Source organism: Cynocephalus volans, chromosome 11 (genome assembly GCF_027409185.1).
Source record: "Cynocephalus volans isolate mCynVol1 chromosome 11, mCynVol1.pri, whole genome shotgun sequence".
NCBI classification, from domain to species: Eukaryota; Metazoa; Chordata; class Mammalia; order Dermoptera; family Cynocephalidae; genus Cynocephalus; species Cynocephalus volans.
In genome coordinates, this window is record NC_084470.1 from 113944797 (window position 1) to 114016885 (window position 72089).

At 43.0% G+C, this 72089-nt stretch overlaps 2 protein-coding genes across 2 annotated transcripts; one reads left to right on the plus strand and one right to left on the minus strand.

Moving 5' to 3' along the window:
* Positions 1-285: 285 nt before the first annotated feature.
* LOC134390223 (large ribosomal subunit protein P1-like) lies at positions 286-1907 on the minus strand. Its single transcript, XM_063113452.1, has 3 exons — positions 1873-1907; positions 564-671; positions 286-493 (listed from the first exon to the last, which is right to left on the minus strand). Exons 1-3 carry the CDS (start codon positions 1905-1907, stop codon positions 295-297), a joined length of 342 nt encoding a protein of 113 aa, XP_062969522.1. The 3' UTR covers positions 286-294.
* An 18100-nt stretch (positions 1908-20007) lies between these two features.
* Positions 20008-45063, plus strand: UTP25 (UTP25 small subunit processome component). Its single transcript, XM_063114242.1, has 12 exons — positions 20008-20178; positions 21005-21044; positions 21759-21990; positions 24644-24814; positions 26561-26649; positions 28067-28477; positions 30254-30473; positions 32114-32316; positions 33631-33813; positions 33950-34062; positions 36173-36418; positions 43480-45063. Exons 1-12 carry the CDS (start codon positions 20072-20074, stop codon positions 43721-43723), a joined length of 2259 nt encoding a protein of 752 aa, XP_062970312.1. The 5' UTR covers positions 20008-20071; the 3' UTR covers positions 43724-45063.
* The last annotated feature ends 27026 nt before the right edge of the window (positions 45064-72089 follow it).

Below are 72089 nucleotides of genomic sequence, written 5' to 3' on the forward strand. Positions count from 1 at the left end.
AGCTCTTGACTGCTAAATGAGCTCACCGGACAAGCAGCATCTTCCATCTGGCCCAGAACTGGGCTCCTGAGACCAAGCAAACCATCCTACAGGTGTGCATGAGGAATGGGGGGTTAGACCACCAGGAGACTGTCCTTTGGGAGCCAAAAGCCCAATGGCATACAGGGATGAGCCCTCACACAGGCACTCACTTTTGCACTAGCTGAAATTCCCATGATGAAGGTGATTGTCCTTAAGGATTTTTTTTTTTTTTTTTAGGGTTCAGTTTTTTATTTGATGTGTTACAAAAGAGGTTTAATCAAAAAGATCAAAGCCCATGTCATCATCAGACTCCTCAGATTCTTCTTTCTTTGTTTCTACTTTCTTCTCAGCTGAGGCAGCAGCGATAGAAAGGCCAGGACCTCCTGCTGGTGCTACACCAGCTGCTGGAGCAGGTCCACCAACCCCTATGTTGCAGATGAGGCTCCCAAGGTTGACACTGGCCAGGGCCTTTGCAAACAAGCCAGGTCAAAAAGTTTCAACATTTACACCAGCTGCTTTAATGAGAGCATTGATCCTCCATGAGGGTCACCTCGTCATCATGCAGAATGAGAGCCAAATAGATGCAGGCAAGCTCAGAGACAGAGGCCGTGGTGCAGGCTAGTGCAGGGCTGGCACTTCCAGGTGCTGTGCTAGTCACCAGATGAAGTGAGGGCCTCACCACAGCGCAGTCTTAGCTTCCTCCAAAGGATCGAGCGAGCAGCTGAGGAAAGGGGGCAGGATCTTCTTTAGGAGACACGTGTTTAAGAGTCAGAACATTCAAGCTGGGGGTGTCTTGTTAGATTCTTTAGTCCAGGGATAAAACTGACTTAGATATGTTTGTTTGACCCACACAGTATTTTAAAAACCAGGAGATTTCACATAAACATCCAGATTCTCTTAAAAAGTCAAGAGCTCTGGATACCATGGCCAACAGTTCCACCTGGCAACAGCTATCCAGTTAGAGGGAGTCTACGTGTCACAGTCAGGACAAACCCACTATTGGGCTCACTCATTTACTTTATTTATTTATTTATTTTTATTTTTAATTTTTTTTAAAGATGACCGGTAAGGGGATCTTAACCCTTGACTTGGTGTTGTCAGCACCATGCTCACCCAGTGAGCCAACTGGCCATCCCTATATGGGATCCGAACCCGTGGCCTTGGTGTTTTCAGCACCACACTCTCCCGAGTGAGCCACGAGTTGGCCCTCACCCATTTACTTTACTTGCCTAACACTGTAGGCATCTGAGTTTGCAACCACTAGTCCAAATTCCCCCTTTTTCACAGATGAGAAAACCGAGGCCCAGAGAGATCAAGCAATTTGCTCAAGGTCACATAGCAAATTAGCCACAAAGCCAAGACTAGGACCCAAGCCCAGAGCTCTTTCCACTTGAACCCTTCCCAGTACCCCAGTCAGAGTCTATTCCTACTGGTGCTATGTGGGTTGTTAAATATATATTCTTAAAAACCACCCATGGATCTAGGCACTGTTGATATTACAGGGAACAAAAAAAAGTTCCCAACTCTTGTGTCACTCTACTGAAGAATCAATGAGAGGGGATAAAGCAGGAGGAATTAAGGTGGAAATCAGGGGGAACTTCCTGGCTCTTCAAGTGACGAGCCCTGGCAATGCACATGCTGAAGTCTGCTTTGCTTGAGACACACCTCACCTGCTTGGCCTGAGGTATAAGAACACCTCATGAACTCCTGCAAGGACTCTAGAGGAATCAGTTCCTCTGTATTCTCAAAAGAGCCCCTTTGGGATTTAGGCATCCCCGGTGTGGCTTGGACCTGACATGTTCCCATCGTTTTGGCCTCCGCCACTACTCAGGTGGAGCTTTGCTGACTCACTTGTGAGTCTGAGTTTCAGGCAGTGGGATGTACATCTCAGCACAGGGGCCCTGATTCACAGCCACAGAGACAGGGAATTCCCCTTTTCTGCTCCCAGCCAGCTCCTACTTAGTGGGGAGGAGTCTCTTTCACCACCCAGAGACTTTAACCTCTACAATATCAGACATGTGACAACAAAGCCATTAGACCCAAAGCCCACTCTCTTGGTAAAGCAGAGGGCGTAGCAACCGGGAATATTTGCAAAGGCTCAGTACAGTGGAGAATTTCGTCTTACTGCAGTCAGTGATAACAAATAATCTCTGAGGCTGGACTGCCCTTTGGTGGGGTTGCTGCAGATGGGGAGGGAACGTCAAGCTAACCACTCCAATTCTGTGCTCTCTCAAAGGAACTCAGACCCCAATCAGCCTTCTAAAAGGCATTCTGGAGCCTGTCAGGTCTATCCCGAATCCTTTCTTAACCTTGGTTCATCTCTGGCTCCATCAAGTATTCAAGGTCCCAGAGCTGCGTATGAGCCTCATGCACCGCCTGAGCCACAGCCTGCACTGTAAAGCACATTGGTTGTTACTTGCTTACTCTCCTTCCCTCCGTCCTTTACCCTCTGTGGATTGCCTCCTAGAATATGCTCCAAATCCCAGAATCATCAAGGTGGCAGGGAGCTGCAGCAGGCTGGCAACAGAAATAAATACACGAATGAATCTCGTTTTCCAACCCAGGCAACGGAACAGACTTTGGCTTGGGACTCTGAGAGAATTCTTCACTAAAAGGTTCAGAGAGACATTGGTAAAGGGTCACAAAAATGAATACACTTGTAATGACAAATGTGATAATTATCCTGATTTGAGCATCACAGGTATTGCTATCTGATGCTGTACCCCACAGATAAGTACAATCAATTATATTTCAATAAAAAGAAAAAATTAAAAAATTAAAATTAAAAAAGAAATAGGAGGACATTTTGTAGAAATAAAAATAAATAAAGTGTTCAGAGTTATTCATTTCTGACTCTCTTTTTATCCTTGAACCCAGCTGAGCCCTCGTAAGAGATCTCAAAAAAGTAGCCTTCTTTATTCCAAACTCAGATCTATGTGGGAAGAGAAGGAGGAAAAACAAGGCCCAGTAAGCCACTTGGAAATAAGCTCCCCCCAGGGCCCTGTCTTCGTTTTTCCTCCCCTCCAGTGCAAATCTGAGAGTCCATGTCCCATCTCCCCCTGGCATGCGGAGCTTCCATGGGCTCTGCAGACGAAAGAGCCAAACAAGAAACTATGACTACCCTGAAGGTGAGGGTTCATATTTCTGATTTCAAATGCGCTGTCCTGTTAGGACAGCAGTGACCTGATTTTAGCTTCATGGTCATCAGCGAACAACCTATCCTGTGATGATACACTGCGTCGAAATGAGAGAGTGGAGGGACGCTCTCTGAATTTGATGGAGTGCCGTGTGGACGGGAGCAACTGTTCCAGCTATGATCTGCTCTTTGTTTCTTCCGTGTAAATCATTCTCTCCAGGCCTGGGTCAAGTCCTTGAGGGCAGCAAGGCGCAAGCCAGGCAGGAACTCTTGCAAGCCAGGAGATCCCGGCACGGTGCTGGGCTCAGTCTGAGCTAAAGGAGCACTGGACAACTTGCTGACTTCAGAAAAATATTGAATCCTTGGGAGAAGTGTGGCAAGAAGCTGGGCTTCCGTTCAGTATGAGTGATTAGCCACATGTGTTATCTCATCTCCCTCCCCAGACCACCCCAGTATGACAATGAAGCAATTAGGAGAGAGACAGAGAGAAAATAATGCACAAGGTTAAAAGAGTAAAAAAAGCATGGGAGGGGAGGTAAGAGTGGATGAGAGATTTCAACAAAAATGTTAGGAGAAAAAATATTATTTCAACACAAGTAGGGCATGGGGAGGGCTGATGTTTTAGTTGCAAAGCTTTCAGTACTATTTGATTTTTAAAGCAGATCTACATAATATTTAACAAAAATATTGTCGTTACTTTTTTTCTAAAAAAGAAGAACTAGTTCTTAGGGATTTGGGAGACTGAGTGTCAGACCTTTCTCTGGCACTTAGTGACAGCAGAGCGTGTCGCTATTGCTGTCTGAGCCAGAGCTTCTTCATGAGAAGGTGCTGAGCAAATTTCACAATTGCCTTCTGGCCCTAACAATGCCTAGTTCTGTGATTAAATTCTAGAGGCAGCACTGAGGTCCTCAGAAAAACAGATGGTGCTTTGGAATAACTCAAAACTTGTCTCCAGTTTCCCTTCTCTCACTTCCCACTTGTATGAGCTGTCTGAGCCTCAGTTTACTCACCTCCTAAATGAGAATGCTGCCTATTTCACAGGATTGACAAGAGAATCCAATGAAATAAATAAAACAATAAGACATCTCAGAAAATGTCTTTCTCCAATGCTGCCTCCTCCTCCCATCTGTGCAAGGATCTGGCACAGTTCTGGGCACTCAGTATTCACTTAAAAACCTACAGCATTAAAAAATGTGTTACTGTACATTTATTCTCGGGACAGGGAGGATGTGAAGCATCTCGTCTCTGCTGATTGGATTAGGAGCGAGGCCCAGGTGTGGGACTCAGTGCCTAGTGAGCACTTCCCTTGAGGAGACATGGCTGATGAAAGGACAGAGAAGGGAGGCTACCAACAAGAGATTCTTTGACCAAGTAGCAGCCACACTTCTTCACCCCTCCACTGTAGAAACTTTCTCTTAATGTAGTCCACTACCCAGCCTCAACCTAGACCAGCCTCCTATGGTTCTGTGGAAAAGCTCGGGATGGTGTCCACAGGGATTTCCACTCTCTTGTGTGGCTCTGGACCAGCCAGGGAAGGCCTACAGACTACCTTTCATGTTATTTTCACCACATTGCCTAAAACTTTATTGCATGGCATTCAAAAAGGTCATTTGATCTGGTCCCTGTCCCTAGACACTGACAACCAGAACCCTACCTCCTTTCCTACAGCTTAAATCCCAACCTCAAGCTAAGCCGAGGCCTTAAACATGACTAGATGGTATGGGGGGTTACACCAGTCAAGGAAGGAAGGGGAGATGTATATACAAACACAGGAGCTCAGCATTGATCTCGTGTAACACCTGGCCTGGAGAAGCCCAGAGTCAAGAGCAAACGGGGTTTAGGTCTTTCTAGGATAGACCCAGAGTAGAGACCTCGTTCCACCTCGCATGAGACACAGCATCCCTTCTTCATTCCTCATTCAGCAAATATTGAGCATCTGCTGTGCACCAGACAAAATCTCTGCCCTTCTGAAACGTACTACCTCCCACTGTCTCCTTCTATTCCTACGAAAGCCCTCTGTTTAAACTTTCACTTATTTCCACCGTTGTGACCATCTCCTAATCCCTAGCTTCCAGCCCCACTCCCATCTATTCGACAGCCCTCTGTGAGCTCCGATGCCATCACTCTCCTGCTCAAAAACATCCCATGATCTCCTAATGTTTATTGAATTGAGAAACTTTATTTGTCCATCAAATGTTTATTGTATATCTCAGGCTCTTTTCTAGGTGCTGGGGATATAGCAGTGAGCAAGACAGACAAAAATTTCTGGTCTCATGATGCTTATATTCCGGTGGGGGAGACAGACAAGGAACAAGATAAATAAGTGAAGTATGTTAGTCGATGTTATGTTCTAAGAAGAACAACAGGACAACTAAAGGAGGTTAGCAAGAGGCGGGGGTGGAGTGAAATTTTAGATCGACTAACCCGGGAGAAGATGACATTTGCGTAGAGATCTAAGAAAGTGATGAAAGGAGCAATGTGGATGTCAGAGGGAAGACCATTCCAGAAAGACGAGCTGGCAAGTGAAAAGGCCCAGGGGCAGGACTATGCTTGCCCCATTAGAGGACCAACAGGGGGGTCGGTGTGGCTGGAGCAGAGTGGGAAGTGAGTGAAGGGAGAGTCGTGGGATGTGAGGTTTGAGGGGAAAGGACTTTTACTCTGAGAGTGATAGGGAACCACTGGAGGCTTTTGAGCGGAGTAGCGACAAGAGGTAACTTGTTTTGCAGGATCACTCTGGCTGCAGTGTTTAAGATAAACAGAAGGGAGAAAAGGGCCAAGCAGGGAGACCATTGGGAAGGCCACTTTCTGTCCCAAGCCTTCTTTTCCAACCATATCTCTTACCATTCCACTCCCCTTCAACCATAGTAAATTCATCTTACTTAAATACACTTTATACCTGCTGACCTACCATCCTTGATGAAGTTGCCCCCACTTGGAATATTATTAATAACAACTGGAATAATAGCTACTGCTTAATAAGCATCAATAATTCCATTCAAACACTTTTCATGTATTATCTAATTTCACTTACAGACATTATCTCTTTTAATGTTCGTATTTTGCCCCCATTTATTGGGAAAGCTTTTTACAAGTTGTAAGCAGTTGGAAGTCCCTAGTACCCCACGATAAGATGTAGAACAATTGAGGATCTTTTGGCAAGTGGATTATCTGAATCTTTAAGGGTCTCCAGACCACAAGACCCTCTGGACATTTCCCCATTGGAAGTCTTCACAAAGGGAGAGGGGACGTTTAAGATGATCCTTAAAGGTCAATACCAGTTTTCTGGATAGAAAAATGGAAGCAAAAAGCATCTGAGTCAAAGAGAATAGCACTGCAATGGGTCAGAGGTTCCTCATGGGATAGTCAGGAAAGTGTAATTTGCTGGAGAATAGCATTTGCAGGAATCAATTAGGCAGGAAACATCTGGAAGGCCTTGAATGTCATATCAAAGAGGTGGACTTTCTCCTATTTACAGTGAGGGGTCATTGAAAGACTTTAGGTTAAAAAAAAAAAGCAAACAAAAATATTGTTTTGGCTGAGCAAGGACAGAGTACCTAGAAACGGTGAGGACTGTGGCTACCTGGAAAGCAGGCTTTCTTTTTAAAGGAGGAAGCCACCAAGCTCTGGCTGATGGTTGCCATAAAGAAATACAGGCCCAGTTTTGCTACTGGGAAATCTACATTTTCATGTAAATCTGCTAACTTTTCATCATTTGCAACAGTTTTTTTTTTTTTAATTATGTGAGCCATATAAAGCTCACCACAGGAGCCACCATAAGGGGGCTTCTGCCCTGGAGTATAAACAAGCTGCGAGAGGACAGGGGCTTTGTCTGTCTTGCTTGCTTCTGTGTTCTCAGGGCCTGGCACACAGTAGGTGTTCAATGCATATTTGCTAAATGCGTGTGTATGGGTTAGCTAATAACATTCCTATTTTACACTTGGGGAAACTGAAGCTCATAGAGGATAATCCCCAAAATCACATAGGAAGTGGCCAAGCTCAGTCAGGTTCAAGTCCAAATCTCTGAGCTTCAAAATAGACAAGCTGACTTACAAGATGGAATAAGAGAAAGAGCTCTTCATCAGACTTTTACACCAACCCCTACTGCAGGGCTGTTCCCACATGCTGTCAATGTCTTGTGCGTGGCTCCACCTGGTTTTAAATTCCCTGGGAAACTTCTGATCCCACTACCTTAGACTCTTTATATCCTTCTTATTTTGTTTAGACCTAGAAATCAGAGACAAAGCAGCCCACACACCATCTGTCCTTCCCTAGCACAGCGACATCTGCATACCGTTGAGCTGCTAGTGACAGCAGTTTCTCTTGGGCCTTTCAAATCCAAAGAAGGATCTACCAAGGTCTATGCTGACCAGGTGCCTAGCCAACTAAATCCCTTGGGGTACCCAGAAAGCTTCAGAGCTTTATCTGCTATAGTTTACTATTTACAAAACATTACAAGCAGAGCTGGGCGTGGCTGCTACATAAATAGAAATGAAAGGAGGTAGGAAAACAGTAGATGTAGTGAAGGAGTATTTGAGGAAATATAATACCAGCATCGGAGGCTTCTAAAATAAGAGTCAGGATTTCTACTAAGATTACATAATTGAAATAAAATCTATCCTTCCTTCCTTCCTCCCTTCCTTCCTTTCTTCCTCTAGTAAGTCAGTCAATAAACATTTAATAAAGACCTTCAGTGCACCACACACTCCGTAACCGGCAGGCAATGAATTGAGTGATGCCCATGAGCTGAGCGTACAACATTTATTTGTGTATTCACGCCCTTTTGATGTATTAAGAAAGGAAAGGAGGGAAGAAGCCACTAGCATGTTTTACCAACTATTGCAATTCACGGGGGAAAGTGGTTGCTCTGTTGTTCCCCAGTAGGATCCTAAGAGTAATTGACCAATATTAGCTTTTCTGGAAACTCTCCAGAATCTTGCACTTTGAAGGTAGTGACGGAGCATTCTGCCCCTCTCTGTGCAGGAGTCTCCTGCACAGCACTGCCAGACACTTCCATTTTTCTTAAATGGCTCTATTTTCAGGTACATCACAGGATTTTTTAAAATTTAATTTTAAAAAGAGTTTTATCCAAGGTCCCACAGCTGGTAAATGGTGAGCAGGAAGCTGACCCTGCCTGATCTGTATGACTCCATGCCCTTTCGTGGAGGGACCGAGGACTGGCACTTTGGAATGTTAATCTTGCCCAGAGGCCAGAAGTAAAATCCGTAATATCCCAGGCTGTGAATGTGTGTGACCATCTGTCTGTCCTGGGGGTGTGAAGAAGGCGATGGTGCTCTGTTCTTCACCGTGACTGAGCCCAGGGGCTGGATCTGGAGCTTTAGGGGCCTGGGAACCACTCTGCATGCGTCAATGTCTGGAGGCACCGAGAGTTTCGCTCGGGCTCAGAGCAGGCATCACAACCTCCCAGTTACTATTCTATGCTGTGGCAAGTACCAGCTTGTCTTCTCTTCCCCACCCAGCCCGGGAAACCAGCTGCATTTCTAGTTCAGGCCCAGACCCGTCCTGGCAGCCTGGATTCCACTGCCTGTGCAGGAAGATCATCTCAGCCCAGTGACCATTTCTCTTTGGTTTTTGTCACAGAGGAATTTCCATTCCAGCAGTTTGGGGTGATGGGGGTGGGTGGCCACAGCTTTCTCCCTTAAGCTACAGAGTGTGTGTGGGCGGGGGGAGGTCAGTGTAGGGAGAAGGAAAGATGGGTGGGAAGGGCCAGGAAGCTTGAGAGATTCCATTCCTGAGGGGGCTGCATCCTCAAATTCCAAGGCAAATAAAGGAGCTGGGAAGGCTTCACTGCCTGTGCAGTGCCCAGCCCTTGAGTTCCTGCCCCCAGAAAGCTGAAAGGAGGAGTTTCTTACATTCCCAGGTGAGGGTGGGAAAGAGGCTGGGCCTGGGCAGGTCTGGAGAGTTCTTGTTCTCCGTGCCCCTGGGGGAACACGCCCCAACTTGCTGACCTCTCAGGTAGGAGTCTGTCAGGTAGGGAGCTGGGCCCCTGACTGTGTGTGAGTTTGCATGTATGTGTGTGTGTTCGGAAAGGGGAACATATGGGGTAGGGCTGCCAGATTTAGCAAATAAGAAGACAGGACACCCAGTTAATTTTAATTTCAAACAAGCAACAAATAATTGTTTAGTGTATTCATGCATGTGCTGTTTATCTGAAATTCAAATTTAATTGGGTGTCATCAATTTTATCCGGCAACGTCAATATAGGGGTCAGACTTGGGGGACTGGACTGCAGCTGACACTCCATACCCCCAACTCTCCAGTTTCAGTGAGGTGAAGTCCAGTTCCTGGACATGTATCCCTGCCTTGACCTGCTCCTCAGCCTGAAGCAAGAGAATTCCTTGGGCACTGGCTTTTCAGGCCACTGCCCGGGGCCCTGGACCACCTGGCTAAGTCCCCTCCAACTTCAGTTCTCACACTCCAGAGATTTTTATGTTAACCATTAATACTCCATCCTGGAGCACCTTTAAAGATGAAAAGCTCTCTCGAGAAGTGTACTGCTCTGTGGTTGTAATTAACATAATTAAAAGCAATTTTCCTCATGGTCTCATAAAAAAAGTGGGGATTTCACTTCTACGAAATACCTACCTCACTCTCCCAGGAGATGGACAACCACTTCTAACCCAGCCCCAGCCCAAGTCCTTGTTTCCTCCCCATCCTGACCAGACTTGGTTTCATTTTTGGTTTTGTTTTTTACCATTACAGATGGTTCTTCACCAAGACAAGGCACCCAGCTCTCCAGCCACAGTACCCACCCTCTCCTGGGACGTACCTGTGTGTGCTTTCCTGGGTTGAAAACACACGAGAATGGTAAAGCCTGGAACTGCCATTTCACCCCTAGCTCTGGACCCAGAGAGAAGGCTCGCCACCTGCTGCAGTCTAACCTCTCAACCCAAATGCCCTGGCCTCTAGGAGCAAACTCTTTCTTGATTTCAAGAATGGTATTTTTGCTGTGCACAGTGACTGTGCAGGGGAACCTGTAAGCATTTCTCCACGATGGTATCCAGGGCAGCTAAAGGGCATGCCCCAGAGGCCCTGTATGGAGTCTGTTGTCTTTATTTCTAGGAGTGCGTCTTTCTGCTTCCTCAAAGGAGGTGATAAATTCTTCCACAGGAAGAGCCACAGCATTTTTCCCTAAAGGTCTGGCATAGAGGATATGCTCAGCATCATTAATTGGATTGTGTCAGGTTAATCTATTTGTGATAGGCCAAAGAAGCATCTCTGTCTCACTCTGGAGTCTCAGGGCTCTTAGCAGATAGCAATAGGGTTTTCTGGGACACCTACAATGTGATTAGTATCTGGCCTGTTAAGAGATTGTCAAAACTTACAGAAATGTTCCATGTGACTACTGTTGTTGGCACATGTTGGGAAAAATAGGAAAATGTCAGGGCCTCTCAGATGTTCAGACTCTTGCCGAGCATTTGCTGTGAATATCCTCAGGTGTTCCTTGTTACTACTTAACGTAAATTGTTTATGGGCACCCAGGTGTCCAGGGTTGTGGACTTAAGTATAAAAGACTAACAGCAAAATGGTGCAGCCTCTATGGAAAATGGTATGGAGGTTCCTCAAACAATTGCAGATAGATCTACCATACGACCCAGCTATCCCACTGTTGGGAATATACCCAGAGGAATGGAAATCATCAAGTCGAAGGTATACCTGTTCCCCAATGTTCATCGCAGCACTCTTTACAATAGCCAAGAGTTGGAACCAGCCCAAATGCCCATCATCAGATGAGTGGATACGGAAAATGTGGTACATCTACACAATGGAATACTACTCAGCTATAAAAACGAATGAAATACTGCCATTTGCAACAACATGGATGGACCTTGAGAGAATTATATTAAGTGAAACAAGTCAGGCACAGAAAGAGAAATACCACATGTTCTCACTTATTGGTGGGAGCTAAAAATTAATATATAAATTCACACACACACACACACAAAACCGGGGGGGGGGGGGAGAAGATATAACAACCACAATTATTTGAAGTTGATACGACAAGCAAACAGAAAGGACATTGTTGGGGGGGAGGGGGGAGGGAGAAGGGAGGGAGGTCTTGGTGATGGGGAGCAATAATCAGCTAAAATGTATATCGACAAAATAAAATTTAAAAAAAAATACAAAAAAATACAAAATAAATAAATAAATAAATAAATAAATAAATAAGTAAAATACATAAATAAAAATAAATAAATAAAAATAAATAAATAAATAAATAAAAGACTAACAGCTCTGATCTACAGTGCTTCTCAGAACTCTTAGAGAAGGCACTGGGATAGTCGCTCCTAGATCTGAATAAAACCCGTTCATTTCTCTATACCCACGGCTCCCAGAACCTTTTTTTTCTATTACCTTGCTCACAGACCTGTGTGTGGAGGGTTTGTAACCCAATCTGTGCAACAGACTCGAGGGGTCTGTAAGCCCTAGCTTTACAGCACAGTAAGGCCTCTTATTATGTCAGTGCAAGGCCTCTGTCCAAACTGGCCAAAAGCTCAAGAATTTTAGACTAGAGACTCTGAGGATGGCAAATTAGCAAGAGGTTATAAAATGTCCCTGTCACCCAGAATCTATCCTAATAACTTTATATGGGTTCTGCCCTAGATTCTCCTAGGAAATATCAAGAAAGAAGAGTCCTGGAGTTCAGAGGAATACGCTCTCAAGGCTTGGTCTTTACAGCCTGCTCCTCTCCCCACAACACACACACACGCACACACACATGCATATGCACACATGCACACACGCATGTACCCATTCATCTGGGAGCAGCAGGGCTAACTCTTCTCCACCCTTTCTGTTTCATTCCATTTAACTTAATAGGAACTAGTGCTCAGGCCCAAATAGTACCCAGCAACAATAATCATAGCCCATATGGAACTTTATTGAGCTAGTCTCTTTGAGATTCAGTTACCAGAACCTGTCAGATGAACTAGCGATGCCCTCACAGAGGCTCAATGAGCAACAGTTGTGATGAGGCCTCAAATAATGTACCTGACTTAGGAAATAAATCTTAACCATCTTTTCTTAAAGAAAGGCTAGTGTTGTCATTTTTTAAATCAAGAATAAGCAATTCTCTGGATTTCTTTTTGTTTAAATGATTTTTTCAAGGTCTTCTCATTTTTTGAAGAGCCAACACTGGTTCCAGAGTGTATTTCTGTGTGGATGAAAAGAAAAATTCCAGAGCTGGCCATTTAGATCACTTGGGAGTGTGCTGCTAATAACATGAAGGTCAAGGGTTCGGATCCCTGTACTGTCCAGCCACAAAAAAAAAAAAAAGAAAAAAAAAAATCCTCCTTGGATCCCAGCTGACAATGCTCAACCCTAACCCGTGGTGCCCTCTCTCTGCACTAGAACCTGCCCTGTCCCAGATACATTCACCATCACCTACCTCAGCAGTCAAAGGAACCACAGTTACAGTTACTTTAGGATTGGAAGACAAAAATATCCGAACATTTATCTGGCCCCAAAATCCCTAGTCCTGTCTTCAGATGGAGCTGGTGGAGGGACATCTGCAGAACAAGGGTGGTTCTCCACTGTGCTCAACACTGAAGTACAATCCGCCTCTGTGAAATTTTCAGTGTAAGAATTTGTAATAAATTCATAAAAGTACATTCTTAGTTACAAATTTTATTTCTAAAATTTTTGGTTCTAACCAGAATAAATGCATGGAGAAGAAAGCAAGGAGATATAAAAATGCATGAGAAGATGATAGAAAATCTCGTTCATGAGAAATGTGAGGTTGTTAAAGTAAATATGAGAAAAGCTGACATTTCAGGGGCTTCACTAACTGAAAAAGAAAAGCTGTCCCCCCAAAATGGAAGATTACGATCATTGCCCACAGAAAAGATTAAGATCAATGAAGCCTACCACACCAGATGTCGTAGGCTTGGTAGTTAAGGCTGGGGTGTCAGGGATAAACTGGGGAGTGATTTGCTGACAGTCACAAGCGGGAGAGCATTGATTCGGGCTAATAGGCAATTATAGACTCAATTTCATTCAGGGTTGTAATTCTTAACTTAATTTTTTAAAAAATAGGACAACAATCTATACCCTGGGGAATTTTTCCCCTTATTTTTTCCAAAAGAAAAAAAAACTTACAAATCATCACGCTGATTGATTGCTGGTGCTTAGAAGAGTCAAAATTTTCTTGCACAAGATGGCATATAAAAGACAAATAAGAAAAAAATATGCATCGTATTTAACTCAGGTCATCCCAGGCTAGGTTAATCACTCCTTCCTCTCTGTTCTCTCAGTGCATAGCTCACACTTCATTAAAGAATTTGTCATGTCATGATGTTGTGGAGAACCACTGGCTTCTATGACTGCTCCTTCCCTCTGGACCACGAGCTCCCTAAGGCCAGGGACTTGGTTTTATTCTTTCACATAAGTTCCCTTGGCACTCAATATATGCCCAGAGTGCAGAGGTGTGTAATCAATGATTACTCAGCAAACAAATATCCTTCAGGTCCTATACTGGACCCAGTAGCATATGTGAAGAGCAAAAACCCTTTAGCACATTACATGTGACTGAGATTTGAATCCAGATCTATCTGAGTCCTGTACCTTCAGTTTTCACTGCTTTGTAAACCTGCCTTTCCTGGAAAGGATCAGTGCCTGAGTCCATTTTATGTCACTTATACCAGAATACCTAAAACTGGGTAATTTATAAAGAAGTGGAATTTATTTCTTACAGTTCTGGAGGCTGGGAAGTCCAAGGTTGAGGGGGTGCATCTGGTGAGGGCCTTATTCCTGCTGGGGACTCTCTTGTAGAGTCCCAAAGTGGCACAGGGTATGTCACACAGTGGAAGGGCAGAGGCATGGTCACATGCTGGCTTAGGTCTCTTTCTCCTCTTGAAAAGCCAGTAGTGCCACTCCCATGATAACCCATTAATCCATTAATGCTTGAGTGGATTGATCCATTCATAAGGGCAGAACTCTCACAATCCAATCACCTCTTTATAGTGCCACTTTTCAAATACCACAGTGGGAATTCTCACTCTCTTAATACTATGACATTGGGGTTTAAGTTTCAACATGAGTTTTGGAGGGGACATACAAACCATAGCAATCAGTCAGTAAATGGGAGACAATCCCAGCTTTCCTCCTCCCCAGTGGTTCCTTCTTCTTAGTCACCTTGATGGTTCTTTCTCATCTCCCCGGTCTCTTAAACTTGCAGAACCCCAGGGCTCAGTTCTCAGGCTTCTTCTCTGTGTTCACACTAGGCGATCTCATTAAGTCCCATTCATAGGCTGACCACTCCCAGATGTGCGTCAGCATCCTGGCAACCTGGATCTCTCCCCTGAACTCCAGATGTGCATACATATCTGGATCTCTCCACCTGGATATCTAATAGGAATCTCACATTTAATATGTAAATTGAATTATCTGTACACTTGTTGAGCAAATGGTATCTGAGCCCACAGGAGAGAAAGGGAGAACATAAGACATTATGAACTGTGTGGAGCAGGACCCTTAGGTTTGCCAATGTGATACCATTGTGTTATAACCATATCCACACAGTGACCAGCATGGATGGCGTGGATTTCATCGATGTTTGTTGGTAAACTGAATTCACTACAGTCTCTAACTATGATGATTCTATCAGTAGAGACTTGAGATCCTGGTTTCAAGAAATGTTGGGAAGTGGGAGGAAGCATTTAGTAAAAAATATGAAAAAGTCTCCAAAGTCTTGGTGGGCAGCATCAATAGCTAACTAACTGCTCAGGAAAGGCATGTGAAAGGAAAATTTAATAGCCCTGTCACCCACACCAGACACCACCGTGATTTCTCTAAAGCCCAAATCTGATCACATAACTCCCTTGCTTGAAATCCTTTAATGGATCCTCACCTTTTATAGAATTGGACCTCAATTCCTCAGCAAGGCACACAAGGCCTTGCATGGATGGCTTCTCAACCATCTGCCTCTCCAGTCCCTCTCCCGCCATCCAACTCAACGACATGAACCATAGGCGGTTCTCCAAACATGTCTCTACACCTTTGCTCATGCTATTCCCTCTGTCTGGAACGTTCTTTCCATATTTGTTCACCCAGGAGATGCTGACTCAGCCCATTCTCTGTGCAGCTCCCTGTATGAGCCTTTCCCTCCCCTCCACAGCAGAATGAGTTTCTTTATCACCTGGGTTTCTTTGTACATCTTTTAGCCCCTGAAAATGTAATTATTTGTTAATTGCTTTGTCTCCCAACTAGACTATAAGATCTTCAAATGGAAAGTATGACGTTTGAGCTTTTTAAATCCTTGACCCCTAGAGTTATGCCTGGAACACGGTAACTGCTTAGTAGATGTTTAATAAATTAATGAATGTATGAATGCTGAGCCCTTGCCAGAAAATATTTTAAAAATAGAGTGTAGTTATACTAATATTCCACTAGAGGGAGGGATGTAAAATTTATCTCCTCTAACACAGCGTTTTAGGCTTGTTCTCAACCAGATTAATATAATCTGATAAAATATTTTCAATTTTAGGCTAGACATAATGTAAATCTACTCCTGATAAGCCTGAGGAAACATATTTATTAAAGGTCACTATATTCCAGGCTCTGAGTTTAACAATGGGTACTTCTTATTGGTACAGATGAATAGAAAGGGTACTTAAAATACTATTATACATATTTACATCATACTATTTTATATTATCTACATAATAATATTTTACATTTCCATATTATGTAGAGTGCATTACAAAGGTTTTTTTTCTTAGACATAATCTCATTTTCTAAAATCCACTCCACCTAGAAAGCTTATTGCTCCCTATACAATAAATGCTGTGGAATCTGATGACTACATGGCTTTCTAATTTCCTGTTGTCCCTCATATCCTGTCTGGAACACACACACATGTTGTTCATGAGGTCAGCAGAAACAACTCATATGACTTAAGATCTAGAATCTACATCAATTTTGATTCCAATACCAGTATTCGATGAAGGTGCCTGATTGACAAAATACTCAGCCTGACAGCAGATTCCCCCAGCTTGTGTAAGTGCTGTCCTTGCTGCTTCCTAAGCATCCACCATTGACGAGTTCAGCATTTGTCACAGTGGATTGTAATTATCTGTGTGCTTATCTATACCCAGACAAGACTGTGAAGTCTTCACAGAGGTTGGCATGAATCATAATCTTTCTCCCAGTTTCAGATGCCAACACAGCATCCAGCACGTGGTAAGTGTTCAGTAAATATTTTTTGAGTGAATCAATAAGCTAATTTCATAATTTTATAAAGGTAATGAGAGACTGATTTCTGCCAGCACTCTCAGGGAGAGGCTGGATTGCTTTGGGTGTGTACAGAGACACGTGTATACATGTGGTAGAAGAGCTAGTCTTGTATGTAGGAAACTGTATGATTTAAGACCACTTGGAAGACACACACATGCACACGCACGCACACACATGCACACGCACGCACACACACGCACCCATACATACACACACACCTTCCCAAACCAGAAGCTGAGGTGTCTGAACTTTCATCATTAGAAAGTCATACCTTTGGATTACACATGGCTCCCTCTCAATGTATCTTGAAACCTTGACCCCGAGTCATCATGTAACTTATCACGTAAATTTCAAATTTCAAACATCCCCAGTATCTGAGATGTATCCTCAAGCTGTGTTCCCCCTGGCTCTTGAGAATCTCAGATAGACCCCTGCTTACTTTCTGTAGTTTGCATTAGAAAGTAGCTTGTTTGTCTTTTTATATACATAGCTATATATCAAATAAGCTCTTTCAAACCATATACAACATAATATTTACTAGGGATTAAAACACATCGATATGTGTACCTCCATGAGTTCATAACGATACCAAAAATAAAAACAAAAACTTGATCTGCCACCATTAGAATATATAGTGACCAACTCCTTTTGTTGAAAGTTGGTAAATGAAGGGAAAAATATCAAGCATTTATTCTTTCCTATATAAACTGTACCATTGGGTAACCAAAATTTAGTTAAAGGAGAATTTTGTTTTCAAAGAAAGAGTTCGGCAAGTAAGTGAAGAGGAAATGACAGAATTAGAATCTCACCCCCTGAGATAGAATTAAAATGCAGTAATGAATTTAAACATTAATTCGTGGAAACATAACAAAAATAAAGGCAACCAGACATCATATGCCTTCTGACAGAAGTATAAAATAACAACTATGACAAAGTTTGATCAAACTTCTAGATCCAACAACCAATTAATGAGAAATATAGAGAAGAGCAGAACATATTAAACCAACAAAGTGTGAAAAAAATGATATTTGTGAGAAAATCAGGCATTTGAACACTTACTGAATATATGATAATATCAAATAGTTATTATCACTTTTTTTAGGTGAAATAATGCCATTGTGGCTATGTTTAAAAAAAGAACTGTCATCTTTTAGAAATGCATTATAAAATATTTACAGATGAAATAATATAATGTCTGGGATTTGCTGTAAATATAATGCAGAGTAGGGACCGAGCAGTAGGTGGGCATATATATGAAACAAGATGGCCTGGAGTTGATAATTATTGAAGATGAGTAACAGATACATAGAATTTCACTATACTACTCTGTCACTTTTGTATATACTTGAAATTTTCCATAGAAATGTTTTTCTTTTAAATTATTAACAGCTTTCTGAATATTCTGATATTCTTGTCCTATGTGATAGCCATCCCTCTCCCACCCGTTGAAGTTATCATCCTAGGTAGGGAGTTGTCAGGAAATTGCAAATACCAGAGAAAAGTAACTTATTATTTCATTTAATATCTCTTTGTAAACTAATATAGAAGATTTTTTCCTGTACTGCCTTTAAACCTGAAAATACTGAGTGCCTGTGAGTAGAGGTAAAAGAAAGCCTTGGGGGAAGGAAAGAAGGGCTGAGAGAGGGAAGAGGAAGAACAAATTTTGTCTTCATTGTAACTTTTCCTAGGGTCTCCATTCATTGGCATATACATCTTTGTGTGAGTTTTACTAAGAGAACGTTCACTGGAGGTGTGAAAAAAATGTTTACGTTTTTGGCTCTCAAGTTGAATTTTCACAAAGGATCCCTTATTATGTTGTCAAAGGCTAATATAAATATTTTGGGGAGAAAAGTGGCTTGTTTTCCATTACTCAGTGAGCCAATAATGAGACCACTTGGGAGGAGCGAGGGTGTATTTTTGTCTGAACTTGAGAACAGTCTGGATCTGTACACAGGACCACAAAGATGTGGAAACCAGGAGACGGTACAGTCAGCTCAAGAGCTTGAGCATACAGCTCTTCGTAGAAGATCTTTGGAAGAACACCAGGAAATTGGTTGCTTTTACGGAGGGAAGCTGGAGCACTTGGGATACAGTGGGAGGAGAAAAGAAAGTAAGGCTCTTTATTGTCATAGCCAAGTTATACTGTGGGCAGCGCCTTAAAATATGTGATGACATTTTGCAAGCAGCCTTTTGTTGACCTAAGTGACTATACCTTTTATTTTGAAATTAGACATAAGACAGATGTCTATTTATGGGTTCTCTGGCTGGGCCAGGGCAGGGCACCACCTGCTGTTTGCATATTTTCTTGATATTCTCTCACCTGTCCTCCCTTCACGACCCCAGCCTCTCAGAATGTAATTAAGAGTAGTAGATGGTCACTAGGACTGACAAGAATAGCATTCTGATAGTTTTATTACAACTTTTACTGTGTGACATGGTATTGGGCAAAACTCAAATTTCCCACAGAAGCACCCCTAATAGCAGAGCCTAGCAAGACTCTTTTTGATGGCTCCTGTTTTACCTTAAATACTTAGGTCTATGATTTAGCACTTTAACCGAACGTGGTATGATGAGTTACGGTTAGGAAAATGTGTGTCACTACGTGTATCCTGCGATCTCAAGCAGCCCTGCGCACCACTGCACATCCCTGGGGTGCTGGGTCTAGTATTGCTTTTTGCTTTTTCCTTTGTCTGTTCACATGATTGTTTACATACATTAAAATTCACCAATTTTAAATGTCCCATTTGCTTAATTTTGGCAATTGTATACAAGGCGTAACCACCGCCACGAGCGAGCTATACGACCTTTCCTTCGCCACAAAAAGGTCTGGCATCCCCCTTTGCCCGAGTTCAGTTTTGAGACGCCAGATTGGGTTCTACAGCCTCTAGCATCGACTCTCAGCGTGATTTCAGGAATGTCACTTCACCTGTCTGGGTCTGTTTCCGTTCTTGTCAAATGAGGAATATCGGAAAAGATTTGTTACCAGGGGCTCTACCAATACTTTCAGAAAATGCGGGCGTGGGGTGAGGGCGGGATCTCCGCCTGGCCCGTGCGACCCCACGCGGGATGTAACACGCGCAGGCGGCAGACCCTGCAGGGGAAGAGCGTGTGGCCGCACCAGGCAGTTAGCTTTTCATCTCCTTAGTAGTGTAACCTTTTCTAAGCATCAGTTTCCTCATCTGCGACATCAGGCTTATTAACAAAGATCTATTGCAAACTGTTGTAACTGATGAAATGAGATGTAACCCGTAAATGTTGGTTGGTATTTTTATTAGTCTACTATATAAAGTCACTGGACTCGACCATCTCCACTACTGCACATTTACGCAGGCTGATTCCCACAATCACAACAGAAACACAAGACGCCTCCCACTCCCGCCAGCTACCCATCCCGGGAATCCCCAAGCCCGGCTGCCAAAGTTCTGCGGCGCTGAGAACATCCGGGCAAGCGTGCCTGTGCTTCCAAAGGGCCTCGGTAGGGGGCAGAATTGGGACCCGGATGTTCTAACGCTTGTCGTAAAGCGCGACGTAAAGCGGATCTGCTTTATGGCACCCTACTTCCGCCGTAAAGCGCCGTCGGCGAGCCCACGTGCGGGTATTGACGGGACAACTTCCTGGTGAGAAGCGAGCCTCTCGGTGGTGCGCAGTCTTGACATTTTCGCCATGGGCAAACGCGGGAGCCGCAGCCAGAGCCAGCTGCTCAGCATTCTAACTAAAAAGCAGAAGAAGCATCTGCGGGATTTCGGCGAGGAGCATCCCTTCTATGACAGGTTCGGAGGGGCGTGGCTGGGGCCTGCGTTGTTAGCGTCTTTTCCAGTGGGAGGTGGTGTTTCCTTGATCTGGTCCGCTGGTCTCCCAAGGAATAGTGATAGGGTAGCTCCAGCTTCTTAAGCTTCCCAGACTCCCCCCGGGCTGCGAGTCGTGTCCCCACGGGTGCTCGGCTGGGGAAGATTCTGGCGGCAACCAGCCGAGAGATGGGGGGTCCTTCACGGGTCTCCTGCCTTTTGTTGATACCGTAACCTCGTGCTAGACGGCATGCCCATTATGTGTGGACAGGTTTTTGTACGGTCAGCGATATTCTCAGATTGTTTTTGTTTTTTTGTGTTTTTAAAGGATTAGTTAAGATCCTCGACATCACTGATGTGCTCAGATACAGTGAGGAAACAGATGTATCGGTAGTTGTGAGTTCCTCTAGAAAGGTCCAGACTCAGTTATGATCTTAGTGCTCATCCCACTACTTTGGGCTCCTTTGTCAGAAGTTAGAGAGACATTCTAATTAAGTAATTTGTTAGAAAAAGGTGAACCTAGAGATCTTTTGTTTGCCAAGTTGTATCCTTCTTTTAGATGAGAGCCAGTTATTGTGTGACTCTAGTGTTTGTCATGTGACCCTGTTAAACTTTTCATTTGTCACTTGTTATCAATTTGCCATATTCTTGCAATCCCTTCCAAGTGCATATGTAGTTTTTACATGACTGTAGTTATAATGTATTTATAGTGGTGAATTTTCCCTTTTTCATTTAAAGTTGTATTATTAAACTTTTTTCTTAATTGCTACATACTAGTAGTTAGAGTGTAACATAACCTGTCTCTTCACAGGGTTTCCAGAAAGGAAGTAAAACCACAGATTTGTCAACTGGTAATGCTTTATACCTTCTTTTAATAGTTGGTTCTGAGTTGTGACCTTTGAGATTGTATAGAATAAAGCTTGATTACATTTCTGCTCTTTTGATTTTACAAGTAAGCTATTATTATAGTAACATTGCTTAGTTTTAAATGCAGATGTCTGTTAAAATGCCATTGTGATACCTGACATTATGATAACAGAAACCAGAGTTTGAAACTGTCCCAAGATGCTAGCCTATTAGGGCCTGTTAAAGAGGTTTACCAGAGTACTCTTAGTGAATCCTGAGGAAGGGTATCTTTTTTGCTTAACATAGAAGGAGTCACAAATAGAGTGCAGAATGAACAAAGGTCCTATCTCATTACAATAAACTCACAGGAACTACATTCTTTTGTTTATTGTAATTGTTCATTTAAACATGTAGCCTAACGTCTGGGACATAAGGTTAAATCTCATTATAACCTAAGGTTCTATGTTTTAAAAGTCAGCTTTCTTCCCACGTGGGGCATTAGTAGTTCAGAGAATATGAAGAGCTTCTAGAATTATAGCTAACTTAGCTCTTTTAAATAAATTTGGTGCTGTGCTTGGTTGAATAGATAGGATTGCATGATATTTGCAGAGAAGCTAATTTTTATTTAGGAAAGTTTGAACCTGTTGGCTTGATGATAGTCTTACGGCAACAATGCGAACAATATAATTTTTGTTTTTAAAATTTCCATTGTTTTTTAGTCAGAAAGTTCAGATACTTCAAATTCTGAAAGTGAAGCAGAGAATGAACCAGAACAAGTATCTGGGTACCACAGACTACTTGCTACACTAAAAAATGTTTCAGAGGAGGAAGAGGAAGAGGAGGAGGAAGGAGACAGTGTTGTAGATGATGCAGAAATGAATGATGAAGATGGTGATGCTGATATCAGTGTGGAAGAAGAGACAGCAGCAGAATCTACTGAAATGCAAGAGAGTAAGTGTCTTTGGTGTGGGCCTATCATCTTTGTCAGGACCTTAGACATGTTGCCCCATGGGCACAGTACCCTGTACTCTAAGAGTTGGATGAGAGCACATGGATCCAAAGCAGAGATTTAACGTCATTGAGTTTGATTATATCTTTGAGAATCTGAAGGAAACACGGGCCCCTTTTAACAGAAAAATGCAGAAATTACATTTTTGCTTATGATTTCCCATCATACTGAGGAAGGAGAACATAGTTCTGTCTTTGTGACTCTCTGAATGTATTGAAGAGGTTACTGTTCCTCCTTTAGGGAGACCAAGTCTGATGGAAGATAGGCATAAAGATATGTGAACATTTTTAAGAAGTATATTTGGATTTGCATGAAACAGCTACGTATAAGATGTTAAAGAGATGCCAAGGGTCACACACTGCCTGTGTAAATCAGAGAAGAGCTGGAATAAAAGCCCAAAGGAACTCTATCTCACTCAGACTTCTAGGTAACTTTTTTTCTTTATCTTTAAAATCAACTTCACTGAGGTATAATTTACATTCAATAAAATGTACCCAGTTTAAGTATACAATTTGATGAGTTTCAACACATATACATATCAGTGTTATTACCACCAAAATTAAGATAGAGCACTTCCATTACCTCTAAAAAGTTCCTCCTAGTTCTTTTGCAGTCAGTTCCCCACCCCTGGCATCAGGCAACCACTGAGCTGCTTTTCTGTCATTATAGACCAGTTTTGCCTGTTCTAGAAATTCATATAAATGGAATCATATAGTATAAACCTTTTTGTGTCTGGCTTTTTTTTGCTCTTCATGTTTTTGTGATTTATCCATGTTGTTCATTTATTAATATTTTGTTACTTTTTATTGTTGGAATAGTATTCCATTGTCTGAATATATCTGGGTGACTCTCTATATCTCACTGTTGTAGTGCCTGTTTTCCTTAGAGCCTTGTTTTTTCTGTACTTGAAGGTGTCACCTACCATTCTTAGTATTTTAACTGATTGGTTTTACTGGGTGAAAAAATTATTGCCTCAGACTTAGTGGTTTTTTGGTTTTGATTCCCATTCTTCTTTGCTTTTTTTGGATTTTTAAAAATTAAAATAGGTTTTTCTAATTATAAAAGTAATACATATTTACTGTGAAAATTTTAAAGGGTAGTATAGTTAACCCATACCCTCACCACCCAGTGGTAAACACCTTTAACACTGTGTATAGCCTTTCAGACTGCTTTTTTATGGATATGTTTGAGTACTAGTATATACATATATTTTGTGTGTATGTGTATAATGATATACATTTCTGTAGCTTTTTTCTTTAATAATACATCATGAACTTTTTTAATGTCTGCAACTGTTGGTTAACATTAGCTTCTTAATTACATAGTATTCAGTTGCAAGTGATATGTGGTAATTTATTTAATTAGTACCCCATTGATAGATATTTCACTGTTTTCTAGTTATTTCTTACCGTAGTCAGTGCTGCTTTGAGTGTCCTTTCATGTACATCTTAGTGTACTTTGTCCAGTTATCATTTTAGAGTGAGTTCCTAGGACTAGAACTGGGTATATTAATTATGATTCTCCAGAGAAGCAGAACTAACAAAATGTGTATACATAGAGAAAGAATGTATTTTAAGGAATTGGCTCATGTGATTGTGGAGGCTTGGCAAGTCCAAGGTATCTGATGGGGGAGGCCTGCTGGCCTAAGTCTCAAGAAAGAGTTACAGTTCAAGTGCAAAGACAGTCAGAAGACCCCAGAGGAGCCAGTGTTGCAGTTGAAGTTCAAAGGCAGCTGCTGGAAGATAAGTAAGAGGGGAGGTCAACCTTTTGTTTTGTTCTATTCTGGTCTTCACCTGATTTGATGAGGCCCAACCTACACTATGGATGGTAAACTGCTTTACTCAGAGTCCACCAATTTAAATGTAAATCTAATCCAGAAGACACCCTCATAGAAACATCTAGAATAATGTTTGATCAAAAGTCTGGGCACCATGGTCCAGCCAAATTGACATGTAAAATTAACCATCACATTGGGTCAGTGATCAGGCTTAATTTTTAAATGTATGTCTTCCACCTTGTATTAGTCTATTTCTGTTGCTTATAACAGAATACCCGAAACTGGGTAATTTATAAAGAAATAAAATTTATTTTTTACAGTTTCATAGGCTGGGAAGTCCAAAATCCAGGGAGCTCACCTGGTGAGGGCCTTGGTGGTAGTGGTGACTCTTCATAACAATGCAGGGTATCACATGGCTTGAGAGAGAGAGAGAGAGAGTGTGCACATGTGCACACTAACTCCTTACTCACTCTCCTTTCAAAGGCATCAGAATCATGCCCATTACTCCATGAGTGGATCAATCCGTTCACTAAGGCCCAGACCTCACAATCTAATCACTTCTTAAAGGTTCCACCCTTTACTATACTATTACTAAAATAGAATTTCCTACCCACTTAATACTGTCACTATGGGGATTAAGTGTCTAATACATGAAACTTTGGGGGACACAATTTAATCCGTAGCATACCTGAATTTGCTTAAAATAAATAATAGCAATGAACATCTATGTTGGTGTAGGCTAAGGAATTAGATTTTATTTGTCAACAGAAGTATAATTCTGAGTAAATCATTTTACAAACTATTTCTCAAAATTTCAGATGTGGCCTTATCTGCTGACCCTAAAGGAAAAGATGGGGAAGGGCCAGCTGTCACATCACAAGAATCCCCAGAGGAGTTCACAGATGCAAAACACGAGTCACTGTTCAGCCTGGAAACCAATTTTCTCGAAGAGGAAAGTAGAGACAACTGTTCTCTGAAAGCTTCACGAGGTCAGAGCACAGTGTGTGTTGTTTTAATTCACCACGTGCTTGGTGGGGGTTGTGCACTAATACATGTTAAATCTGTTTCTGGAGTGAGCAGCAATAAAAGCAGATAGTTTAGCAGCTAGATCTAGAGCTGGGAAAAAATACCTCTCAAAGGTATTTTGTGTTTTACAATGGTTTGTCAATGTTTGGGGCCAGGGGGGATGTTTAAGAGAACAAGCAGCTTAAGAATAATAGTGGAGAAGACCAATTTTTCAGGCCTTACATTTCCATAATTGGGGTCAGGGAAAGACCTGATTTTCTCCCCAAGCAGGGAAGGAAGAGAAAGAGAAAATGGAGAAGATACTTTCCACATTTCTGCTTTTCCTTATTAGAGCAGTAATTTTTCAGATTTGTGTGACCCAGGAGTGGCTAACCTGAAAGGTCCTTATTATCTTAGAAGCCCCAAAGCCCCAGCCTGTCTCCTCCATATCCCTCAGCCTCTTGACCAAGCGCATGACCAAATGGTAGTCACTTGCACAGGGCCTGCCTGTGGCAGGCTCAGACAGGTTTCTGTTCTCTCAGATCTAGTGCCTGTGCCTGGGTGGGCAAGTCAGATTGGTCTTGTTCTGTGTCCTGAATGCCTTCAATGATCCCTGTGCCATTCTTCAACCCAGCTTTACCATTCGTGAAACTGAAATATTAATCTTCATTTGGCTCATTTAGTTATGTTGACTGTTATGCAGAAAAGGGAGAAGTAACATATAGAATTTGTAGAATTTTAATACAAACCCCATTCTGAACCATCAAAACTTAGAAACCCTGAAAGAAACATTAGGAAGCTTGACTATCTTAAAATTTCTCTAGTTGTTTGGCCTGTACAGATATATTAGCACCTAGATTTCTTATGTTCTATTGTTCACTGTTATCTTGGATATTTAGTACAAGGTGCATTTCTTTGAAGTATTACCATTCAGATCCTCAAATAGGTCATTTAACTTTGCTGTGTTTCTTAATGAGTGGGACTGGGCGAAAAGGCTGGGTGGCCAGCTTAGAGCACTGAAGGTTACTCAGAGTGCAGGTGCTATCATTTGGACCATTTGTTCAATTCAGTTAAGTATTGAGCATTTCTGTTTGTCTTGCAATGTAGGATCAATCAGACATGGGACCTGCCCTCAGTCATCTTGCAATCTGCTAAATGAGATAAGACATGCACCTGTATGTGTTGTGATGGATGGGTGGGGCAGGGTAGGGGACTTGGCAGGGAAAAGTGATGATTTGTCTGTAGGGGCCCATTATGGCCTCTTAGTGGAGCCAACACCGTGCCTGACACAGCTCCTGGGAAATATTTATTGTGAGTCAGGAGGTAACTTTAAACTGATAATCTTTGGGTATGCAAAAATGAGGTAAAAGAGAGACTGGAATTTTTAGTTGAAGGAAGGAAAATCACAGAGGTGGAAGAATTTGAGGATCGTGTAGTTCAGAAATTAACACTGGAGAGGCAGGTTGGAGGTGCATCATATAACGCCCTGTATTTAAGGCTGAGAAATTTCTTCAAAGGTTTTTGGGCAGGGAGGTAATATGATTAAAGGACCACTTTAGGAAGGTGAACCTATAAGAAGCCTTTAAGCTGTGGACTGGGCTAGAGGATAGGGAAAGTAGATAGAAAAAATGATGAGTTAACACCACAAGATCAGCATGTCAGTCACAGCGGAAGACCAGAAAACCCCTGCCATTGCATTCAGTATGCTGACATTCTTTTTTCTGAATTAGATCCATTTCTACAACATGTGAACAATGAACTGAAAGAAAAAGAAATTCAAGCTGTTGCCACAAATCCAAAAACTATCCGCCAGCTAAAAGTAAGTGTTGCTTGGTTATCCCAGTCACAAATGGCTCTAAATACATCAGTGGCCTTGGGTTTTAGTGGTTTACCAGAATGTATGATCTACACCAGTGGTGGATGGCTTGATAAGGAAGTGGGACACTGGAAAGCTGGAAGAGCCTAGTGAGGCACAGGTGTAGCTAAAAAAGGCACTGGGAAGCTGCAGTGTGGGTGCCAGGTAATATAGTGATGGGTACAAGTGGTTTTGGAGACAGGTGCACCAGGGTATAGACCAAAATCTGCAAGGGGCTGTCACATGACCTGAGGCAAATTAGTCTCCCTCTTTGCTCTTCATTATTCTCATCTGTTGGAGAGGGACAGTAATGCCTATCTCCAAATAAAGTATTTAGTTTACTGACTGATACATAGTAAGTGTTCAGTTAAACAGTAGGTACTATTATTGTTCATTTGTTTGAAATATCTGAGATAGAGTCACAACTAAATTATTCATATATTTACAATTTTTGCTTCTTTGTTTTCACCACTAATACTGTTCAGGAGAATTGGTCATCTTTTTTTTAATAGAAATTTTTATTGAGGTAAATAAATACAGAGAAACATGCAGTTGGAAGAAATCATAGAGAGACATACCTTGTATACCCTTTGCCCAGTTTCCATATCTTGCAGAACTGTAGTACAATATCACAACCAGGAAGTTGACATCAGTACAACTATCTTATTCAGATTTATCTGATTTTAATCCTGTTTAACTGTGTGTGTGTGTGTGTGTGTGTGTGTGTGTGTGTGTGTGTGTGTGTGTGTGTGTGTATTTAGTTTTATACAGTTTTATTACATGTAGCTTCCTGTCTCTACTACCGCAGTCAAGATGAGTACATATCCAGATATGGATCCCTATTGCCCTTTTATAACCACATCCACCTCTCTTTGAGCTTCCTCCCCCACCTTTCCTAACTCCTGGTAACTACTAATGTGATCTCCATTTCTATAATTTTGTCATTTTTAAAATGTTGAGTAAGTAGAATCATATAGCCTTTTGAGATTGGCTTTTTTTACTCATCATAATTCCCTAGAGATTCATTCAAGTTGTTTCAGCTAGAATGAATTTTGACTCTTTCTAGCATCTATTCCACAGAACAGTGTGGGAAACACTGAAATAGTGAAGAGCTCATATTTGAAGTCAGAAACTTTGGCTCTAGCCCTCAGCTCTCTTCCCTTCTGTGTAAACTGTGTCTAGATCATACAACCTCTGTGTGAAACCCAGCCTTTCATAAACTGTAGTATGAATGTTATGATATCTGTCTTGCAGGGTTGTTGTGAGGGGTAAATGAGATGATCTATAAATCATGAAAGTCTTGGTAAGTTATGAAGTACTATGTGAATGTAAGGTATTATTATTCATTTCTAACTTAGCTCTTGATCTGTCTCTCCCCTAGTGGCCCATCCTGGGCCAGCTTGTCTTTTCATCCAGGTTTCAGAAGGTGGAAACATTTAAACCCCCGAAGGATATTTACTTAAAGTCACTTCATCTTCAGAAGCCTCTGGAATCCACCTGGACTAAGACCAATAGCCGGTTCCTATCTGGTCCTCAAAAATCAAATAGCCCTTTCACCCCCCTCCAGAAAGAACTCTTCTTAATTATGAATTCTTACCGGGACCTGTTCTACCCAGAAAGGACTGCCCTAAAGAACGGAGAAGAGATCCGCCATGTGTACTGCCTGCATGTGATAAATCACGTCCTCAAAGCCAATGCCCGGGTGCTTGCCAACAATAGCAGACGCCGAAGCCAGAAACTTGGGGTGGGTGATGATGATGACTTCAGGGACCAAGGGCTAACAAGGCCCAAGGTGAGTGGCAGTGGGAAAGCTTTGCCCTCAAGAAGGAGGCTGCAAGGCACTGCCATGCAGGTACCTGGCACTTTGCACGTACTTGAGTGTTTTAATAGTTACCTCGAATAATTAATGAGCCCAAAAGTGAGCACATGAAGTGGGCCAGGTGGTGTCAGAGCAGTGCTGCAGACAGCTCAGTGGCCTGTTTCTGACAGTGGATCTAGCTGGAACTTTGTGAGAAGCAGGTACTTCATGTTACTCTCCATAAAGATAAACCCAGTTTTTCCATGTACTTTTTGAAGTAGCCTCATAACACTTCATTATAAATCTCTTCTTTGTGATTGTCAGAGCTGAACGGGACCTAATGAGCCTTTTATCCAATCCCTGCATATTACAGCTGTGGACAGAGACACAGGTTCATAGAGAGCCTTGCTAAAGAGAACCAGGAAAAGAGTAGCAGAGATGGGACTAGAACCAAAGATTCTCTTCACTAAGCCACATAAATGTATAAACCTTTGAAAACAAAAATCCCTATTTGCCACTCTAAAGTTATTGCTGTTTAAAGTTACCATTACCTTTCTTTATGCTCGCAAGTCTAAGCTCCAGTGGATTTGACGCTTTAATAGGCAATGTCTTTTAATTGTCAATAACTTTTCATGATGTTATGGAACTAGGTCTTATCTTTCCCCTACTCTCCTTCTTAGCCTATGTCTCTCCATATTGAAGAAGCCTCATTTTTTTTAGATTTTTCTCATTGGGTTTAATAGGATTCTAGCATTTTAATTTTGATGTGGCTCTTAGAGATTTCTTAGTCAAACCCCTTGTTTGATAGCTGGGGAAGCCAAAGTCCAGAGGCTTAATGTCACAGCTGCGACAGTAACTCAGCCCTCTTAAATCTTGGTTCACCGTTCCTATACTGTACTGAGCTGAATCACTATGCTGCTTTGGCTGTGCTGCTTGCCTTTCTGGTAAGCTCCCTCAGAACCTTGAACATCAGGATAATAAGATTATCTGTTTCCACTCAGAATTGCATGGAAGAATAAGAGGCAGATTACCCATGAAGCATATTTAGAATTTGGTAAATTACATGATTTGACTGGGGTTATGTCCATTGTTTATGTTGTTTACAAAAGGATAATTAGAAATTAACCATTTAGTAAGCATATTCTGTTTTTATTCTCAACAGTAACTTTAAGCATTTTTAAAAATGCTTGGAAAACCAAGTCCTGTTTTTCCCATTGAATTATGGTCTTATTTTAGAGATGTTTTATCATCATTTCTGAAAAATGTACTAGGGAATGCACTAGAAAAGTAATGATATGTTAATCCTTTTTCTTACCCACTTTATTTCTTCCCTATGTATCCATTTATTTATTCCGCATGCATTTATTCAGTGGGTCTTATGGATAAAAAGAACGTAGTAAGTTCTGTGGGAGACAGGTGCTTGAGCAACACTCCTTGCCCTTAAAGAGCTGCACCTTTATGTACTTGAGTTCTTGTTGGTGGATGCATTTGTTACGGGCGTTCGCTTATCCAAAAAGGTGTTTCCAAATTCTGCTTGAGAAATGTCTCCCATGGAGCCATGGAACTAAAGTCCACAGGACAGGGTGCCATGGATATGAAAGGTGCTCAGCTTGTGGTATAGAGCCAGGCCCTGTGCAGAGGGGGTGATATAGATATGGTTCCTGGCCAGGGGCCACTGCTGTACACAGGACTTTTTTGCTTACCTTGACTCACCTTGAGCTGCCATTCCTTTCCTTGCCCCTACCAAGGCTGCCATTGCTCCCTCTACAGGTACTGATAGTGGTGCCCTTCCGGGAAGCTGCTCTGCGGGTGGTGCAGCTCTTCATCAGCCTCCTTGAGGGCGACAGCAAGAAGAAAATCATTGTGAGCAACAAAAAGAGGTTTCAGGGAGAGTACGGGTCAGATCCCGAGGAGAGACCACCTAACCTGAAGAGGCCTGAGGATTATGAAGCTGTGTTCGTGGGCAATATTGATGACCACTTTAGGATCGGTAATTCCTCCTTGTCAGAATCAAGATACTATGGGACCTAAGGTGTGAAAGAACGTGTAGCTGAAGGCTGGAAGCCTGGAAGTCAGTGCTTCACTGACTTAGCCTCCTAACAGAACCAGTGTGCATCTGAGACATCTTGTTTGCCAGGGAGAGAGTCTTGCTTTGGCCACTTGGGTGGACACTTGGTAATGGGGTGGAGAGAGTCTCTGAAGCCATGTATAAATGGCACATGCACATTTATACCAGAAATGTCTTAGCACATTCATAGCTGGTAGCACGTAGTCAGATGCTACAAGGAGTTCTCAGGGAAGTTGGAAATGACAGGGGCTGGATGGGGTTATTCTAAGGATGCTGAATAAACTGCGTGTCTGTGCAGAAGAGTGGATTCCTCCTGTCTGCCGTATGGAGTGCCTTCCCCTGGATTATCTCCACACGTGACTTATTGACACCCACCCAATTTTTCATGTTTTTGCTCATCTCTCATTCAACTCCCATTTACTTAGCTGGTTGTACCTTGATAAAGTGCTTGGGAAAACGTTCATTAGTCACGTATGCTCATTCACAAACATTTATTGCATATCTGCATTGTGCCAGGTACTGTTAAAAAGCTGGGGATATAGAAGTAAAAGCTGTGGTTCCCATTGCTAAGGAAGTCCAGCCTGAGGGAAGGAACAGACAGTACAGGATGATAAGTGCAGCGGGTGTTCTGGGAGCATTTAAAGCAAACCCCCTTACCCAGAATGGGGTGCAGGGTGGGTAGGGAAGGCCTGGCAGAGGTGCCATCTGTACTCCATTGAAACCTGAGTAGGCTTTAGCCAGTTACAAAATGGGGTGGTTTGACTGGAGGAAAACGTTTCAGACAGAAAACTGCCTGTGCAGAGGCACCTGGGTGGCTAATCCCGGAATGACCTAAGATTCACACAGGCTTCAGTACGGCTGGAGATGAGACCTGATTTCATTTGGAACATGTACAGATGTCTAGCAAGCAGTTGGTATTGCTGGTCTGGAGCTCGGTAAAGAGATGCGGGCTGGAAATATAAATCTGTGTGAAGGCAATGTTAGACCTATGTTAGTGAGTAAAGCTTTATGTTGAACGAGAGTAGAACTTACAGATGAATCCAGGGGGTTGTGGAAGAAGATGTAGTTGGATCTAGAAAGCTAGACAAGGGCCAGGTCAATGATAGAGACAGAAGTGAGTGTTGAAGTCGTGGAAACTATTGCAAGGAAAAGAGCATTTTATGCTGTTTGTGCATTCCTGTCAAGAAGCCCTGAGAGTTCATTGAATTGGTAACAGAGGACTGTTGGGGATCTTAGCAAGTCATTTCAGGGGAGTCCTGAGAATCATAGGCCATATTGCATGGATTGAGAAGTGAATGAGAGATTCGAAAGTAGAAACAACTCTCTGGAGAAGTTTGACGGTGAAGGAAAGGAAGAGAAGGTAGAAGCTAAAAGGGACTCTAGGTGCAAGGAAGGGATTATTATTACTCTTATATTCTAATAATTAAAGCAGTTTGAGCACAGTTATATGGTAAGGGGAGCATAGATGTGGAAGGTATAGGAGAGGGGGAGCCTTTGAGAGGGTAGGAGGTAAAGGTTTGGTGGTGACTAATGAACTGACGTGTACTTGCTATTCTATGTAGGAGTGGCAATACTTCAGAGAAGCATCCGACTCTATGCCCCCTTTTACTCCTCGGATATCCTCATTGCTTCCCCTCTGGGCTTGAGGACCATCATTGGTGGAGAAGGAGAGAAGAAGAGAGATTTTGACTTTTTGTCTTCTATCGAGCTAGTCATCATTGATCAAGCTGACATTTACCTGATGCAGAACTGGGAGCATGTTTTGGTAATGCTGTTCATTCACATTTAGAGGGACAACATTCATATTTAGAGAGACAAGAAACTCAGTGGTTTAAGTCATAAAGGGTTATTTAAGTCCAGATTAAAAGTCAGTTTGAAAATAGGGAAATACTCCACATTTTCCAATTTGAAAGTCTTTTGGTCCCTCTTCCACCCACATATTGGTCAGTAATTAAACTATTCAGAGATAATAATTCATGTCAGTATTTCAAATCTCCAGAAAATATTTCTTTCCCTTAAAGGTTGCTTTCTTCTAATAGTCCACATTCTTTTTTATTTGGTCTTCAGTGGAGATGGGGAAACATTGCTTAATATTTTTTAATGTGGGATCTTGTTTTGCTGAGAAATGTAGGATGTCTTTATCCCCCTACTGTAATTAGTAGGATTAAATAAATTAAAATTAAATTAAATTAATTAAAATTTATTTAATTTTTTCTCCTCCACATACTCTGCAGTGTTATCAGTTTTAGGATTGAACAACTGCTTTGGAACAATCCTTATCAAAGAACTATAGGTTTGCTTTTTAAGGCATATGGGAACTCTCCTCTCTTAAAACCCTATGACTTGAAGCTTGTGGGAAGTTTGGAACAAATAAAGGGTAGTACTTACTTATAAAATAGGGAATACAGTTATAGTAATCATTACTCTTCAATATATATGACAAGGTGAAATTAAAATGGAAAAGTCGGATCAATAGTTGAGTCATATTCTTTTTTTTTTTTTTTTTGTCGTTTTTTCGTGACCGGCACTCAGCCAGTGAGTGCACCGGTCAGTCCTATATAGGATCCGAACCCGCGGCGGGAGCGTCGCCGAGCTCCCAGCGCAGCACTCTACCAAGTGCGCCACGGGCTCAGCCCGAGTCATATTCTTTAATTTGAGGAAAAGGTAGGTGTGGTGGCTCTAGGAGTACTCTTCATGTTTTGAGAACCAGGTCAATAAAGGACAGCAGCTCTGTTTCCCATGTCATTTCCCTTGTCCCAATCTGGGACTGAGGGACCCACAGAGTGACTGGGGTGGCTTTTCAGAAGTTCTTTTTAAGGTAATATTCCTAGAGGTACCATTTTGATCCTTTTTTAAAGGTCTAAGAGGTGGTCGCTTTTAGCTTATCTTCTTGTTGGGGGCGTTTGGCTGACCATGGGCAAGTTACTCACCCATCTGAGCCTTGGTTTTCTTGTAATTTGGAAGATGATAGTACATGCTCCATGGGATTAACCAAGACGAAAGACTTGTAAAATGCTTAGCAGTGTCCAACATATAAATGCTCAATGAACATTAATGTTACTGTTATTTCTGCTCAAAGCATTTGATGAACCACATGAACCTGCTGCCCTTGGACTCTCACGGGGTAGATTTTTCTCGAGTGCGGATGTGGAACCTCAATAATTGGTCCAAGTACTATCGCCAAACACTGCTGTTTGGGGCGCTCCAGGATGCCCAGATCAACTCGCTGTTCAACAAATATTGCATCAATTTGCAAGGCCAGGTGGGTCCTCTCCTTGTTTTCTCTGGGTCGTCATGAAGCACTGTTTATTGTTTGGGTCGTGAGGCAGAAGGAGATGATAACATTTAGTCAACAAGGGGATGGTTCACCCCCTAATGCTCTCCCTGATTCCTGGCAGATGGCTGTGAGGAACGTCCCTACAACAGGCTCCATCAGTCATGTCCTAGTACAGCTCCCACATGTCTTCCAGAAGATGGAAGCTGGAAACCTAGCTTCAGTGATTGATGCCAGGTAACTCACCTATTGGGCCTCTGGGGACCACATACAGAAATTTGACTTTGGCATACAAACTAAGAATTGGGTTGCATGTTGCTTTTATTAATTACTATTTACCAAATTAGATGAGATCATTGAACTCAATCATGCCATTTGACAGGAGGAAACCGAAGCCCAGAGAAAAAAGTTGACTTAGTCTAGGTCTCATAGCTAGTTCATGGCAGTGTTTAGCACTGTATCAGGGCTTCTTCCCCCTTGACAGTGGCATTTTAAAATTACATTACTTTGCCTAGTGCTACAAAGTGTCCCATGTCAGCAACTTAATTGTAAGCTGTTCAGGGCAAGAACTGTTTTTCTAATTCTGTATATATTTTTTCCCTTTTTCCTCATTGTGTTTAGTTAGGGGACCCCATGGTAGCATAATGGCTTAGCATATGGTAGATGTTCAGTGATTGCTTGTTGACTGATTGAATGAATGAATGAATGGTATGGCATAGACTTCCTAGAATAATTCTTCGGGATGTAATGGCAATACGTTTAGTTTTTACAATGAATAGTGTTAGCACTTTTTTAAAAGTTTATTTAATAATATTATTATTTTTTTGCATTCTAAGATGTTGCTGAGGAGTTGGGGGGAGGAGGAGGAAGAAGGGGGGAGGATATAGAGTGGGAGGAGGAGGAAGGAGAGAGAGCATGGTTAAGGCCTGTGGCACTCCCCTCATTCCTGCAGGGGAGACCAGGGGGCTTCCACTGGTGGCTCGATCTATGCTGGGCTGGATGTAGATGTCAGAGGGGTGTGGCTAAAGCCCTCAGCCCCTGACTGCCCTGGCTTAGGAGCCCAGGGTCCTTCCTGTGGCAGCTCAGTAGTCGTCACTGGCTGGTTGCGGATGTCCAGAGGGCATGGCTGAGACCCCCAGCCCTACCCCTTCCCTGGCTTGGGAGCCCAGGGGGCTTCCAGTCCTTCTAGGTTTTATAGGTGTCCTTTGATGATGTGAGACCTTTACTAGTTAATATCAAACTTTGTCTCATCTGTGGGTATTTTGTTTTTTCTTTCAGTTCTGTGTTGGATTATTCACTGTTCTCACCACTTAAACTTTGCATTGGAACTAATTTGTTGTCCTTTGCTTACTTCTAAAATGGGGGGATTTCCTGTGGGAACTAGCATTTGAGCCCTGTAGTTGAGCTAAATTGCTTCATTGCTGCTGATTCCCTGAGGAAGGCTTTTTGTGCAGGTCAAGTTTTAATTGTTGACCTTGTATACACTTCCAAGTCTCATGAGATCTGGTGCACCTGGGTTGTATGGAAACTCTGGTCTGGGCCCAAGTCTTTTCAGCAAACTGAACCTCTGCAGTTCTGTATTCCTGACCAGTCTCCACTGAGTAGTCCTGCGCTGAATGGGGGGCAGAACAGCTGTCCATGCTGTGCCCCAGTGTTCCCTCAGTGGGCCCATCTCCCCCACTGCCCACATTCTAAATACTTCCCATGGGTGGGCTGTGTGCAGGTCCCTTGTGATGACTCACTGGCCTCTGAGTGGCTCCTTTTTTCAGTTGTCTGTGGCCCCTCATTCCTCTATGGGTCCACGGGAACACTGTTAGTGGTCTTGCTGGTCTGAGGGCCATCAAGGCCCTCTTCTCCCCTGCCGCCCCCAAACAACTTCATACAAAGGACACAGCTGTGGCTTTTGCCAACTTCTGCTCCATGTGCTCAGCAGCTCCAGCCTTGAAGCAGCCAGGGCTCAAAATGGTGGGAGCAGTCCTTTCTTTCTCTCATCGAGGCTTCTCCCACCTTCATGCACTCCGTAGGTCTCTCCTCCTCTTCCCCTGAGCTCTAGCAGCCCCAGCTTGGCTGTCGTTGCTTTTTAATAGATGTACATTGGTTTATTTGTGAGAGAGGGTGACACTGGCAGCTGTCTGTTCTGCCATGTTGACCAGAAGCAGCACTTATTTTAAATGTTTATCAAATTTTATTCTTATATAATCTCTTTGGGAGGAAGTAAGTCATACTGGCTTCTGGGGAGGTAATCTCTTAATGTGAGATTGTGACTTGCCCAGCGTCACATAGTTAGTAGGCACTATAGGCTCAACTCTACCAGACCATTAACTTTGCCCTTTGCCTTCCAAATCAGGTTTAATTTTTTTGTGAACAAGATCTTGCCTCAGTATCGTGATGCAGTCATGTCTCACACGCTCATCTATGTCCCCTCCTACTTTGACTTTGTGCGTCTCCGAAATTATTTCAAGAAGGAAGAACTGAACTTCACCCACATCTGCGAGTACACCCAGAAGTCTGGTGTCTCCAGGGCCAGACAGTTCTTTCTTCAAGGAGAGAAACAATTTCTGCTATTCACAGAGCGATTCCATTTCTACAAAAGGTAAAGTAGTGCCAGGTTTTGAGCCTCCTCTCTGAAGGGGAGACATGTAGAAATCATGGCCTGCTTCCGGGCGCGTGGTTGGCTTTGCTGTGTTATAAGGTCATCCCTCACTTTACCTTTCTAGTGGAGAAGCCAGAGAGTTTCAGGGATGGACACTCTTGTGGTTGATTGGTTGGTTTCCTCCAAAAATGGACATTGTTGGAAAAGATAGAAACAAAAGCATAAGCTGTGGACAGAACTGGAGTGTAGCTGCAGTTGCACACTTAAAGAAAGGCTTACAGAGTTGCACAACTCTAGACGGGGACAACTCAAGTGAATACAGGAAGAGGAGCGACCTGTCATTGAAGCACAGACTGAGGCTTCAAGGACTGTGTGGTCTGGGGAGATGGAGGCTGAGCAGTGTCGGTGCTCAGAAAGCTACAGTGCTGGGCCGGCCCCGTGGCTCACTTGGGAGAGTGCGGCACTGGTAGTGCCAAGGATCCTATCTCACTGGCTAAGCGTGGTGCGGACAACACTGAGCCAAGGGTTGCGATCCCCCTTATCGGTCAAAAAAAAAAAAGAAAGAAAGAAAGCTGCAGTGTTGCTGAGGAGGTGTGCACACGGTGCCCCCTCCCTGAGGAGAGCCGGGACTGTGGGCCCCTTGGTGTTTGCAGGAGGCAAAAGGGGAAGGGCTTTGAGTTGAATATTTAAGGGTTTCAGTGTTTGCTTAGATTCCTGCAAGTGACTTTGACAAAATAAGTTGATCAGCTTTTTTGGTTTTATTTATTTATTATATTTTTAGAAATTCTTATGGGAAGGTAAGTAATATTGAGCCTTCTGTTACTGTTCATCATAGTTGCAGCTCTCTGTGGCCCCAGAGCTCAGATATTTCATTGTTTTGCTGAGTGTCTCTCTGATGACAAATGGACAAGACTTTTTTAAACCCTTAGATACAGAGAGGCGGAAATTCCATTTTATATACCTCTTCCTGATTTCACAATAATGCCCAGTGAATTAAACTTTGGACTTTACTGTTTTATTAACTCGCAATCATATATACTAATGAGGGGATGCATTTTCTTAGAGAATCCGAAACAGATAGGCCAGAAATCTTCCAGACTTTGGAGCCCATTAGATGACACACCTTGATTTTGGTGTGGAATTGCCTTTTAGCGTCACCAGGAGTGTTCTCGTTACCAGGACCAGGAGGGAGAAATCCTAGCACCCTACCTGATATGACATGAAATGACCTTTTTAGGTGTTCTGACTAGTTCATCTACGAGTAGAGAGTTGATAATTGACTAATTTGTGTTTCCCAGGCTCCATTCTTGGCTACTAAGACAAGGCTATTTGGCCAAAGAATGTTAACGAATGCCTGCTTGCCGGCATCACCATTTGCTTTGTTCCAGGAAGTTGTTTCCATTCTTGTCAGAAAGTATTTTGGGGGAATTGCTCTTACTAAGTCTTGAAAGCTCTTAGCTTTCTATCAGCTCAACAAATGAAAGCAAGCCCTTTAAGTAAGCGGATGGATTGGGAAAATCCCCAGTGTGATTGTCTATAGCAAGTGTGAATTAAGCTAGAGTGAAGACTTCTCTCAAGGAGAGGGCATGGTATCAGAGGAGCCCTTCGTAGATAGGACAGTCCTCTGTCTTAAACTGTTCATTTGTTTACCAAACCGTGCTGCCCTCAAAGTCTTTGTAAAGACAGATCTCAGCATGTGCCACTTGCTTTATGCCTTTCACTGGGTTAATTGGTGTTTCCTGTGCTGAAGATGAATGAAAATAATGTGCTTCAGAGCTCTGCAACAGCTAATTATCTTAAGGTTTCTAACTATAAAATTTTTTGAGAGATCACCAAGGTAGTGATGGGTGTTTTGGTCTGCAGTGCCTTTGTGATTTAGTTTTTTATTTGACCTTGGAAAAAGTACATGTATTTTAAACTATAATAACTAACTCCGAAGTTCTGTTTTTATATTCTCTATGGCAGTTGGCAGTGTTAGGAAGATTAGAATTCATTTTTGAGCTAGCAAAAATTTTTAAACTGAAGATTTGTTTTCTTTGGGGTATATGAAACCAGTAGAATCTTAGAATTCGATGGTTGTTTGGTCGGGACTGCCTCCCAAGGGGGTTCACAGCTCTTTTCCTGTGCCTTACCACAGCTGGGAGAATTCTCAACCAGTGCAAGTCAGAAACTGGAGGTGGGATTCCTGGAGTTTTGAAAGGGTGCTGGGGTGTTTCTGCCTGCCCCTCTATGAGAATCTCAGTTCTAGAAGTAGTAGACTGGTCTTTATAGACCGTACGGAGGAGCCAGCCATTGCAGTCAGTTGTGGTCACCTCATTTATCCTTAACAGTTGGCAGGTAAAATAGACATCTGGAATGTCCTTGATTTTAGGTGCTGTCAGGGATCAGTCCATATTTGTATTGATCGCTGAGGACCTGAAGCGTGTACAAGGGAGGAGGAAGGCAGGGGAAAGGGTGCTCAGGACAAGGAGAGTCAGCACTGGCTCCCCTCTGAAGAGGCCCTGGTCACAGTCTCTGTTCCTGTTCCCCGGAGATTGTGATTGTTTACCTAGTCTCTCGTGTGGGCCAGTTGGGACTGAGACAGACTTTTTGTTGTTTTTTTTTTATATATAACACTTAATTGGTTTTATTGTTTTGTTTTTCCTGGTTATAAAGGTATTACATAATTATTGTAGAGAACTTGGAAAATCTAGATTAAGAAAAGGAAAATGGAATCACCTAAAATCTCACTGCCGTGATAAAAAAACTCTTTTTGGTGTATTTTTTTCCTGTTTTTTTATGTGAAAAATACGTGCACACACGTGCACATGTACATATATATTTATACTTGTTTCTTTAAAAATACCAAAGTGCTGGCTGGTTAGCTCACGTGGTTAGAGCATGGTGCTGGTAATACCAAGGTGAAGAGTTTGGATCCCTGCACTGGCCAGCTGCAAAAGAAAAATAATAATAATAAAATAAAATAAAAATCCCAAAATTGGGATCCCATTGTACATATTGGGATTTTTTTTTCTTTAAATGTTTTATGTGCTCATTGAAAAATAATTCAAAAGTGTTAACATTTTACTATATATATTTGCATATAGCAGATGTATTTTTAAGTTAATATATATCACTCCATCACATCTTTCCTCCCCCCAACTTTTTATTTGGAAAGGTTTTATTTCAAAATAAAATTGTAAGATTCTAATAATAAACATTTATAAATCTATTTCACTCAGAATTCACAAGCTGTTGGCATTTTACCCCATTTGCTCATGCCCATTTCTCTCTCGCTTCACTCACATCACTTATTTTTAACTTACTGAACCATTTACAAGGAAGTTGCAAGAGACTTTCTGACACTTTACTGCTAAATATTTCAGCATATAGCTCCTAAAAACAAGAACATTTTTTTGTCTAACCACAATGCCATTATTATACCACCTGATGTTACTACAGTATCATCATCTAATGTATAGTCTATATTCACATTTTCCTGTTTGTCCCCAAAATGACCATAATAGCTGTTTTCCCTTCTTATCCAGGATTCAGTTAAGGATCATATATTGCATTTGATTAACTTGTTTCTGTAGTCTAGCTTAGTTCTCAACCGGGGACGGTTTTGCTCCCCAAGGGACATTTGGCAATATCTGGAGATATTTTTTGGTAGTCATCACTGAAGGGTTATTTTGGTAGTTCTAGTGGGTTGAGGCTGGGGTGCTGCTAAACATCCTACAGTGCACAAGACAGCCCCCCACAACAAAGAATTATCTAGCTCAAAATGTCAGTAGTGTCGAGAAACCATGATCTAGCATAATTCTCTTGCTTTTTTTCTTTTTCATGGCATTGAAATTTTTTTGAAGAGTCCAATCCAGTTTCCTGTAGCATGTACTACACTCTGGATTTATCTGATTTCTTTCATGTTATTTAGATCACTGGTTCCCAAACTTTGCTGTACATTAGAATCACCTTGGGGAGCTTTCAAAAATCCGTATGCCCAGGTCACATCCCAGTACCAATGAAATCACAATGTCTGGGTATGGGGGCCAAGCATAAGTATTTAAAACAAAACAAAACAAAAACCAGGCTAGTGATTTCAATGTGCAGCAGTAATTAGCCCAGTTTCTTTTTAATGGGCATATGTTATTTTTCAATATCTGCTATTATATGCAATAATATCAAGAACATCCATGTGCATCTATATATATATATATATATATATATATATATATATATATATATTTTTTTTTTTTTTTTTTGTCCCTTTTTGTGACCACGCTCAGCCAGTGAGTGAACCAGCCATCCCTATATAGGATCCGAACCTGCGGCGGGAGCGCTGCTGCGCTCCCAGCACCGCACTCTCCCGAGTGAGCCACAGCGTCGGCCCCATGTGCATATATTTTGATGGCATACTTACCTCGTTACGTCCTTAGCATAGATTTTAAAAGGAGAACTTGCTAGCACGAAGGATGTACGCAAGGAAAGATTTGGTGTATGTTGCCACTTATTTGCTCCTTCCCATCTTCTGTCTTCTCCCTCCTCAACAAAAATTCACACACAAAATAACTTACACTTCATTGACCTATTTCTGCAAAACCCCACAGACATTACTGCCATTGATTTGACAGTCAAAATGATACCTCATTGTTTTCCATCATTTTCAATTAAATGTAAATAAAACCTACATCTAAGTGAACCTCTGCTTCCATAGGCCACTAGTGTGGGTGCTGTCAATCTAGTCAGGATTTAGTTATTACTGAAGTTACTTCACATACACCACAGACTTCAGATCCCTTCAGCAGACGGTGGGCTTGGTTTGGGGTCTTGGGTACTGGTGGGTTTTTCTGTGTCTTGATTTCCTCTTACTGTCACCAGCCCTGTACACCTGTGCCAGAGGGTGGTGTCTCTCCACACTGTTGCCCCTCTCCCAGCAGCACGCCACTCTTGCATGTTACTCCCTGCAAGGCATGAGGTAGGGGTGGGAGGTTCTCCTGGTCCAGCTTATTTTTAGGCAAGTCCTATTCATTCTGGGCTTTGGAGGTGGGCTTTCTCAGGGATCCTGCACCCCCACCCTCACCCCATGGCAGCCAAAGTCTTCCTTGTTATCTGTGGGGGTCTTGGTGGGAAAGGGTATCCATCTTCTCCCCCAGAGGTAGTAGACCTCTGCTTGTATCAGTGCAGGATGTTGGGGTGAGCAGGTTTCTTGCTCTTTCATCAGGGTGGACTGCTATTGCTCTTTACTGGGTGCAAGTCTTGTGGTGCGGAGAGTTGAGGGGCGGTTTGCTGCCCCTCCCTTAGGGCAGGCGACTTTTTCTTCTCCCTACTCTCCCCTCACCAGTAGTTTACCTTTTCCTGGGATGGGGGCTCTTGTCCCTCTTCCATCTGCTTCAGGCTTTTGCTATAGATTTCAAGATAGGGGTTTGGGAAGTGGTTGGGCATTCGTGCCTACACCACCAGTGGGGTCTCTCTCAGGTCTTCTGCCTTGTCTCCAGTCTTTCTCCAGGGCTCCCCGTGGAGGCCCCTGAAAAAGCTCTTGAGTGGATGTGGACTAAAGGAGCGTCCAATGATCCCAGGGATTCTGAAGCCCGTACTTGCCCTTTAAGAATTTGTTAGAAGTGTAGCTTTTTTCTTCCTACCCACTCCTTGGCAGCCACCCTCACCCTCTTTCTCCGGTGCTCTGCTAAAGGTGCAGTAGTTCGTGTGTCTTATTTTTCTTCAGAAGGGCTTGTCACTCTGGAATTCAGTCAGTGGTACGCTGAAGCTGGCTCCTACTGGCTCATGAGATCTGGTTGCACATCTCTTCCCAACTCTGCACTCAGCAACACGAGGTGGGTAGCTTGAAACTGGCCATGATGAGAGTATTTACACCACAGAAATTGGCAAACGCCTCAAATCAGCACCCTCTCTTTTCACTGAGAACCAGTTATTCAACATACACTAGCACACCACTGAATTCAGTACTCGGTTGCCTCATGACATTGGCCTCTAGGCTCAAGAAAAGGGATGCTTGTGTAGATTATCTGGCTTTTTCTTGTTAGTGTGGGAGCAATATTCTCGAGTTTTCTACATACTAAGCAGAAGTGGAACTGAATGTTTGTTTTTGTTTGTTTTGATAACTAGTGAGGTAGAACAGTTTATTCAGGTTCATTAGCCATTAGAATTTCTTCTTTATGGAAAGCTGGTGTTGAAAGGTGAACTACGAAATGGATCACAGCTGTAGTTTGGAAGAGGGTCTCCAGAGAGATCAGGGTGAGCCATGAGAGAAAAAGACAAGGAAAACTTATCCTCTGTGAATAAAACAAAATTCCCAAGGGAGTCTAACATCATCAGTGTGTGAGAGAATCTAGCAGGAAAAATCAGAACCTTGTCAACATATAAAATCTTTTGTCATGGGGTCCCAGAGGGAACATTTGACCTTGACCTGAACCATATGGTTGGTCTCCTGGCTCTACACACCCCCAACACCACCGTGCAGCACTTTGTGGCAGGGGAGAGAGGTGGAAATGCATAAGCCATTGAAACTAATTGCTTTCTCATGCTGCCTAATGGGTCCTCAGGCAGGATTTTGTATATGGATGAACTTGGGACATCTGCCATGGAGTTAACATGTCTACAGAGTGACAAGAAAAGACTAATGGGAGTGCATTTACAATTTGTGCAGTTTATTTTATATACTGGGTCTGACCTTATCTCCATCACAGAACATTCTGTTTTGCCTAATTATAGTAAAGAAAAGGTTAAATTGTAAGTGCCTGCTCTTTAGGTTTTCTGAGACAGATTTTTAATCCTGGTCTACTATTCTTCCACACCCTACCTCAGCCTAGCCAGAATAGGCTCAACGAATGTATATTTATTTTATCATTATCTTAAGGCAAATGTTAGGAATTCAGATACATTATTACAAAAATAAGCCCTTCTGCCTCGAGTTAGAATAATCTTTGTTCTATTATTTGTGCCATTGTTTTCCTCCTTCAGCAGGGAGCAATAAGAGTAAACTGTACCCCTGTACAATTCTCAGGTAGCTTTTTCATAAATTGTTTCTCAGGTAAACATGGTCTTTCTCTTTCCCATTCCGACAGGTATACAATAAAAGGCATCAGGAATCTGATTTTCTATGAACTGCCAACATATCCACACTTCTACAGCGAAATCTGTAATATGCTGAAAGCCACCAACAGAGGAGAAGAAGCCACATGGACCTGCACTGTCCTCTACTCCAAGTATGATGCCCAGAGGTTAGCTGCTGTGGTTGGTGTGGAGCGTGCAGCACAGATGCTGCAGTCCAAGAAGAATGTCCACCTCTTTATTACTGGAGAAAAATGAGATTCTGTGGGACAGGAAATGGCATTTGGTATGATACATAATGCTTGATTCTGTGCCACTTGGACCCAATTCTGATTACTTGTACATCAGAGAGGAGAGGGATTGATACAAAGAAAGAGCACCAGGCGGCGTCAGTGTTACTGGATACTTCTTTCTTGTCAGGTCCTGTGTCCATGAAAAGTTCAGTGTAAACCAAATTTTGGTAAATCACATCTTTCAGAGGTCGAGAGGGTCTGGAAGGACTTTGAGAAGTTGATAGAAGTACAACTTTTACTTGTGAATCTTTTTGTAAGCCATAAGCTCTTTATGATGATTTTTACCTCTAATTTATTACACTTGGTAAATTCTTTCAGATTTGCCTATTCGTTGGATACTTTCTTAAAGTAAGGCACACGCATCATTGCTTGTGAGAACTGGTTGTGAGAAATTGGCATACTTCTTGCCACTGAATGTCGTCTTAATTTTGGATGGCACAGATTTTGTGAAATTGTTATTTTTCCCCAGCCAAACTTTTTTTAAACTTTAAATATTCTACTTTAATTCAACCCAGTAGAGTACATTCATTCACTGATCTTTTTTTAACTCATAATAGTAAATGTTTAAAAATAGTTAAAATATGCATTTAAAATCACGTTACATAAAATAACATTAACTTCTACTGTTCCAAGAAATAATTGTGTTGAAACTTGATGTTGAAATATCCATCTTAAATATTAGTGTGTTCATAATTACTGTAGTCATTTTTTGAGTCATATAACAGATAAAAATGAAAGAGAAATTGCACTTTTTTAAGCATTTTTATTTTGAAACATTCACAAACAAAAATTACGACGACAGAATGTGAGTCATTTGAGAGTAGGTTGCCATCCCAGTGGACCTATCACCCCCAAATACTTTAGTGTGTATTTCTTATAAACAAAAACACTGTTCTATGTAACCACAAAACATCCATAAAAACAAGAAAATTGCCATTAAAACTTATTGCCATCTAATTCTTTGATTTCATTCAGGTTTCGCCAAATGTCCCAATAATGTCCTAATAGCAAAAGGATGTAGTTCAGAATTACATATATTGCCTTTGGTTGTGATGTCTGTTTTAGTATCTTTTGGCTTTCTTGACCTTGCCACTTTTGAAGAATGCAGACTAGTTATTTTGCAGAATGATGTTTCTTATGATTGAATTTAGATTATGCATCTTTGGCTAGAACATCACAAAAGCGAAGCTTCATCCTTCTCACTGTATCCCATCAGGTGACACATCGTTTCAATTTGTCCATCGTTGATGTTGATAACTTTGACCACTTGTTTAAGGTGGTGTTTGCCAGACTCTTCCCCTATAAAGTGACTCTGTTTCACTTCATGTATTAATTTATATCAGTATGGACTTGTGGTTTCTTCTGTTATTCACTGGGTCACAATTCATCCCTGTCATCTATTCAGCTGCTTAACTGGTCTCACATATGACCAATGGCAGCACCTTCAAGCTGGCTCCTGTGTCCTTTTGACATATCCCCCTACTAGTTGGGCATTGCTGTATTTTCTGACATTAACACATTCCAGGTTTCTCTACATCAGCCCTGCTTTCTAGTGGAAAATTATTTTAAAAGCTAAGATTTGAGTGCTAGGTGTGCTTACTGTGGTGCCACTCATCCCAAGTCATCTCAGTGGCCAGAGCTTGGGAATATTTGCATGTGTGTACATGTCTGCACACACATACTTGTATGTGCCAGATTCACATGTAGATTTACTTCTTTATCCATATATTGAAAACCATGAATTCACACCAAGACCTCCTATTCCAGTGTAATGCCACAGGGTTCCTCCCAATTTTCTCCCTTTCCGTATTTGCAACTCTCTTCTCAGACAGTGGCTCCCATTACCCTCAGTGTAACAACCCAAAATAAGATTTTCTTATACTTGGACACACTTAAAATTTCTTATCCAAAAAAAAAAAAGTGAAATCACTTTTGGGATAGTCTTCCTGATAAATATTTAAATCGGCATTTTTACCTTCTGTTCCTCAGCATAGTAAGTAAAACCATTTATTCCTTATATATATTAAATTTCAGAAAATGGAGGTGATATCGAATCCCCCTACCAGCCAGCCACCACAAAAGGGGGCAAAAAAGAAGAGGAAATGGAGGTGGTAGATAGAAGCCAACAAACCATGCTACAAAGAACTTTGTATACTCAGAGATGTGCCCTGTGATTATTGGAGTATTCGTGCTGCTGTTTACCACAGAGCCTATATATTATGAGAAAAGAAATGAGTTTATTTGCCTAGTTCAGAAATGTGAGGCTAAGGGACTCTGATCACACTCATCTTCTATTTTCACGTTTGTTTGCCTGTGAATTGTAGCTCATCTCCTGGCTTTCATCATCACTACTCACAAGATTTCCCAAATCTCCAACTTCGCACTCAGGTGTGAGCCTGGATTTCAAGTCCATAATGTAGCCCCAGAAATACACATTTTGTTAAGCATCCCCAGTGATTTTCATACTGGCATGGTGCCAAACCCAGACAATTGCTTCTTGCCTGCGGAGCATTTCAAGTGTGAACAAAGTAGGATTGCCTTATTCCTGGCTCAGCACCTAGAAAGAAGGTAAGCCTCAGCAGTGGGCCCTGGCTCCTGAGTGGATTGTGAAGAGTGCACTCTCTGGAATGGTTTCATCAAGAGGATGCCTTCACAGCCGGGCTCTCTCTTACACATGCAATAAGGAGAGAGGAAAAGAGAGGAAAGGCTACTGGGCAATGGATGATACATGAACTGGAATTGCACTCTGTCTTGATACTTCTTTAGGAAGGCTCACTTGGCAGCAAGCGTCTGTTTAGTGACTGTATAGACAAAGGAATGGTGCCAATCCTGGGAAGAGGTGGAATTGTAGGGTGGGGAAGGGAACTTTTCCAGAAAGTAAGACTTTTAAATATTTTTCTTTCCCCATAGTAATAACAACTAGCTTAGCACTTTTCTTTTTGAGGAGAAAAAAGCTTTTAATCGTGAATGCTTCTCACAGCTGGCTACACCATGTGCAATATTCAAAAAACAAGAACAAGCTAATCATAGAGAACCAGCAGCAGCTAAACAGCCCTCTGCTGGCTTCCAAAGTGCTTATAATTGAGTGCAGATGGTCCCAGCAGGGATGGGGAGTGTGTCCCTGCTGACTCCTCACACCCCAGAGGACCAAGGGGGGGCTCATGAAGGCTCTCAAACCTGATTGTACCCTCGCAGGGACAAGAAGCCATGCTGCTGAAGGAGGACAGGGAAAGGCAGGTGGTACCAGAGCCTGCTGGCCACCTTCTGCCCAGCCTTCCCCAGGCCACAAGAGCAGATCTTCAGGCTGCCAGAGCTGGATTTGATGAGTCTAGGTTCTCAAGATTAGAGAAGGCCTGGAGTGAGGGAGCAGGAGTTGGAAGTTCCTTATAATCATCTGAAGAGCCTCATTGTACAACCTGCCTGGCCATGAGATGCGTGAAAAGGAAAGTCATGGAAATGCAGAGACTGCTTCTTTCAGAGCGCAGCCTCCAAGGGGGTGGTCCCTCACAGCTAGCCCTCTCTTTCTTCCCCCTCCTCTCCAATCCCCTTCCCAATTTCTCTCTCTTAAAGGACAGTGTTAACGATCTTCATCGCCAGATTTCCACTCCAGACTTCTCGTTTAAGAAGCTTTTCTGCAAGCCTGGCTTTATAAACTCCAAACAAACTTCTGCCATCTTTTAATTACAGAGTCAGTGAATGGAGAGTTGATACACAGATAATCCAGAATTGATAGACTTTGGAAGGTAAAAAAGAAGTCACTCTCCTTTCCCTCTGGGCTTAGTCATTTACTCCCAGATGAACTCCTACCCCCACCCCCCCATGTTCAGCTGACAGAAGAAAGTGTGTTTTTTTAAAAAAAACTTGTATTTCTTCCTCCTATACCATATGCTGTAACCAGAGTTGCAGTAAAATCCTGTGCATTTTATGTCCTGTTTCTAAAGCCCAACGTTCTTGTCTTATCAAGTTTGCTCTGTTTCTATTTCCTATCTATTTCCCACTTCAGATGCAGGAAAGAGTTCCTCTGCTCGCATCACATGTGTCTCGGTGTAAGTCCTGGGTTTCTCTTACACCTGTGGTCACACTGCCATTGTCCCCATGGGAGGTGTGGGCATGAAAAGAACAGACCTCCAGCCTCTTCCAAACAAATGGGCTGGTTATCTCAATAGTTAGAGCCTTGTGCTCAAAGGATTCAGGACTAAGATCTGATTGCTACAGGGGATTGTTTGCCCCACACAAAGAAACCTGAGCCTGCCCCTGGTGTGCAGCTCAACTCAGTGTCCTCACTGCTGGGAGAAATACCTCTACTTTCTTGTCCTCCTGAAGGCCCCTCACAGTCAGGTGAGAGATGGCACATTTCTAGGCCCTCCTGGCTGGGCTGTTGTTTTCAATCTTGGGCCTCTGCAGCTGGCTGTGACCAGGTGGGAATCGTAGCCTCGGCTGCCACATAGGGAAGGCATGCATCCTGACGCTCGGCTGCTTCAGAAGTTGTGCCAAATTCCCGTCCATCTGTTCTCCCAGCTGAGCCATGGCCTAAGCTGTCTACCTTTTGCCAACTCAGGGACTGACATGGAGCACCATCACTGAGGCATCTGCTCCAGTGTCCTGCATCCCTTGTCCTCAGTGATCTCTGCAGCCCTCTCATCTGCCGGTTTGACTCCCTAGGGAGAGACAGCCCTGGGCTCACAGCTGGTGTTTGTCCACAGAGACTCATGGGTTTCTGTCTTTCTGTTCTCTATCATTTTTCAAAGCCATCCTTGAGCTGGGTCTTGGAACCAGCACCACCACTGACATTCTGCTGCTCTGAGCAAGTTCTCATGCCACTTCTGTTTTCTCATCTTCATAGGTAGGGAATAATCCTCACCATCCTTACAGAGGGATTAGGAGAAAGATTGGAAGAGACTGCTATTTTTTGCTCCAGATCCACGTACATCCCTAGTACTAGAACCTGGATTATAACTGGGTGACAAAGCACCCTGTGAAACCTACATCAAATCCAGCTCTGGCAGGACTTCTAGGAGAGCTTTTTAATACTGAGAGGGACACCTCTGTCACAGCTCATTCCTGCCCTTTTCCTGCCTGGAATGCAGACGTGATGACTGAAGCTCTTGAGGATGAAAGCTCTTCAGAGGACATGGAACAGAAAGACTGAAGGACCTGATTCTCCTGTTCTGGAGCTGCCATGCCAGTCCTGCTCAGTCTCCCCTTGCACTTCTTTTTTGTGAGCACAGAAACCCCTAATTTGTTTAAGCCACTGAGGTCAGGGCTCTAATATTAGCGATCCCTAAGTGACACAGAAGACAAAAATGGCATCAGACTCCGGAAGTCCAAAGACGCCGCCTGTTCTTTCTTCTGTTCTCTGCAGGCATCAACATCCGGACTGTGCTACAGGGTCGATGCCTCAGATGTTTGGTGGCAGTGAGGCATGAGCAACAAGGAGGCTGTGCTGTCACTTCGGACATCTCCAATCCACACTAGATCCGTAAGAATGAGGGAAGACAGGTGTCTTCTCATGGGATTAATGGAAACAATGATAATAGCAGAAAAACAATTGGCAAGAAAACAGACTTCAATTCTGAAAGCTGGCGACCACCTGTTTTTTTTTTTATTTGTTTTTATCTCTTCTGGTGTATTTCAAAGCAAAATTAGGGAATGAATCAGAATTTCCAATTTCTTAATCCTCAAGAACTTAGAGGTCTTGTGATCCAATTAGCCATTTGGTCCACGGACTACCCGTAGGTCACCTCTGAGAGGTGGCTTCCAGCCTCTGCTTGAATGCCTTCAAGAATGTGGTGCTCGCTGTGGCTTTTCTAATCAGCTCATTGTTAGAAATGCTGAGAAACTTCCGTCCTTCAGTCCCAGTTCTGCTTCTGAAACTACACAGTACAAATCTTTCTCTTCCACTTGTTAACCTTCAACTATTTGAAAACATTTGCCAAGTCCTATGAGACTTCCCTTCTCCAAACCAATCATTCTTAGTTCCTTCACCTCCCCCCACCCTTTTTTTCTGAAAAGTTATTTATTTTTAGTCTTCTTAATGAAAAACAACCTACGCTTATTCACCAAAGACAAGCAAAACAGTGAAAAACAAAAATCAAAACTACACCTATTTGTTGATAACTATTATTAACGTCTTGTTGTGTTTCCTCCCAGATTCTTTTTTGTGTGAATGATAATAATAGCAAACAGTTTATTTATAAGTATAGACTTTTGCATTAAAAGGTCGTTTTGTCAGTAATCTACTTAGCACAGTGCCTGGCACCTTATAAAAGTACGAGGTAACATTTTTTAGAGCACTTGGAAACTTCCAAGCTCTTCACATGTATTGAATCAGTTAATCCTCATACCCATTTGAAGTAGGCATCATTATTTTTCCCCATTCTGTAGAGAAGGAATCTGACACTTAGAGATGTGAAATAACTTGCTTATCAGCAGCGCCGCCAGGATTTGAACACAAGTGGTGTGAAACTGAGAACATACATTGCTGTTCTCCAGATAATTACTTCTTTAAAAGCAGAAACAAACAAACACTTGATAAATAGTAGCTGTTATTATTATTACCCTTTAAAGGAGCAATCTTCTGAATTGTTGAACTCCTAAAAGAAGGACTAAGGGAGATTATAATATTTTCTTTTGGGAGGGCTGTCATTAATTGAGTTATTTTGTGTGCCATCCTTCTGGATTGTGTGGTATTCTAAAGAGGGATCTATGCTTCTGAAAAGCTTACTGTCTCATATATCATATTATTTAAGGCATATTTTTAACTCTTGCTGCCCTGTTTATCCTTGGTCTATTGAACTTTCCCCAGAGAAATTATATTCCTAATATCTGTCCAAATAAAAATTAAGAAGGTGTCTTTTCTTAAAGCACATACACAGAGAAGTAGCAAAACAGTAATTAAAATCATGGACATTGAAGCCAGACTGCCTTGGTTTAAATCTTAGCTTTGCTGCTTCCTAGCTGTGTGACTTGGCAAATCCCTTAAACTCTCTGTGCCTCAGTTGCCATCTATAAAATGGGGACGGGAATAATAACACCTATCTTTAGAGTTATAGAAATTAAGTTACTTAATCCATGCAGGGCACTTAGAACAGTACCTGGCACATAATAAATAATAAATCATGAGTAGAATTACATACAGACTTTCCCTTCCACATTACGAAGTTTAAAAAAGAAAGTCTTAGGGCATTAATTTTGGATTATTATTACTTTTATGATTCGTACTTTTCAAGTGAAGGAAGAGAGATATTGCTTCAGAAAATAGCTGTGGGGATTTTACTCAACATATTCCAAATCTTAAGGGCGAGGAAGCTTGAGGTTTTTATGCATTATAAACACCAGGTGGCGCTGTAAACAAGTACCTTAACGATACTTGTACTGACGGGGTGGGGGTGGGGGGGGTCTTCACCTCCCTCCCCTCAGGTGCTCCTGCCTTAGGTGGCTGCTACCTGAGTCTTGCAGATCCCAGAGCTGGAGAATGCCCAAAGACCCAGGCCTCTTCTTCTTCTTCTTCTTTTTTTTTTTTTTTTGACAACTCCAACACGTAGGAAATGAAGAAAATCAAAGACAAAAAATTGTGTGGTCAAAATGTCAGAATAGATGGTCCCCAGCATGACTCCCACAAATCAACCAACTTACAACTACTAAAAAGCAATGATAGCCAAGCTGGGGCCACTAGAGCTCAGGGGAAGAGGAGGAGAGACCTACGGAGTGCATGAGGGCAGGAGAAGTCATGATGAGAGAAAGAAAGGACTGCTCCCACAATTTTGAGCCCCGGCCACTTCAAGGCTAGAGCTGGTGAGCACAGGGAGCAAGAGCTGGCAAAAGCCACAGCTGTGCCCTTCATATGAAGTTGCTTGGAGGTGGCAGGGGAGAAGAGGGCATTGGTGGCTCTCAGGTCAGCAAGACCACTAACAGGGTTCCTGTGGACCCACATAGGAGCAAGGAGACACAGCAACTGAAGAAAGGAGCCATTCGGAGGCCGGTGTGTCATTGCAAGGGACTGGTGCATGGCCCATCCCATGGGAGGTGTTTGGAGTGCGAGTGGTGGAGGAGATAGGCCACCAGGGGAACATTGGGGCACAGCAAGGACAGCTGATCTGCCCTCCAATAAGTACAGGCACCCAGTGTAGATGGTCAGGAATATAGAACTGCAGGGGGTGCAGTTTGCTGAAAATACTCAGGCCCAGACCAGAGTTTCCACACAACCCAGGTGCACTGGACCTCACAAGACCTGGAAGTACATACGAGGTCAATGATTAAAACCTGAGCTGCACAAAAAATCCTTCCCCAGGGAATCAGCAGCAATGAAGCAATTTAGCTCAACTACAGGGTTCAAGTGCTTGTCCCCACAGGAAGTTCCCCATTTTAGAAGTAAGCAAAGGACAACAAATTAGCTCCAGTGCAGAGTTTAAGTGGTGGGAACAGTGAATAAAATCCAACACAAAAATGAAGGGAAAAACAAAATACCCACAGATCAAAGTTTGATATTAACTAGTAAAGGTCTAACACCACCAAAGAACACCTGTAACACCTAGAAGGACTGGAAACCCCCTGGGCTTCCAAGCTAGGGAGGGGGCAGGGCTGAGGGCCTCAGCCACACCCCCTGACATCTGCAACCAGCCTTGCGATGACCACCAAATTGCCACAGGAAGCGCCTCAGACACCTGAGCCAGGGCAGTGGGGGGCCGAGGGCCTCACCACGCCCCACCGACATGCACAACCAGCCCAGTGACCACCACCGAGCCACCGCCAGTAGTGTCCTGGGCTCCCGAGCCGGGGCAGTGGGGGCCCAAGGGCTTCAGCCACACCCCACTGACATCTGCATCCAGTTAGGCAACTACCGAGCTGCCATTGGAATCACCCTGATCTGCCCTGCTGGAATGAGGGGAGTGCCATGGGCCTCGATCACGCTCCCCTTCCTTCCTCCTCTTCCCACCCTATTTCCCCTCCCCATTCCTTCCCCCCACTATCCCCCCAACTGCTCCACAACAACATCTTAGAATGAGGCCCGGAGCCACAGGAAGCTGAACCCAGCTGCAACTAGGCAAGCGGCCACCACCACCCCAGGACCCTACTGGGGTCCTGAGACCTGGAGCCAGGGGGAAGCCAAACCCAGCTGCAGCTAAGTAAAGAGCACACCAAAAATACCATTTCCATGTGGGTTGCCCACCACAGCCACCACAATTGCCATGGCTGCTGCAAAAGCAGCTAGTCTCTAAAGCAGCAGTCACAGCCACCGTGCAGATGGCACCCCAGACTCTCAACTGCATTGACACAAGGAGAGGCACCAGCGGAGACCAAAAAAGTAAAAAGAAGAGATCCTCTCTCTCCACAAAGCACATTCCGGAGGAATAGAAGAAGCATCTGATTTATGATAACAGGGAGGACTTGATGACGCCTGTCTCAGTGCTGGACAGATCATCCAGGCAACAGACCAGCAGAGGAGCAGTTCATCTGTCAGGTGGAGAGGACAGACCTATGGTTATTAGAGGAGGAAGATGGAGGGGAGGGGGGAGATCGGATAAGGGGCGTAATGAATAAGTATGATTTGTAACAATGAATATGCTAATAAGACATTTTTTAAATATTAAATTTCATTTATTTAAAATTATTTAAATAAATAAATCTTAAACTTTTTAAGAACATCTATTTTGCCATATATGAATACACTAATAAGAAATACATTTTTTAAATAATTTTTTTAAACTATATTTAAAAGAGAAAAAAAGACAAAAAATTGTGGTCTCATTTAAATGTTTGTAAGTTACCACTTTATTAAAATGATTCACACCTTATTTAAATGATTGCATAGTGTGTTTATTTCAGGAAACAATTTTTAGAGAGTAGTGAATATTATATTTTAAGAAATGGAAACTCTCTAGTAGGTGATATGGCATATTTAAACACAATTTTAAAAAAATTAAACCCTACCCAAGAGAAAAGCCATTATCATGTGTATGTATGTTGGTCATGATCAGTGTGGTACAATTTTTAAAAATAAACTATCATGCCCTCATGCCAACACACACACACACATACACACTCACAAACCTAAAATTGCAGTAACTTTATGGATAACTTCATTTGCAGATACAGCCAAATTTGTATATATGAGGCCCAAGCCATGTGGCCCCCTGGTTCCCGCACCTCAAGCTCTGCCTATGTTTTTCTGCATTGAAGAGATTGGTCACAATCCCTTAGAATTCTGATTTCTTATGTAAACCTTTCATTTCAGAGGGGTCAGAGTTTTCCTCACAGAGAGGGAAATCTCTGCTGGGTACTTTCCCAGCCTCTTCTCCATCAGCCTCCCCCAGGCCTAGCTCGTCACTTACTTCCCACATGGATGTCCTCCTGAAACTTCCTTCCTCTTGGTCCTCCTTTTGGGAAGAGTATTTTTCAAGTCAAAAGACGTCAGGAAACCATGGTGAAAGACAAGTGAATTAATATTTATTGAGCACCTACTATGGGCCAGGAACTGTCCTGGGGCTCATACGCATCCTCTCACAACAACCCTTAAAACCAACCTATTATCTATCACCACAGAGCAGGGGAAACAGAAGCTTAGAGAAGTTGGCTAAATCTACCAAAGTTAAATAGCTAGTTGGTGGGCAAGGTCACATGCTTTTTCTGTAATCCCCATGTGGTTAACTCCAGTGAAGTGGGGGGTCAGGACCAGGCACGGAGGGAAATGAGTCTGCAAAGGGATCTCTCCCTTTCCATCTGTGCCCATGTCTAGTCAATTGTCAGTGGACTGCCTCTTCAGCATGAGATTGTCTCTCTAACTCCCTTCCCACCACCTGACTTAATTCAAGCCTTCGTTAGTTTCTTCCTGGAATAATCCAGATGTTGCAAATTGAGAGCCTGGTCTTTGAATCCTAGCTTGACCTTTTCCTGGGTGTGTGGCCTTTGGCAAGTTGCTTACCTTTGTCTTACCTCAGTTTCCTTATCTGTAAGGTGAAGATAATGATGTTTTTCTTGGATGCTATTGTAAGGATGAAATGAAACCCCAAACATAATTTGGTGGTTCTTAAGAGTTCCCTTCTGCCTTTCCCTTGGACTGTCCATTGATTCATTCATTCTATGACTCTGTACTGAGCAGCCACGATGTGCCGGGAATTATTTTAGGCACTTAGGACATAACGAAGAATGAGACAGGCATGCTTCCTGCACTCGCAGAGTTACAGTACACAGAAGAGACAAAAAATAAACCATTAGAAGCTAGATAAAAATGTAATTTCGAGTCGTGCTGAATGCTGGAAGAAAATAAAGCCAGGTCAGAGAAGAGAGATCTTGGACCCTTCTGTTTCCTTTGCCCAGGATGCCCTATTGCCACTTCTATCCTGTTGAGCTCTTACTCAGCTTTCAAGGTCCCCTTCACATGGTAATCTCTGTGACATCATCACCATTCACTGTCACCTGTAACCATGCAGACTTTCCCACTGGTTGTCAAAATCTACCCGCAGGCTGATGGCATTCACAATTATTTCCACACCACTGTCCACCTTCAAGAAAAGCTCCTGGAGCACACTGAAGAGGAAAACTGACACTGTCACCCCAAACAACTACCTTACATGCCAGTTTACAAGTGGCGAATCCTCAGAGTGAGCAGGGAGAGGTGGGAGAAAAGGGGCAGGCATCCTGGTGCTTCTAGACAGGGACAAAAGCAAACTTCCAAACAAAATGAAACAACCACATGGGGTGTGTGTGTGTGTGTGTGTGTGTGTGTCTGTCTTGGAGGCCAGGATGAAGGCTGATAAGAGGGTAAACCCTACATTTTCTAGCAGGAGGGATACTGGTTCTCTTTCTTCTAAAAATGCCAAGAAGGCTTCCTGCAGGAGGCTGGATTTCTAGGAGCCACCTGAATGAAGGCATTTTGCACATCAAGGACATGCAGAGGCTGAGTGGAGTCACCTGACCCTCACTGGCCCCCAGTGAGCCCTCAACCACCTGCATTGCCCCTAGCTCAGCACCACAGTCACAGATTCTGCCTTTTTAATGAAATACTCGGAGTCAGAGCTCAGCTTCTCCCTGGGGTCCTAATCATTTCCCAGAAAGTGGCTGGCCTGCACCCTAGAACTGGGGTTACTGATTTGTTTCCCTTCTCATCTCCTGCCACAACTTGGTGAGGAGGTGTCAGGCAGGAGGGGAATGGCTGTGTGCACCTGTCACAGTAGTTCTCAGCCACTGTGGGTGGGCAGGGAGATTTTCCGCTTTTGTTCTGTCTGTTGGGAAACCTGAGGTGAAGACTAAATCTGGCCAAGCAGCTTGAGGCTCTTGGGCATGCAAAGGAAACTAACCCAGCTGTCGTCATTTGTAGGGTTGTCTCTGTGCCCCACAGGAATCTGAACTCAGAGGAAATGCCAGCTGAGTCCTTCTTGCACCTTCTGGGACAGAATTCCAACTGTGTCATAATAGAAATCTGGCTCGGAGAGTGTGGTGGCTTCCTTATACTCCATCAAAAAAGAAGCAGGATGACTTGCCAAGGAACTAATTTCTGCTCTTTTTATTGCTATAGATGTTCCTGCAAATTTCCACCAAGATGTTAACCAGTCGTTGGTACTTTGCCTTGAGGCGCTCTGCGGGGAGAGGAAAAACAGCATTCTCCAGGCCAGACCGCTTTGTTGGCTGGTGCTGCAGGTGGAGGACATTGACATTAGGGTTGGAAGAGAAGAGACAGAAGCAGCCAAAGGAAGAGTTTTGAGGGCTTTTTTTAAGACCAGGAAGAGTACTGCAAAGACCCCCATGTCCAAGCACGGCACAAAAGCAATGAAATTGCTCCCTCTGAGTTCACAGAAGTTTGGAAAATGAGCAAGTGAACAGAGAGCAGAGTAACGAAGACCAGATCAGAAGCGCTTCCTTAAATGTTGCCAACTCTGGAAGATCTCCAGGACCTTTGCACAGATCTGGAAGGGCGAGCCCCAGCTATGACTGAGATTTGAGTTTCTGTTCAGCTAGGAGGGATGAGGTTCAGGGCAGATGAAATCTGTTTTAAGGACATTAGATGAAATGGGATATTGCTTATACTCCTAAGTTTTATGGAGCAGAATGTATACACACTTGAATCCAAATACTAGTCCAGCACTCCAGAAACTTCCTCTGAGAGGACAATAGGGCAAGGCTGGGAAGCAAAACCCCAAGCAGGACTCAAGCAGCCTATTCTCAACCTTTTAAAGGCACGCGTTGAAAGGCGAGCAACTGGCACTCGAGTGAGTATTGTACTTGTTTGCCAGGGCTGCCATAACAAAGTAGCACACACTGGGTGGCTCCAGCTCCCGGAATTTATTTCCAGTTCTGGAGGCTAGAAGTCTGATATCAAGGGGTTAGCCTGGTTGGTTTCTTCTGAGGTCTCTCTTCTTGGCTTGTAGGTGGCCAGCTTCTCCCTGACCGAATTTTCACATGGTCTTCCCTCTGGGTCTGTGTCCTAATCTCCTATAAGGACACAAATCTTATTGGATTAGGGCAAACCCTAATGACCTCATTTTACCTTAATTTGCTTTTTAACAACCCCATCTCCAAATACAGTCACATTCTGAACTACCTAGGGTTAGGATTTCAACATATGAATTTTGGGGGGACACAATTCAGACCATAACAGGTAATCATACCCTCTTTCTGCCCAGACCTTAGTTGAAATATAGATTCACCAATCTATTGGAAAAAAGCCACTGAGAAAGGAGGTCATGCTTCCAGGAAGAAATAACATTAGGGAGGAATAAATACAGGCCGTGGCGTTGAGGTTACTAGAAGGGGAGTTGACAGTCTCTCTCTTATCAGCGTACACTTTTGATACTTCCTGCACCTGGGCTGCAAGACAAGGGCACCACCCGCAGTTCGGCCCTGTTTGTCCCCTTCCACCCACTCCTACCCTCTGTGAATAGCCTGGAGAAAGCCTTCTGGGGTTCTACTTTTCTTTCTCCAGCTACACTAGGAGAAAGTTAGTGGAACATCTGCAGAAGGCTGCAAATATTTTGCTACAGAAAAGTATCCAAACCTCTTAATAAGCAAACAGTCTTTAAGAAACAACCTTATGAGACCACTTAGTGGGGAAGGCCTGGCATAGAAGATTGGCCCTAGGTGGGGCTGTTAGGAGGGGACAAATGAAAGGGAAGGCTAAGTCAGGGCCCGTAATAATAATTGCTTCTGCCCCGGGAGGCTAACTTACATGGACTGCACCTGTGGACCCTTCAGTGGATTCTGCAGGACTGTCAAGGGGAGCCCCCACAGAGGAAGAGTGATCGCGTGTGACATTCGTTCTCCTGGCTCTTCCCTGGGCTGTGAGGAGGCAGTGGCCGCTTTCTCTGTGACAACCGCAGCTCTTGTTGGGCCACCCTCTCTACTGCAGCCCAATCTCTGGTTCCCTCCCCTTGCCCATGGGATACTCCGCCATTCCTGTTAGTTTCCCCTAACCCTACCCACACCTCTGTGAAGAGATCCTTCATTAATCTCTTCTTCATACCTGATTTCAATGTGCCGTCTGTTTCCTCTCAGGACCCTGAACTTTCCTACATGCTAGGCACTGTCATAAATACAAATATATATCCCTCTCCTTTTTAAAAAAACAGCTTTGTTGAGATATAATTCACAAACCATACAATTCACCTATTTAAAACGTAGACTTCAGTGGTTTTTAGAATATTCACAGATATGTGCACAATCACCACAGTCAATTTTAGAACACTTTTACCACCTCAAAAAGAAGCCCCCTGATATACCATATTGGGAATTTTTTAAAAGCCCCATATTCTTTACTTACGATCCCCGCCTTCCCTTCACCCCATCCCACAGTCCTAAGCAATCACTGATCTACTTTCTGTAGCTTTCTTTATTCCAGGCCATTCATATGAATAGAACATACAGTATGTGGGTTTTTTTGTGACTGTCTTCTTTCACATAACATGTTGCTAGATTCTTCCATGCCAGAGCTTATGTCAGTACTTCATTCATTTTGTGGACAAATAATATTCCACTGTATGTATGTAACATTTTGTTTATCCATTTGTCAGCTGATGGACATAGTGTTGTTTCCACCTTTTGGCTAGCACAAGTAATGCTGCAATATACATTCAGGTGCAAGAATATATCCTCAGAGCGGGATTCGAGTCACATGGTAACTCTGCATTTAACAATTTGAGGACTTGCCAGACCGTTTTCCAAAGCAGCTGCATTATTTTATATTCCCACTGGCAAAGTCGTGATTTCTTCACATCCTTACCTACACTTGTTATTATCTGAATTTTTAATTCTAGCCATCCTAGTGGGAGTGAAACAGTATTTCATTGAGGTTTTGGTTTACATTTCCCTGATGATTAATGATGTTGAGCATTTTTTAATGTGCTTATCTGCATATATGTCTCCTTTTATGCTCACAACTACTGTTTGAGGCAGGTGGGCTATTATCTCCATTTTACCGATGTGAATGAGGCACAGAGAGGTGACATGACTTACCTAAGGTACACAGCTAGTGAGGGTTGGACTAGGACATGCACTCTAGACCTCAGCCTTCATGCTCCTAGGAGACCACACTGCCTCTGCATAAAAGAACAAGGGGATTTGGGGGATGGCAGAGGAAGATGGCAGGGTCGCCAACAGACTTTTAAGAAAAGAAATATCTACTACCCAATTTTAAATAGTTTATGTTGCTGCATATAACCAATCTCCATGTGCGAATGGTTATTTTGTGGAAAGCAGGGAAAGGGGGCCAAGTTCTTTCATGTTTGGGTTAAAGCCAGGTGAAAATAAAGGAGCAGCCACAAGATATAGGGCAGAGAACAAGAACTCAGTGGGGACAGAAAGCTGGAGCCAGAGCTAAGAAGGTCATAAAGATCCCTTAATAATTCACAGAAATGTGGGAGAGGGCTCCAGCTTTCCCATAGTCCAGACAGTTTAAACAAGCCATATCTGCATCTGAAGGGCCTGGGAGACCCCACACTGAGTTTCATTTATAAAGTAGTTGAACAGACGTATGGCCAGATTTGTCTCCACCCCCTCCCTATGCTACCCCAGTTCTTAGCCAAATCTTATCCAAATGATCTGTGGGCACCAAAGCCTGCTCTTTCCTCTTTCCTCTCTTTATTAACACTGAACACACTGGCCTTTGTTTCTGACCTTGAAGAGACAGTAAAATCAATGTCATCCTTCAAAATATTCCTCAAAGACGGGCCTATAAGAATTCAGAGAGGTTAGAAGACCCCGCTTAGATGCCTTCTCTCCTCAAACTCATCCCAGGAATCTTCTCCTAAAACACACACGCACACGCACACGCACACGCACGCGCACACACACACACACACCCCTCCAGATTCACTGTCAGACTGTGTGATGACTCTCTCTGATGTGAGAAACCAAGGTAACAAGAAGGAGGGAATGAGTCTGTGAGTCAGGTGTATTTTTTGAATTTCCATTCTGCACGCCCAGCATCTGTCTGGTGATTTATCAAGAGGGCCAGAGATGGTTTAGGAGTGATGGACAATCCTCCAAGGAAGCAGTGCCAGAAGCATGACGAGCAGAAATGCTGAACAAGATGCTGGCTGGAGGGGAAATCAATCTCCCAGGTTGATTAGTCTGGATGGGAGCCAAGAGAGGCTGAAACTTGTTACAGCCACAGTCATCTTTCTTGTTACCTTTTTTTCTAGGCCTTAGAATAAAATCAGATTAACCTCAGAGCTCAAGGTAGCTGACTGCTCTGCACATACCACAGCAATGTCTCAAAGCAGATGAGTATTATAAAATATGCACATGATGCATCTTCTCACTCTGATTGTAAGATTCTTAACAACAGGGACTAATAACCTTTCTTCTGTAACTCATGGAGTAACCAACACAATGCTGGGCCCAAAAGGTTGCCAAGCAACTTGCTGAAGTGAATTGGCTTAAAGTAGACATAAAAGGAAATTTCACTTTTTTTAAAACAGAGATTGTCTAATCTGCCAGCCAAGAAATAAAAGCCAGATGAGTCCAATCATTATAATGCTAGAGAATAAGATGAATAATTATAAACAGGGAAGCCACAGTGAATTTTGGACGAGGGGGTTTCTATACGTTGTTAGAAACATGATTCTCATACAGATAGATAGTCAAAGATGTAGCTAACTCATTAGTGGAGGAACCAGCAGGATGACAAAGCCAAATCAAAGCAGAATACAGGAGACTTTTCTATGATCATTGAAACTAAGGATGTAGAAGCAGGTTTGCAATGCTAGACAAAACTGTCTAATGTCCTATGTGGCAATCAGATCAGACCCTTGGGGTTATGCTTTCTGTTTGACAGAATTCTTTTGCATTTCTACTGAGCAAAAGTTATTTGCATCTTAGCAATTTTCTCAAGTTATCACCTAACTTTACAGAGTCTGGTCTTTGGTCATTAGTAACTACTAAGTCTAAGTCACCTCCCCTGGAGCATCAGATAGTCCTTAGGTGGGCTTGTTAGACAATTCTATGGTATGACATTAAATGGTACATGTAATATTTTTGTCTTATTTTCAAGTTTAGGATAATTTTTCTTAACACATATTTTCACTCTTGGTGAAATACCACTTGCCTGTAAATTAAGTCACCATGCACGATCACATGTCAGCCCAGAGAATGACTTTCGGAAATGGTCTAATGCAAATTGCAAACCTGCCTACTTTTCCTCCAATTCCTCTTGTGCTATTTGGACATTTCCTCCATGTTCTTTAGTTCAGTGGAATAACGACCTGCATGGAGAGAACAGTCTTACCTCTCTCTGTCTCACTTATCTTAAGCACTAGATTTGTAAGTCAGTATTTTCTATCAGGGATGGGATTTGTAGTTGTTAAACAAGCGTTTGTTTCTTTTTGCTTTTTTCCCTCACAGGCCAGAAGCCGTTTCTCTGGATCCCACTCAAGTTTAGGTCAGCTATGCCAACACCATCACCACCATGGACTGAATTTATAGGCAAGTGGTATCTAACAGTGAGGGAATCGCTTGTTGAATGACATGGTATATATCCCAGACCTATTGAACCAGGGCTAATAAACTCAACAATGGAGCTTTGGAAACTTTACTGTCCACCGCAGAGGATATGGCTTGGAAGAGCCCAAATTGGCCTCTATGGCACTGTACAACTGGCAGAGGCAGATGAAAGGATTAGCACTTGCAACCGTTACTGCCACCTGCTCTGTGAGCCGGGATAAAAATAAAGAGCATCTCTCTGGTTCTGCCCCATTTGCTACTATAAATCCTCCAGCCTTCTCATTTTCCTCCCTGCTGGTTCTAGGGCACCCCAGGAGCATTCTGTGTGGGTACATAGAACAGCACCCATCATTTATCTCCAGTCCTGCCACAGCTTGCTGTGCTATTGCAGAGATCACGTATGCCTGTGAGGCCACCCAGAAGCAACCACAGACACCATCAGTCATTAGTGCCAAAGCCACCACACCAGGGCCACAAATCTCCCATGCCATGCCATCAGATGCTTTCCATGCCCCTACCAGCGTCTATGAAACAACTCACTTAATTCTTTCCTTATTCCTCCCTAGGACTCAGTAAGTGTCCTTCGTGCTACTTGAGTTCCTCTGCTCCACCCACGTGGACCCAGATTTGTGCAGTTCTACCCCTTACTCCTTATGATGAACTTTTTCCTGGGAGTCTCATGGGAAAGGACTCATAGAAAGCCTATGTCATGATGCCCCAAACATGCCCAGGGATGTCTGAATCTAAGGTAACAAAGATGAGATTTGGGTTGAGACCCCGTCACTCATTAAAATGGACATGGATGGGAAAACAAGACATCACCCATTAACTCTGAGAGGAAGCTCACAAATCTTTCCTTAGTGAAGTAAAGGAACATGGGACAGATTCCTGGCTTCTTCTGAATCAAATCTTGAAAGTGAGCTTTTGTTATTCAGGGGAAGGAACAGAAGGATATTCATAAAGAGACACAGGATAGTGGACTAAAGTATAGTCCCAGCTGTACTGTTAATAAGCCTGGGCAAGTCATTTCCTCTCCCTGGCCCTGATTTCCTATGAAATCAAAGAAAATATCAAATGAGAGCAGTACTTCAGATCAGGGGTCAGCACAATTTCTCAGTCAAGTGCCAGAGAGTAAATATTTAGGTTTTATGGGCCATATACTCTCTGTCACAAGAACTAAGTTCTGCAGTTGCAGCACAACAGCAGCCATAGACAACGTGTAGCTGTGTTCCGATGAAATTTTATTTACAAAAACAGGCAGTGATCTGGATTTGACCCACAGACCGTAGTTTGCCAACCCCAGGTCTAGATGGTCTTCAAAGTCCCTTTAAATTACAATAATTCTTTTAGGTTAGAAGTAAATTTCTTTCATCCTACACACACAATCTGTTTAAATGCAAGACCCCAAATACAATAACACCAGCAGTTTAGTTGTTACTTTAGATAACGTTTTTTCTTCTCTCCTCCAATGATAAATTGAATTTTAACATATATTGAGAGCCTAGAACATGCCAGGTGATGCTCTTGCTGCTGGAGAATCTAACAATACACACGACTAAATCTTAACCCTCAAGTTGTTCACAGTGTAATGAAAGAGACATACACATAAATGCGTAATTATAAAACATTACAGTAATTGCTATAATTGTGCTATAATTCATCATCAAGACTTAAGTTCCATTACATCCAAATTTCAGATGATAGAGAGGACCAAGTTCAAGGACTCTGCAACATAATATATGTATGATATGCAGGAAATTGGGTGGGCCATCTGAAATGCATTCATTTGATGGGTGTATTGATGGTTGTGACTTTTCAGGGTAGTCCTGACAGCCTAGGACTGGTCCGCAGAGCCATACTGTGACAGATTGCACTTGAGGCCTGAAGAGTAGCCATCTGTGGTAAAAGCCAAACCTCTGTTCAGTTACAAAGTAAGGCATAGCTTATGGCATGAACATATGAAGAGAATTTATTCTGGATGGTGGCACATGACATTCCATACAAATGGGAAACATCAAGAGAGCTCTGCTTACACTCTCGCAAGGTGCAGTCCCCAGCTGCACAACCTTTGTACTGTATTTCTTGTTATATTTCAGGAAGATGAGGTGCTGGTAGAGGAGATGCTTGGCTCACAAGAAAGTTATCATGCCAAGATTTTAGTCTTTGACATGTTTATTTCTGAAATGTCATCATGACTTGATATATACTTTCCATAAAACCTGCAGTAAAATTAAAGTTACTTTGACAATGTGGCTAGATGGATCAAAAGGTTTATCTTAGTCAAATCTTGAGTAGCCACCGGGATGTCATTGGAGGAACAACAACACAGGTAATTCAGAACACCCTCAAATCCGTTTCTAGATGCCTTTAGGATGTAGTACATTTTTTCAGGAATGTTTTCTTATTTTTCATATTTTATAGACTCACAGAAGCTTAGAATTTTCCCTGAGCCCTTCATTGCACAAATAATGAAAGGGAAGTTTAAAGAAGGGAAATTAAGTACTTGCCTAAGGTCACATCATTGGTTAATAGAAGAACCAAAATTAGAACCTTGGTCTTCTGGTGCCAAATTTTGATCTCCGTGAACCACTGTAAGAATGACATTTCACACTGGGACCCAGCATCTGTGCAAGAACTTACTTACAATCATAAAACTGGTGTTTTCCGTTCTGTTCTCTTCTATTTGATTACTTTCTTTTAAAAAGTGATTATGAGCCGCTAAATTGACTTCACAGCTCACTACAAGGTCTCAGCTGACATTTATAAACACTAATTTAGGTCACAGAATTACTTATATGCCATCCTAACCATGCACCAAATGAAAATGGAAGCTCTCTTAACGACAGTGCAAACAAATATGTCCCTTGAAAGATTATATTTCTACTGTCACTTTCCATAAGTGAGCAGAGAGAATTTGTGACTATTTGGTTTCCTTGGGGAAAAAAATTAAATATGCATAAAAGGAGCCACAAATCTGTCAAGTATTTTCAAACCATGTTCAAAACACATTCTCGGGCCGCCCCTGTGGCTCACTTGGGTGGGTGCGGTGCTGGTAGTGCCAAGGCTGCAGGTTCGGATCCTATGTAGGGATGGCCAGTGCACTCACTGGCTGAGCACGGTGCAGAAAACACTGTGCTGAGGGTTCCGATCCCCTCACTGGTCAAAAAAAACCCCACATTCTCCATGAATTCTTTCCAGACTAATAGAGTTCTGATCCTCTTACTACTGATGTACAGTTTTGCAATACATTCAGACACTCATCCTAAACCTTATTCTTATCCCCTTCCTTCTAGGAAAATTGCAACAACAACAACAACAACAAAATCCCATTGGCATCTGGGGGTCTCAGCTGTTTATTCCCAAATCCATACATCAGGTATATTATGATACAGAATGACAGGCATCCGTACATGTCAAAATACTGAATATCTGAGTACAGAAAACATGATGGGCATGCAACAAAAATGTCAAAATCAAGTGATCCAGAATGAGAATCAGGTTTCTAAAAAAAAAAAAAAAAAAAAAAAAATCCGATTTCTAATGCAATTTTAGAAACTTTTTGGCCTCTGGAATATTACAGCCCAAATCCACCTGGATTCAACCTCCTCCTTTTCCTCCTCCCCAAACATCCTTCACGGTTATGCAGTTCCAGCAAGGATCCCTTTCAAATTCATGTTGTTTTCTCAGCCACTAGGGCTGCAGGAGATCATGGCTAGAGGCACGGAGCAGAGGGAGACAAACGAGAAGCAAAAGGCTTTAAAAATCCTTGTACAGAGGCTGCACATGGGAGAATCACAGCCTGGAGTGGTGAAGTCTCTGAAGACCTTACAAAATGGCCTTCGGGCCTGACCAGTCTCCTTTCCCAGCTTGAACTGTTTCTTTCTAAAGTGGTTTCATTTTCCTCCTCGTCCAAGAGGCAGCAGCAGAAGGACGGAGCAGGAGAGCCATGGGCCAGGTGCCCCCTCTATGGTGGCCTTGGCTGTGCTCTGGCAGCTGAGCTGATGGCAAAACTGCTCCTAATTAAATCACTTCATAAAAAAGAAACCATTTTCCATCTGAATGCACTCCACAGTTCTCCTGGTGGGTAATTTGTTGTTTTAATAAACTGGAGAGGTTGAGTTCCAAGGTTGCAGCCTCTGACAGTCCAAAGAAACAGAGACCGTGTTTTGGCAATACCCTTGCCCCGTCCAGGGTGCCGAGGAAAGCTGACAAATGGCAGTTCCTTGTAATCATTCTGCTCACTGGAAACCCGCAGGCTGAGGTTGGTGTTTCCTAGTCTGTAGGTTTAGGATAATTCCATGCCAACAAGATAAAACAGAACAAACAACAAAACAGAAAAAGCACCTGTGCCTTTTAACTAAAAAATAAACAGGGGAGGGCTTTTCTTTTGTAGATCCTGCTGTGATGGGGAAAGAGGGTGCTCCTTCAGCTGATTCCAACAGAAGCACGAAAAATTCCCATTTTCATTCAACCCCGTGGATTTAGGGCACGTGGAAAGGCAATGCTGCACAGTTTGAGGCTGTGGACTCTGAAGTCAGACCAAGTATCAGTTCCAGTTCTAACACTTACCAGCTCTGTGACCTTAGACAAGTTATGGCAATTTATCTAAGCCTCAGATTTCTCATCTTATTACTGTCCAGACAGAACACCTCCCTCTTGTGGGGGGTGGGGGGGAGTAAAGAAGATAATATTGGTAAAGTGCATAGTGTCTGGCAATAGAAAAGAGTCATTAAATAGTAGAGAAAGTTTTTTCCCCTTTACAGATGAGGAAATGGAGGATTACAGAGATGAAGCCATTTGAGTGAGTGGTAGGGTCAGAATTCTGGTTGGCTCTAAATCCAGGTACCATGGTTTCATTGTTGGTACAGATGAAAGCAAGCGTTTAGATACATACAATTTTATTGGCTCTGAACTGAGATATACTGAGGTGTATTCTGGCAAAAATGATGCCAATCCCCTATGGTTCTTGGGCCAACCTTGCTCAAGAATTCTGTAACTCAGAGCTCCTAAGTCCCTGTCTCTCTAAATTCCAGAACATTTAGTCTCTTGGATTCCCTGTAGCCAGTCTGCAGCTTCACTTTTCTTCTTTAGCAGCTAAAAAAGATTTCTTCCCTTATTTCCTGAGACCCTAAAGAAAACTGGTGGTCCTAGCTCCCTGTTTTCTGACCTCTCAAATTTCCATTTTAGTTTGGTTTCAGTGGAAAATTCCACTGCGGCCTTCTATGGATGAATGCAGACTCTAATTGTGTTGAATCTACAGAGATCCATTTTTATAACCCTAACAGAGTTAGTCCCTGAGTTCCTGTGACTGTTAGACAATCATGGACCCATTCCCCGGGGTACAGGGGCCCCTCAGGGAGGCTAATTGATGGCAGCCAGTCATCTGTCATGAGTCATTGCTATCGTGCTAGAAAATAGAAATGTATGCCTTTGATCAATATCTTTCCTTAGGGCTCAGCATCTCTTGGCTCCATTCTCTTGCTGGCACTCTGAAACAGCAGCAGTCTTTTCTGTTTTCCCTATCTGTTGCAAATAAATGTCTCCTTACTACAGTTTCTCTGAGGGCCTTCACGGCCAAAGAAACCAGACACTGTACCAAACTTTGGGCTGTGTTCAGAGCCTCTTCTTTCTCTTTTGGATTTTCTTGCCCTCTTCTTCCCTCCTCCTTCCTTTCCTTCCTCTTTCCCTCCCGTCTTTTCTCTCCCCTCAGTTCCCCTGCTATCCTGTCCTCTCCCTCCACCCTCTTATCCTCTCTGTTTTTCACTATTTTTCTCAACTCAGTATATGTTGATTAGGCACCCAATTGATTGGGCTAGGTAACCTGAGTAACCCAAATTAGATGGTTTTTGCCCTGCAGGAACTGACAGCTTACAAGCTACTAGAAACCTTTCCTACATTGCCTAATTTTTTTACAATTTATATTGAGGCCTGAAAATCTAGATATTACTCAGGGTTGTTAAAGACTCTCTTACAAAAAGTATAAAACTCTTGGAGGATTCAGGCTTAATTAGTCTTCAGTGTGAATTAACTCAATAAGATTCCTTTCTCTCACACATCCAGTTAAGCAGCTGCCCTGTAAGAATACAGATTTAAAAAAAATTTTTTTTTTTTTAATCATAGGCTTCACATAAGATAAAGAATAAAGATTCTGACTGGAGAAGGGGCAGTAAGAGGTTTGAGATCATAAAACAATTTTTGGAGGCTTGAAGCCTCAGGGAAGAACTTAGAACAGCATAAGAACACTGTTCATCAAGACAGAGATTCTTTTCACCCAAGGCTTGTCAAACATCTCTGTGACCTATAGTTTTAATTTGAACCAAGGCTGAATCAGAGAATTTGGAGAATTTTTATTTTCCCAGCTATAAAAATCTTTGACCTTACTCTCAGCAGCCATAGGTGGAATTTTTTTACTGAATATCTTTGCCACTAGACTGTAAGCTCCATGAGATCAGGATATTGTCTGTCTTGTTCATAATTGTGTCCTCACTGCCTAGCACTATACTTGTCCACGCATAGTAGGTACTCAATGGATACTTGATGATGAAGGAAGGAAGAAAACAAGGGAGGGAGGGAGGGAGGGAGGAAGGAAGGAAGGAAGGAAGGAAGGAAGGAAGGAAGGAAGGAAGGAAGGAAGGAAGGAAGGAAGGAAGGGTTGGATACAAGCTGCTATAGGAGTACAAAGGAGGGGTAAATTATGTCAGTTTGAAGGATTTGGTTTAGAGAGAGCTTCACGGAGAAGGGTTTTCAGTGAAGAGTTAGTGGACTATTTGCCTATAGCTCAAGGACAAGAGAGGAAGAAAATAATTTTGCTGAGAACCAATAGGGAATATACCCAGTTGGAACAATATCACTTGAAAAGAATGAACACTGTGACAATGACCTCCTTCTTGAGCACAATGGAAAGTACAATTAGGTCGTGCACATTGTTGGGTTGGCGGGATGATTTGACTTCTTTTCTGAGCAATCTGGGAATTGTTAAGAAAACAGAGGCAGTTACAGGCCAAGAAGGGATTGCCAAGGGAACTGCCTGGTGATCCTGAAGGGTTACTTCATGCTCCACAGGGCAACGCCTCTCCTTGAAGGCTCCAGAAACCACTGGATTTCTCAAAGAGAACTAAGGGTGCTGTCTTTCTCAAGAGTTGTCACCCCTTGAATCCAGGAACCCTCTCCAAATTTGTTCCGTAGAGCTGTGCCTATCCAGAGTGAGTGACAGGGTGACTATGCAGTCTCTTTTCAGGGAAGTTTTCCCAACCCAGGTGGCATGGATATGCAGATGATTCTGCTCCAGGGCAGGGAGGGCACCAAATGTCCTTCAGTGAGCCCATGCAGCCCGGGAACCATGATCTGCCCTGTTTTCAGATCCCTGAGATGGCAGGTGTGGTTTCCTCAATATTTGTTCATCCTCTGCAGCGCGTCCCCTGCTTCCCCAACCTAAACCTAGTGATTATTCATTCCTGGTGTCCTTCCCCCCGCCCTTTTGTCTCAGAAATAAGGAGGTGTCACAAGTGTGCCATATATCACCCTATCAGCCCCAAATTGCGACTTCTGATTAGTGGAATACCCCAGGAGCAGCAGGAGGAACCATGGCAAGGCTGGCTGCTCTGCCCGGCAGCCCTGTCATCCCTTGGAGACCAGCATTCTGTCTGTGTCAACAAGACTCCATCTGGGTATTATTCATGGAGCTGGACATAATGAATTCAGCTGTTTGCTAGTGCAGCAAATGAGTTTTTTGCCAGTGATATTAGTATCAAGCTAAGTAACAGGATGTGTCCGGACCAGAGTGATGTCCATCTATCAGTTTCTGTGGGAAACACACATTAAGAAAATCACATTCTGCATAGCTCTGTAGATGATGGAACTGCTTGTTAAAAATTTCCACTCAAACAACCTCGAACTAAGGATTTGTATTCCAAAGAGCTGGACCTATTTCACCAAAAGTACTTACTTGAGAAGTAGAAAAATCCCTCAAGGGCCGGTCCCGTGGCTCACTCGGGAGAGTGCAGTGCTGGGAGCACTGAGGCCTCGGGTACGGATCCTATATAGGGATGGCCGGTGTGCTCACTGGCTGAGCGTGGTGCAGACCACACCGTGCCGAGGGTTGCAATCTCCTTGTCGGTCAGAAAAAAAAGAAAAATCCCTCAAGCTCAATGAGCTCAAATGACTCTGCCTTATATAAAATCTCTATGGGAAAGTTAACCTTAGTGGAGGAGAAAAGTATAGGTCTATGGAGAGGGCAACCCAGGGGAAATGGCTGACACATGCTGTCTTTCAACAATGTCAATTGGCTTTTTAAAATGGCAACATAAGATGGACTTTAATTGCCTATGAGGTTACACTGGGAGCAAGAACAGGCTTCTAAGTCATTGAAGCAGCGACTGGGGTCATGTTCCTTTAGCCCTCCTTAGAAACCTCTCATCAGCTCAATGGTGACTAAAATCCCACCATTTCAGATTCATTCCCTGGCTTGAGATTTGCCTCTGCCCAAAGAAAGGTATTGCTAGAAAGTGCCACATGTTAAGCCTCTTGAAATTACACAGTGCCAGCCTGCACGACTACATATGGTGGCCTGTTCAGTGTTATCTGCATGAGCAATTGAAACCCTTTCTTGTGAATGGGTTTGATGGAAGGCAGGGTGGCAACTGGAAGGCTCTGGGACCCAGTGGATGGGAGAGAGAACATAGGCAAGGGCGGGCGGGGGAGTGGAGTAGTAGTTCCAGAAAGGTAAGAAAACGTGGATTTGAAAACAAATTTTGCCTGTTTCACAGTCTTGCAAAGGAAAAATTGGTAAGTAGAAGACCCAATCTTTGTCATTCGGTATGTTACAAATCTGGAACACTTTGTAAAGTACATCCCATGTAGCCTAGACAGTTGGTCTCCACAAAGCCAAAGTGGTAGGCTTGAAAGTGTCTTCGTGGTATACTTTCTTCCAGCCAGGAAGAAAAAAGCAGAGATGAAGGTGAAAGTTCTCAGGTGAGGCAAGCCCTCCTCTTCTTTTCCAACACAGAGGTGCCCAGGCAGTCCTGGGGGTCGGGGTGCCAAGTGATTCCCTGTCCCTCCCTGGGTCTGTCAAGCACGTCTACTGCAGAAGAAAGCCCCCTTGGCACCAATTTGGCATTTGTAGCAGTCAGTTTTTTGTCGTCCGATGACACTGTCCATGTTCCCTGGAAGACAGTATGTAATTCCCTTGGCTCAGGCCACCAGGAGCTCCCGCCAGGCAAGCAAGTCTCTCAGCCCAGCTCCTGTGGCCTTGGCTCCCCTCCCACTGTCTCCCAGATGCCCCTCCAGGGATCAGCTTGCTCTCCTTGCCTTACACAGGTTCCTTCACACATATTTGACATCTCTGATCTCTTCTTCCTCAGGACTAACTTCTGAAGAGGTTATCAGCTCATCAGCCACACAGGAGCTCTTTAGGGTTTTTTTTAAGGCCAGTTGTCACCAGGAAGAAACAGCCAGGAAACAAAGATGTTACAAACATGAGGTGAACACAAAGGTTCCAGAATATTACTAAGTTCTTCTGGTCACTGTCCCACACCACAGATGCTAGCTTGTCCTCCCCTACTGCTCAGTTCTTGGCCCTCTTTTCTTCTTAAGCTGCATCTAGACAATCGCATGATTGCACTTCCTCTGCCTTCTTTAGGCTGAAAGCTTCTAAGTCTCTGTCTCTGGTGTTGATGCTTTCTCAGAACATAAAACCTCCACATCCAACTGCACGGTCAACAGTCTCACTTCAGTGCTCTCCTGCCAGGACCAACTCAGCATGTCCGAACAGGATTCATTAAGACTGCCTGCCAGGGTCTGCTGTTCCACCTGAATTATTTATATTGGCTTCGGCATCCACTCTATCACTTGAACTCCCCACCTGGGAACCTTCCCTGACAACTCCTCCTTCATGCCTGTACCCCTAAATCTACCTGCGAAACCTTACACCTTCTGAACATCTCTGTTGCTGATGTTATGGCCAATGTCCGACGGGTAAAACAAATTTGCCCACGAGAACCGGGTGATAGGAAAAGGAAAAGAGTTTATTTCTGGCATCCAGGGCTATGCAGGCCAATCGAGGAGAGCAGCCCCGAGTTGAAACCTCTCGCAGCTTTTATTTTTAGCTAGGCGGGAATTTTTTGCACCTGACACAATCTAGCCAATGCAAGCAAGCCAGCCATACATAAGCTAATTTTGTGGGTAGCCCTGTAGCCCCTCCCCACCCTGGATTCCCCACAGGGACTTTTCAGGCTGAAATGGCAGAGCCGCCTAAAATGGCGTTGGCCATGCTACTCTGTTTGTTCCCCCATTTATTTTAGCAAGCGACTTGTACAGAAGCAGAATGCATATGTTAAGTTCAGTAGGGGTTAGGGCGTCCCTTAACACTGACCCCTCCCTTCTTCTCTGCCATTGTCCCCCCA

Coding starts and splice junctions, on each gene's coding strand:
- LOC134390223 (XM_063113452.1), bottom strand. CDS start 1,907: ATGTACATCCCACTGCCTGAAACTCAGACTCACAA. Junction 672..1,872: donor CCTGAAACTCAGACTCACAA/GTGAGTCAGCAA, acceptor TCTGGTGACTAG/CACAGCACCTGGAAGTGCCA. Junction 494..563: donor CATGATGACGAGGTGACCCT/CATGGAGGATCA, acceptor TGGCTTGTTTGC/AAAGGCCCTGGCCAGTGTCA.
- UTP25 (XM_063114242.1), top strand. CDS start 20,072: ATGGGCAAACGCGGGAGCCGCAGCCAGAGCCAGCTGCTCAGCATTCTA. Junction 21,991..24,643: donor ATCTACTGAAATGCAAGAGA/GTAAGTGTCTTT, acceptor TCAAAATTTCAG/ATGTGGCCTTATCTGCTGAC. Junction 34,063..36,172: donor GCTTCAGTGATTGATGCCAG/GTAACTCACCTA, acceptor CTTCCAAATCAG/GTTTAATTTTTTTGTGAACA.